Consider the following 71,384-nt stretch of genomic DNA (forward strand, 5'->3'; position numbering starts at 1 on the left):
ATTACAAGAAAGATCCATTTAAGGGAGACATTGTGCATGGCAGGACTGCAAAGAATAGAAGACTGTTTTAGGTGTGACAACCATTGATGTCAAAAGAAATAAAACTAAGGAAATTTGTTTAATTTTTGTGTTTTCACGTTGTTTATCACTGCATTGACAATAACAGACAAGAAGTGGTAGAGTTGAAACCCCCCAGACCCCCCCTCCCCCCCACCCCCCCAAAAAAAAAAAAAAAAAAAAATGAAAGAAAGAAAAAAGGAGGAACAATATCCTATTGAGATCTAATGCTATCTCTAACAGCCCTCTGATCTCATTCTCTCTCTATCTAAAGCAACTGCAGCAGCAGAGACAAAAGACGTGTCATTTTCTATTTCTTCCATGAAAACCACCTGCCAAGAGAAAAAACAACATTCCTACAAAAGTCAGCAGTAGATTCTTGAAGCTTCTACATTTCTATATAGAGAGAAACTCAAAATCCAAAACACATATTGAGCCACCTGGTTTTTCTGAAGCTGGTTTTTCACCAGAGGAGGATTTAAAGAAACCAAAACGCTTCTTGAATGCAGATTTTCCCTGCAAATATACACAAGTGGAAGATAGTACCACATAATTAGAATGGAGAAAACCAATCAGGAAGTGAAGATACCTCAGACTGTGTTGCAGAGAAACCCTGAGAGAAGTTCATTAAATTGTCCATTGAATCTTCATTCCTAAAGCGAGCTGTATCATCCTGCAGAATTATCAAGAAGTCACTCCCTGAAGCTTGTTGCAAGTGAAATGCAAGACACACCTATTAATATATAACACTAGTATAGTATATACTATAAATTACAATCTACTTGCCTTGGGATAGCTCAATGCGGGGGAGCTAGCAGTGTCATCAAGATTCGATTGTCGTCCCCGTTCATGTCTGCTATGCTCTTTGGCCTTCTTTTTGTTCTTGCTTTTACCAGCCAACTTAGAAGCTGAAGAAGAATAAGAACACCCGTTGTCATCTTCATCATCTTCATGGTAATATGAAGGTCCAGAAGAAGCATCAGAGACCAAGGACAAGTCCTCCTCTTCCTGCTCATGAATTCTTGCTCCTTTTCCTCCATATTCATCAATACCACCAACTCTGTTTAACTGATATTCTGAAAGAGATGAATGGTCTAAGTACTGGGTCCAACCAGACTCACACCCACTGCCACTCCATTGTGAAGCTGGGATATCCATTATTCTCAGTTTTGACAAATAAACTCACAAGTTTCAATTGAACCTCTCAGACTCTCTCTATATATGTGTGTGTGTGCTGTGAATGGGTGGTGGTGTTGTCTATATAAGCAGAAGAAGAGAGAAGAAAAGAGAGGCATAAAAAACCAAACGAATCACACTCAATTCCTAGACTACGTTTGTCCTTTGCTCTATCCTTTCGCCTTCTTATTTTATCTGTATGTGCATGTATCAAATATGCCAGTTGGCTAGGTGGGTGGGTGTGCCGTGTGTGCGTGTGTGAGAGAGATAGACTAACAGTGGTGATGATAAGGGAAGAAACAATAGCAATTGGTGTAACAGTCGTGGTAACTGGTAATGGAACTTAAATAATGCCTAGCTTATCTCTGTGCTACGATTTTGCTATTCCACCTATAAAAGGTTGAACTACATTAGTATCCCACTAAATTTTATACATTCGTAAAGCGCTGACTATTGTTGTACACACTCTATGAAGCTGTGTTCCGTGTACACAACTCTGTAACTATTACTGCTCTTTGTAAAGTTTCTTGTAGCTGAATATGAGATGTGTGATTTAAACCCTACCTACACAAAAAATTAATTGATGTACTAGTCTAATAATAAAGAGTAACTCTATATATATAAGGAAATGCTAACGGAAATGCTAACGGATGCCCTTAGGGCAATGGTTTACAATTCATTTAAAAAAAGTTTTTATGAAAAAAGAAGAAAAAGTAATTAATGTTCTGATAGTTTTTTCTATTTTACATAAAATTGGTGTTACAACTTTTCTAAAATGGATTATTAACCATTACTTTAAGGACACCCATTAGTATGACCCATGTGTGTGTGTTTGAGTGTGACTGTTTAAAAAAAAGTAATACTTTGTGTTTATTTTTTTCTAAGGTCAGTTTCAACATGGGTCAAGAATCAAGATACAGTTCTGGTCCCTAAACCATGTGTTAGATTTCATTTTCATCAAGAAAGTTCATGAAACTGTAGAAACGTATCAAGGTCTCAATGTAATTCTTACCTTGTCTTACGGATACTATGCAAACAACAGTTACTTATGTGGAAAACGTTTATTTTCTTTGTTTAAGATATCAAATTTACTGTATTTTGATTTTGAGATCAGAATTACCGTGTTTCAATATACCACTTCAACATTATAAGGACATGTAAAATAAAAAAAATAAAAAAAGAAATCTCAAGTACCATTGGACATCCTTATGGTGTCCATGCCTATGGTTCAAACCTCATCCACCCTCCTCCACTATTTATATATCAAAAACTTTTACCGATAATAATGATAAGTTAGGATAAGAATAATATCGAGATAATTTTAAAACTTCAACGATTAAATTGAATCAATGAATTTGCTAAAAAAAAACAAAAATGAAACTATGGATATAAAGACGAAACTGGAATCCCACATGTAGTTCAAAGAATAAAATTGTATTTTCAATTTCCCCAAATATAATACATCTTTCTACTTATTTTCCCTAATGTCCTTATCAGAAATTTCAATGGACATCACAATTACACAACAAGGCTTGCCGTGGCCATAGGCGGCCCATAGCTTCAAATTATTTTTAAACTAATGGAAATTGAATACATTATTTTGTATCTTTTGGCATTGCATGTCAGTTGTCAAAACTCGTTGAAGATGAAGATTACCAAATTAAGATATAGCCTCTTTTAATTCCTTTTCTCTCCCCTTTTACTAATCAGTAAAAATATATATTTGCCCATTTGTTGGCTTTCTAAGGATGTAATGCAAGTGCAATTTTAGATATTACGCTTTGGAACATTCATAGGTTCTAGATGAGATCTCTTCTATCTCACTTTAAATTTGAGCTTATCTCTAAATTGGGATGGAGTCAGGATTTGAAGTTAGTGGGCCATTTTTTTTTATAATATATTTTAAAAGTCATTATGAAACTACAAAGAAGCATCTATTTAAGTATTTAGTATTAACAAAACGTTAACAAAGACAAAAACACAAAATCATTATTTCTTAAATACATTACAATGCAATCATTGATGAAAAGGGTAATGTTTTTATTTTTATTTTTATTTATTTTTTATAATTTTTAAATATTGGAAATCATTTGTGATTGAATCATACATTCATACTAAATGTCATATATAACAATGTCACTTTCAATGAATAACATCAAAGAATCCATCAAAAATTCATCTTTCATTTTGTTGTGAAGGCTAGTTTTGATAAAATTCATAGCTAGAATTTGATAGAATAACTGAATAGTTTAGTTCATAAATTAGTTTTGATTCAAATTTTTTTAAGGACTTTTTTTTTTTTTTTGGTTGGTAAAATTGGTTGATTGGACTAAATTTTCTTTTGTTTTTCTACTAGTGATTTTGTTGTTGGGCTAATTTCTTTTGACTTGCTAATTTCATTTTTGGATTTTAGACCATGATTTTTCTTATGGTATTTAAGAGGGACAATGATATTGTTAGAGGGGAGGGGGGCAAGTGTAATTTTATTGAACTAAATTGCTAAAATTAGTGTGTGTGTATATATATATATATATTTTTTTTTGCTGAAAATTTTGGGGGGGGGGGGGGGGGGGGGTGCGGCGCTTGGCCCCAAGGCCAACAAATGGCTCTGTCCCTGTCTCCAAAATTGGAGCTTGATAGATGGTGATGATTGCATAGTCTTTACGGGTTCTAAATCACTAGATGACCTTTTTTTTTTTTTTTAATTTATATTTTTATAATTTGATAGATACAATAAGGGAGAGAGGAATATGAACTTTGAAAGTTTCCATTGGAATGCTTACTTGAACTTCAAAACTCTTGGCTGATGACCTAAAAACTATCCAAGATGAAAATGCTATTAGAGAAAATTTCTCTAGAAGTCATGCAAAATCTTCCCCTTTTTATTTATTTTTTACTAATTAAGATACCAATATTGAATTTACTTATTTATTTATTTATTTAAGAATCATATTGAATTTACTTAGGTGATTAAGAAGCTGCCTGTTGGCAAGCTGTGTCTTCATAAATGATTATATTTCTTTCTTTATTTTGAATATTCACTTAGAACTCAAAAGAAAAAACAGTGAGTTAATCCCACATTGGTAAATGAGTGTAAGTTTATCAAAGTTCAGCATCCAAAAGCAAGAAGAAGAACCCGCTACAAGCATCAAATAAGAAGAACTAAACATAGGCTATACGACAGAAAAGGATTTTGTACATATAACAAAGCTACAAGTCGTTTTTGTTCTTTTATTTATCTTTTTCGTGTTCACACATGCCATAACCGCCTGTAACTATCTCTTACACATGTTCCTTATAATTTGCTCAGTTAGTTAGTGCTTAGCAAGTTAGTTAGCTTAGTTTCTTGTATAAATATAATCTTGATGTACAGAATCATTTATACTAATACAATAAGAAATTTCTCATCTTTCTTACTCTCTTGCTCTCTGTTTTCTTTTTCTCTAAAAGTATTAGATTTTTATGTGTGAGTTAAAGAGGTTTAAAGTCTGTGCTGTGTATCTAAGAGTTAGGCCCTTTTTGATATAAGTTTCTTTAAGATCTTCTTCCTTCTCCCTGTGTGTGTTATGTTCAAAATATTTAGTATTCTCAAAAAAAAAAAAAAAAAGAAACTCAAAAGGCTAGATGCTAAAGGTCGAAATTCTTGATATTCAGTATAGCATTAAAATTCACAAGCCCGTTTGCTTCCTATTTAAAAAAAAAAATGTTATATATTGTTCTTAGATTCTCAAAAAAAAAAAACATAAAAGATTTAGTCAGAGGTTATCAATTCCTTTGATTCTATACTTTAAGCTTCGCAATTAACATAAAATGTGTAATTTTCTTTACGATTAAGTTTTATTGAAAATTCAAGATACAAGTTATACAACAACACCTATGGAATTATACCCAAATTTTGTCTTAAAATTATTTTTTCAGATAATTATTCTTGAAAATAGCATGTTTTCAAAGAATATTAAATATATATTTTTTTCTAAAACCATTTTTTCCCCAGTTTTGGAAAAATAAATCAATTGAAAACATCATGTTTAATAAGTTTTTATTTTTTGAAAATGGTTTTTAAAAGCTATATTTGAAATTACAGCCAAATTGGTTGGAAGATTCTGCTATTGCACGCTTGCAAGTGCACGAGCACACTCATCACAACACCTTAGCACATTTTGTTGTTGATTATATATGTGTGTGTGTGGGGTTTTTGTTATTGTTGTTGTTTGTTTGTTGTTGAACTGGTCCTAATCTATCCTAAAGTGCTCCCTTGGAGCCAGAATCCTAGACACTCCTCAACCCATGACAAAATTTTGACTCATATTTGAAATAATTTTTTCTAAGCTATTATGTGATAAATTATAAAACTGTCTATATATATTATTTAAAAAAGTAATATGATTAGAACTATACCTAGATGAATTAGAACTTAGTAAAGTAAAGTAAGATAACCTAAATATGTTTAGAGCCGGCAAAAGGCAGGTGGTGAAGTCTTGAAGCACATTTTGTTGTTGAAAATTTTTATTTTTTTGGCTAAAATTTTGTTGTTGTTGTTGTTTTTTTGGCTGTATGATTGACAAAATTTTTGTTGAAAAATGAAAACTGTTTTAAGTTTATAAGGGGAGACTTGGTCTTCCTCGGCGTCTATGGGGTGAGACTAGGACATTGTCAATTAAGATTATTATTGACTTGAAATGGCAACTCTCAATCAAAAGATTTTTCAAAGTATTACATCGAGTGACCATTTTGCTTTAAGATTTTTCAAATGAGAATTAAGAATTATATATTTTTTACTTTATACAAAAGGAAAAAATTTCCATATTCTTATTATGGCCTAATTTGAAGAGTAGCATTGTGATATGGAAAGGTGTGTGGTGCGGTCCCGTCACTAATTTGGTTACAACTTGCAAAAGAAGCGTGGAAAATAATCAACCAAATATCTTGTCTAGTCTCCTAAGCACGTGTTAAACAAAAATATGGATTTCTTGAATCTTTGGTTGAGTCCTGATAGAATCAACTCAATTAACTCTTATTTTATTTAATGTTAATACTTTATTTTGTTAGAAATTTAAAAGTTGGTTCAAGATTGTGGGCTATGCACTGTGCAGCATTATAAAAGAAGATTCAAAGACATAATTTGGAGGCCCTAAGTTTCAAATAATAAAATTCTCTACGTAGGTACGCATGTGTACACATACACATATATTAAAAAAAAAAAATTCAACTTGGGGTCTCCTTAGATCACCTCTAGCAGTTAATTTAAAATTTAAAATTTCAAAAAATTGGTTATTTAAAATGCTATTTTAGCTAACCACCTCTTTAAATAAACCCATGACAAATTCTTTATTCTTTTTCTAATCCATTTAAATATTTATTATTAATTTTTTTATTATTTGGAAAAAGTTTATAGATGCCCTAAAACATTGGTTTAAAAAATATTTTTAGAAACTTTTTATGGAAAAATTAAAAAAAATATTTTATATTTTTCATAAAAGTGATTATTATTTTTTAAACAATCAATTAATAAATACTTTAAGAATACCCAGTACCGTTATTATTATTATACGGATTAAGATTCGGTGTAATATCCTAGGTATTAGGGTATCATCAGGTGCAATTCACCCATCTTCTCACAATTTTTTATTTTTTTTATTTTTTACTTTTCATCTTTTTAACTTTTACTTTTTACTTTTTTTAACTATTTTCCTTAATTTTTTTGAATCAATGGTTGAAATTGAAAGTTGTTTTTTGCAATTATCAATTTCAATCATTCATAAAAACTGCATCTAGGTATTGCACCTTATCTCAATCTATTATTACCCCATCAATCAAGTCAAACATCAAATCAACACCTAACACTTCCCGTCTACCACACAACTACTTTGAAGAACCTAGGCCACCACACATAAAGACCACCTATAAGGCTAGAAAATTGGTCATAAAATCCAAATCACATATTGCAAAATTAAATATTTACGGAAAAAATAAAATTCCCTTGGTCACACCCCCAAGCAACCACCGATTCCAAAGCAACCATTGCTTGATTGCAATGACGACCGGTTTGGGCGCTAATCACTAATAGGTGGTCAACAATCCAAAGAAATTATGGCTTCATTCACCTCAAAATTAACCCAATTTGACACCAATAATGGTAGGTGTTTCTTGGTTCCAATCAAGGTTTTCAGACCCGGACCATTCATTGAATCGTAAAAATAAGAGGTTCAAGGTTTTTGAGGTCGAACCGAGGTTGAACCGGAGTCGAACCGTGATGACATCATAATTAATTTAATAATTAATTAAAACCTAAATATAGATATTAAATTTATAAAACTAGCAAAATTGACAATATATCTATATATGTGAGGGAAATTTAATGATTTTCAAGCATATATTTAATAATTAAATAAGAAAGTTAATAAAATAAAATAATAACTATGAAAACATTAAAATTTATGATTAATTTTTGAAGCAAATTTGAATATCTTTGAAGGATTTTAATTATAATTTTTTTTATTCCTTGTAAGAGATGGATAATTTAATTAAGTAGAATAAAATTGTAAAAAAAAAAAAATTGCTAGGGGGTTGGACCGCACGGTTCTCACCGGTTCGTGCGGTCCAACCCCGGTTTTAGCGGTTCACAGAATTAACAAAAAATCCGGTTCTTTAGGCTTAAAAAATCGGTTTTCATCCCGGTTCCCGGTTTTCACGGTCCGACCTCCCGGTCCGGTCCGGTTCTGAAAACTATGGTTCCAATGTATTACATTAAGACGATCTCTCAATGGTTGGATTACATAGACCATCGTTGTGAAATGTTCACGATGATGTTTGGAAGTGGGAGACTATGTTGTCATGAGGCTTCATAATGGGAATGGAGGTTGCTTTTGGCTATGAGTGTGGGGAATGAAGAGAGATAGTCAGAGAGAGGATTCGAATCCTAAATATATTCGTTAAAAACAGCCGCAGATGTTAACCAATTGAGCTTTAAGCCTACAAGGCTTGTGGCCATAGTATAGTGACAGTTTCAGTGCATAGAGTAACCATAAATTACAAGAGTATATAATTGGCATAGCCAATAATGTATCTGTTGGAGCTTCAATTTCTGGTTTGTTCTAATAATTTTGGAGAGAAGAATATAGAAGAGTGGTTGGAGATGCTTTTATTGACTCTGGGATTGCCTGAGATTTATTTTGGAGTACTGGAGATAATTGATCAGGTAACATAAATCACTGAACATAACTTCGTGCAAAAAGCCAATGCCTTACATGTGAATCATTGATAATGATATGTAATTTGACTCATTAGCAGATAAAGAGACCGACATTAGGTCTTCACCTAAGGGTTTAGTCAAATTTGTGTCGAATATTAATTAACCACATGTGCTAATCCATGATCCACAATTTGGGTATATGAGAATAGTCAGTCAAAGGTTTTTAGATATTAATTTTTTATTTTCTTTAAATTAACTCTAATTGTTTGTTTGTTTCTACATTCTCCTCAATAATTGGGAAAAGACATTTCTCCTGCAAAATCTCATTAATTGTGACCAAGAAAATCACTCGTTGTCTTACATTTGAGTTATGAAATAAAAACATTCTCCTCTTTTTACATGTGTGTATTAAAAATACTTAATATTCTTTAAAAAAAAAAGTTATGATATAAAGACCTTTTTATATACACCGTTTCGCCAAACTATAAAATAAACCTAATTTCAATTTGTAATAATAATAATGAATTAATGATTCTCTTATATTTATTATTTTACCTCCACTATTCACATTTTAAATGTGAACACTACTTTCTTTGCTTTTTAAAATGTGTATATCAATGATTGCGATTGTGAATATTATGTAAAAGAATGGTTGTAAAATAAGTATAAGAGTATACTTAGTCTAATAATAATAATAATATCGTTGATAGTAAGGGATTTGTGAGTTGTGAAGCCAAAAAAGGAAAAAGAAGTAGTAGTGCATTACAATATTTCTCAAATGGATTATGGATGTTGCTATTTGTACACCTTAGGTTAGTTTATGGGTAGCCTAAGATTAGTTATATATTTTCTAATATATAAACTCTACATTGAGTGATCATTGTATTTATAATATAAGTGCTTAACATATATAATATATAGCCGTTAAGGGCTTTCTTATTATGGACACAAGCCGTTAGACAAAACTACGTAAACTTTTATATGTGCTTTCTTTTTCATGTTTCCACTCATTATTCAATCATCGCACAACAACTTTCACAATATTTATAACATATCTTGTTCATTTTAAATCGAAATTAGAGGCTGAATATTGATTTTTTTTTTTAATTATAAAAAATTGAGATATCTCAAAATTCGCAGGGTCCCGTTCCTATCTCCGTTTTAGAGAGAGAAGTGCAGTATGGGCTCTGGCTGCACCATGAGTATGAGTTCCCCCTTACCTACAATGCTAGCAAGGTCAACCATTTTCTACTTGCTTGACAGTTGCCACTAAAGCATGCACCGTCCTTCAAAAGAATTCAAACCCTTGTGAAGATTCTCCTGTTACTCCTTCAGGAACATCTTCTTATATCAACTTTATTGCTCTTAAAGTTGATGCTAAGCCTCTAAAACAGACAACAAGAGTCAAAATCAAACCCAATAATCCTCCTGTTTTATCAAGAAAATCAAGAATGCTTACAAAACGGCCATTTTCAAATCTTCTTTAATTGGTACCTTTGTCCTCCGAATTTTATTGCATTAATAATTGAGACAGCTGAGAAAACATGCAAACCTATTATCAAAACATTAAAAATAAAAACAAAGAAAAAAAATGCAAACCCATGTTGCATGCACTGCACATACAAAAGGCTTATTGTGAGGAGCTGAAAAATTTGTAAGCCTTATTATGGGTTGGCTGATCCTGATTCATTAGAAGCCTGAAGTCTTCACACATGGATGCAGAATAGAAAGCCTACTAGACCATATCATTCTGGTTATATGCTTTTTAAAAACATATCCGACTGTAATTTAAATGATTTAATTAAGAAAGCTTTCAAAATATAGTGATTGCTTCTGTTGCTAAATCATCATCCTCAATATAATGATTGCTTCTGTTGTTGCATTTTACTATATCAGGTTGCTAGCAAGCTCTAATACCAATTGAATTAGACCATAAAGTTTGAATATGTTAGATATCATTCCAGTTAAATGCAAATCTTTAAGCTTGTTAATGGTTCCTTGAATAAACAATCAAGTACATTGAAATTTGTGAGTTTCAGTTAGTTTAATTGGTAAAGTTTCTGATGGTTGAATATAAATCCCTGACTACACCAAATACCGATTAGTATCTTAATCTTTTCATTTGCAAGCTGGATGCTGATATTTTTTTTTAGCCGTACTAACACTGTTTAATACTTACGAGTTCACAAGGGTTAAAAATTCTCATAAGCTTCAAACTATCTACAAAGGCATTCATCAAGTAGACTTAAGATATTCTAGAAAGGACAAAACTTAAGTACTGTACCTTAGGTGTTGTTCTTTAAGTTCTCCTCTTAATAAGATTCAGCTATGTGGCTACTTAACATAAAAATACACTAGGTTCTCATGAGAAAAAATCTACATAGCAGAATCTTAAAAGAGAAATCTAAGGAACAGAGGTGTTGTCCTTAACTCTTGCTCTTTTAGAAAAAGTAGACTTAAGAATGAGATTCAGCTATGTGGCTACTTAACATAAAAATACACTAGGTTCTCATGAGAAAAAATCTACATAGCAAAATCTTAAAAGAGAAATCTAAGGAACAGAGGTGTTGTCCTTAACTCTTGCTCTTTTAGAAAAAGTAGACTTAAGAATGACAAATTAAATGTCATTCTCATAAAGACACTTCAAAGAAGAAAGAGGCTCTCATAGCTTGGTCGGTTTCAAAATGACAATATTGGAAGTGAATTGATTCTTGCATGAAGAAGATACAGCTGGACATTGAAAAGTGAAATAGTAACTGGCGTGCTACTTTAATTTATTTTCATGACCTTTTATGACCATCCATCCTTGTGGTATTAAATTATTAACAGTAGAATTTTCATAGCCACATCCATCAATTGCGATAGTTGTTGACTCGACTATTGCCTTTTGAAAAATCTTTATCTATTTATTTATTCTCGTTACTTTCCAACTTTTTTTTTTTTTGTATAGAAAATGTTTTTCTATTCATTATTCGGCATAGATTTTTATGAGTGTTCCAGTTAGTTTAATTGGTAAAGTCTCTGATGGTTGTATAAGAGATTTGAGATTCAATCCCTGCTTATACCAAAAATTGATTGGTGTTTTGGTCTGATGATACGGAGTTATCATTAGGAGCGAACACCATAGGTTGAAACTATCTCAAAAAAAAAAAAAGATAGATTTTCATGAATAGAAATTTTTGTTGATATAATTATTTAAAATTACAAGAAGTATTAATAATTTTTTGTATGAATCAAACAACAACAAAATAATTTTTAATTAAAAAAATCAAGACCACAATCAAAATAATGGAAAAATGAGTCATTTTAAAAAGGAATGTTAATAATCTATGACTACCCACTTTGGAGTGCTTCATTAAAGGTTTTTTTTTTCTATATTTATTTATAAAATCAGCATTCAAATTTTAAGGGAAAGAGAAATGGAAACGAACCAATATAACTTCAAATGTCTAATCAGATAATATATCATATATTCGGTGTATGTATTAGATGTGACTTATGTGACAGGAATGATTGAACTATGATATTTTTTTTCCAAAAGAGAAAGAAAAAAGAAAGAACAGGAACTACTACAACCTCAACAGTCAACAGCATAGTAGGACTGTACGTAGCAATGAACTATGATACTATTAATGGAATTTACTAGTTTTAGGTCTAATTCACGTCAGTGGACGCTATTTTACAGATCAGCAGGACAAAAAAATTAAAACCATTAGATACATGCCTGTCAATCAAATGTTTTGATCTGCTGACGGCTTTGATTGTGAAGTGTGAACCCATGTCCGATGTTTACACAACACAGCTAGCAGTAAAAAGCTGTGGTGGATAATTCATCAAAAAAAGAAAAAAAAAAAAAAAAAAAAGAAGCCCGTAGTGGATAAATTAAAGTAGTCCAAAGGGTCTCTCCAAAGAGAAATTTTAAAAATTTGAGTGTGAATTTTAAAATTCTAATAGTTAGATTGTATTTTTTTATTATATTTTTCATGTATGTAAAATTTTATCAATCGTTATCTCATCAAATAAATGTTAAAATTTTAAATTTTTGTGATATAAAATTATGCATAAAAAATAAGTTTATTGATCAAATAGTAAATAATATCAAATTTGAAAGAAATTTGATATAAATGTTAAGAATATAAGGAATATGAAATTTAACGGTTAGATTTTTAAAATTCAAACAAAAAAAAAGATATATGAGAAGTTTGAAATTTAGAGAAAAACTTTGTTCATTTGTTTGTAGTTCAAAAAAAGGGTTCCTTTTGGACTTTGGCTATATGATTTTTGTACAGATTTGAACATTCGGATTAGTGTTTGAATAATAATAAAAATATTATATTTTATTCAATTAAATTTAAAATTCATATAAAAATATATTGTTATTATAATAATTGTAAAAATGTACACTAATATTATTCATTTTACGTTGAATTTTATTATTATTTCTTTAATTATTTTGAGAATAAAGGAAGATAGTGCATGGTGATTATTGTGTGTGAAAAATAAAAATAAAATCAAGAAAAAATTGATAATTTAATAAAATATAGTGTAAAATAGATAATATAACATGCGATGTTTTAAAAAATAAGTATGTAATTTTTTTAAAAAAAAATTCTTATATTAAAATTGACAAAAAAATTTGCACTAACTGATGTTAATACTTAATACTCTAATATTTGATGTTAACACTTTTGGCTATAATCCAATTAATTTCGAATTATTATCAAGTGCCATGCTGGTTGTTCAATAGTGGCCACATGTTCTAATTAAACCATTGTCACTTGAGGAGGATTACCAGGATCAAAACTTTTTACAATATTCAAGTCTTATCCTCCAATATCATATAGATTCATAGAACCCATTGTCAGTACTGATAAATGAACTGACATATAATATGAGCTGAACTATGTACTATGTACTAAGCACATTGAACCAACTATGCGCGACAAATTTTAAACTGTATGCAGTCTTGTCCATAGAGAATATCATGATTAATTGAATGGGGATGGAGGTTAATTCAATTAGCAATAGTGTGTTGATTTGTGGGGAAACCCAATCGAAATTCTCATTCTGTAATTGCTATCTATCAGTTGTGGATGGAGAGTGCCCTTTAACCCAAGGGCAAGGGGCACGCTAAATTGGACTCTACAGGGGACAAATTTAGACTAACCACATCCACTCTAATCAATCACAATATACAATCAACTACTTTAATACGCCAACTTAATTATAAGCTTACGTTACAAAGCTCGGCAATTAGCAATAGTATGATATTATAAGTTGGGGGTAAAACTTAGTACTTTAGGCACAAGGAATAGCAAAATTAATTGAATGGGGATGGCGGTTAAATCCTTTTTTTTTTTTTTTTTTTTTTTTTTTTTTTTTTTTTTTTTTTTTTTCTGGGAATAAATACAAGGTTAATTCAATTAGCCATAGTGTGGTATAATAACTTGAGGGTAAAACTTAGTACTTTAGGCACAATACATTAAGTTGTTTGATCAAATTCAAAAACTTGATTGTGTTGATCAATAAAAAACAAATAAATTTGTTTTAAGCACAATTAAGTTTAAAACAAGTAAATGTTTGAATTGAATTGGAATCTTAATGTAGTGCAAATCCTGCTAAGTTGGTCAGATTTTTTTTTTTTTTTTTTTTTTTTTTTTAACAACCGTGGTCTAAATGATTTGACATCCTATTATTGGTGATGGTGAGTGCCTGGTTTGGTTGTAGAAAGTAGAAACTAGAAAGTATTTCGTAAACTGTGGACCCGCTGCTGTTGTGAGACACCCATTGCATGCAAGAATTTGAAGTTACTTAGCAGACTAGCACCACTGCCACGCAAATCAAGAATCAAAGATGTTGTTTATTTGTGATGTCGGACCGGTCAATAATTTGTCTTGAAAAATTCATCATGTGTCACACCAAAAGACACGACATTGGCAACTCGTCTATGTCGCGAGTTGTGGTTGGTAGAGGGGTGTCCTTACATGGACCCACATTCACCCCTCCACCAATCATAACTCGCCACATGGACGAGTTGTGGCCAATGTCGTGCCTTTTGGTGTGGTACAATAATTACTCATTTGTCTTTAGATGATTTTAAATAGTTTCAAAAACCAATCAACCAAGCTTTCATAGCTCAGTTGGTTAGAGCACCCGTTTAGTAAGCGGGAGGTCTTGAGTTCGACTCTCAATGAAAGCAAAGGATTATGAAAACTAAAGTTTTGGGATAGAAAAGATGGTTTTCAACTTTTAGGGAAAACGACTTTTCAGAACTTTCCTCCAAATTGTTTTTGAACTTTTTATGTATAAGAGCTGCCACTTCTGACTTCACCACAAACAGCTTTATTATTATGCTTTGTATTTGGCACATCCTGAACCCCTACTGCAAATGAAAATCAATTTTAATTATGGCAGTTTTGTTTTTCATCTTGTTTTTCTCTTCTTTGTAGATTTTCTGCTTGTTCTAGTTCTAGGACAATGTATTTGGTCAGGTTTTTCTATTAAAAAAAAAAAAAAACCCCACTTCAAATGAAAATCAATTTTGAGGTGTCAGGGTGACACCTCAAAATTGTGACAGTTTTGTTGTCTGTGGTGTTTTTCAGCTAGGTTTTTTTTTTTTGGTTGCGATGTGCTATTGTTTTAGACTTTTAGTTCTAGTTGCATTCTGTGACCTAGTTGTATTTGCAGATTTTTCTGCTTGTTCCAGGACAATGTATTTGGTCCAGTTTTTCTAATAAAAGTATGAAACCACTTCATTGCAAGCCAACGCCGGTATGATGAATTTCTAAAAATAGTAAAATACTAAATACTACTAATGGTGCAAAGATGGAGACTGTGGCAGCAACACCAATCTTGCCAGGCTGGTATGATATAATCAACGAAAAGAAAAGCAGTGAAGCAAAAGAAAATAAAATGAGCAAACTCAGTGATAATCTAACCCCATCAAAATGGAAAAGAATTAACAGTAGTAACAAAACATTTCAAAGCTTTAAAAATGACATATGTTAACTACACAAACGAAGTAAAAGTTTTTAAGTGCAATTTCGCTCCCTCTTGCATAATGAGTGAAAGATAAGAACTCTACATTCTTTCATAGGTCTAAAGGGTTGGGAAAAGATTATTAAGTCTGCATGGTAATCCATAGAATTCATCATTTCTAAGATCTGAACCATATAAGCTGAACCTCTCCCACCATTGCAAGCTGGTGTCCTTTCTTGTGGCATCAGTTTCAGGAGAGAGTGAGCAATCCAAAATCAAAGCAACCAGTGCAGCCACCGTTGTGTGGGACATGAAGATGACAGTCACCATATCGTCAAACTGCAAGTCATAAGTCAAAATTAAGTAAAATGCCAATAGTGGGAGCATATTAACATATATATTGACTAAGTAATTTGATATGTAAGACCAATTCAGTTCAAGACTCGCACCCATCCAGAGCTGGTGTGAACATGACCAGAGCGGAAATCTATATGATAATATTCTCTGAAGTATTGTGGTACTGAAATTCCCATGAAGAAAGAAAAGCCCAATATGAATTTTGTTCTGAAACTGTTCAAGTTACAGAATTGGAGAAAGCCAAGACCTGCAGAAGCTGCACACAACATTATAAAACAAGTTACCATTCATTTTTCATTGACAGTAAAAAACAAATCTCTAAAAACTGAGTATGATGCCCTTATCATAGGGAGGTTTAGGTGAAATAGAATACTTACAAACATAGCCAAAGAACACACAGTACAAAGCTGCTACGATTGGTAGAGGTATAGAAGCGAAAAGCGCTCCAAATTTTCCTGGTCAAGAACATGATTACCCACATTTAAATTGATTACATCTTAAATATGATGCAATAGGCATGATTTAAATCTTCTATATACTACTTTTGGATGCATTTCAGTTCTGAAGATTACAAAGAAAGCAGTTGATGGTGAATGTGAATGATAGGAGTTGTCCTCTCTTCTAGTTTCACATTCTAAGAATAGGATGGAATGTTACATTCAGCTGGGCATGGTTTAGAAACTGATTAAGTTTAATACCTAACACTGCCAGGTCCTCAACAGTGAATTTTGTATTCGAACAACTATCTTTCTGAAAGAGCTCATATTTAATATAAACCACCAGTTACTGTAAGTGCCAACAAGCTATAAGCATTGACATGATAAGAGTTACTTGAGCTAGCATACCAAACACGGAGAAGAAAATCATAAACCCTGCTGATATTTGGATGACTCTTCGACTTCCAACTCTTGTCAATGCCAATAGACCAGAATTTTCCCTATACATGAAGCAAATCACATAAGGAAAAGTAATAAGGAAAAAATGTTCAAATGCTTGGGTTGTCTTCCTTTATCTGTAAATCATGTTGCACCATTTGTGTGTGAATCTTGTTGTAACACTAAAATATGTTTTTGTGTTTTATGATCTGATAAAGAATCAAACCTCCTTTAATGTTTTTGCCATTCTATATGTCCTTGAAAGTGGGCTCAACCTGTTCATAATATTTCAAAGAAGGCAGTGTATAACCTTCCTTATCTGTTCTATTCATACCTATTTATTATTACTACCATAAAATGTCTCTTCTATAACAACAATAATTTATTTTTTATTTTGGTGACATAGATTCATATAAGACAGTTGGAAAATGTCAAATGAAGTAGTTGGAAGTTGTGCTGTAAACCAAAAATTTTTGTATTATTGCTAACAATAATAGTTGGTTTTTTGTTGAAAGTGTACCCCTCCCCACCACTTTTATGTTGAGAACAAATAAAAAAATAAAGGATTTTAAGTTTTTTATTTATTTATTTTTACTTATTTTGATTGAGTATTAAATTCCATTTTCTGTTTTTCAACTGCATCAGATCAGATCACCATTAACAGATGATATCCAAAATAAACCTACTAGTCCATAAACTAGAGCTAGAGGTGGAGAGAGAAGACCTTCATCTGATTTGCTCTATAATAGTTTTTTTTTTATAGGATGCTTTATAATAGTTTATATTGAATAAGAGGTTTGAACTTCTTACACTGAAGCACAAGCGCCAGTTACACATCCAAACATGCCATTGAGCAAAACTCCTACTCCCTGAAAATCAAACAAATGGCAGAAGTGAAGGAGCAGCAAAAATTTAGTCTAAAATGAATAGAAAGAGAATCATGATATGTAAATGAGACATCACATAGACACATCTTACCAGCCAGCCAACTCCACGGCTAATAACAGAAGGTGGCACTGGTGTGGCACTGCCATATCTAGCTGTTGCAAAAAATGTACCAGTAGACTGCAAATAAAAGGGGAAAATTAAGAGAAATATTTTGCATTTGTCTTTCTTTATTTCTGATTTTAGAATGATGAAAACATGTTTTTCATATTCATAAAGTAAAAACAAAAACTGAGAATTTACATGCATAATTTACTGCATACTAGTTTCTGCTTTTGGAAGTAAATTAGAGAAATTGATGGCAGGGTAGCTAGCTAATAAACAAAAAACACATGAAATAGCTGTTAAAAAGTAAACCTCAAAAGTTGAAACAAAAGAAGCAGCCATCATAGCAAAAGCTTCCCCGGCATGAAATGTGGGGCTTCCCCATTGAAACGGGTAAGGAATATATACCCTGCATGTGATAAAACAATGGCATAATGTTATATAATGTAATCACACTATTCAGTAAGAAGGTGAAAAACATAGGCTAAGTTGTCTGAATGATTATGGTCTTTCCATATAATTGGGTGAATTCATACATTGAAAGAGTAAAGTCAACAAAGGACAATGGTCTATCAAAATGAAAGAATATAACACCATTTCTACGTTGATTTATATAAGTAATAAATGTGGCATTTATTTGCACTGATTCATACTTTTGTAACATCTTGGAAGCGTTAAAATGTAAAGAATAGAAATAACACCCTCCATAATACAAAGGATGATCATGATGTGGTAAAAGGAAATATCCTGGATATCCTGCTGTTGATGCTACTATTCATTCTTTGCTTGTAATTCAGACAACCATCCTTCTCTATATGCTATTAAGCGGTTAAAAAGAATGGGGAGTCAAAAAATTTTGTAAAAAAACCTTCTTTCTCATTATTTTATATTTCAGAAGTATTAATGTAGAATCTCTTTCAGCTTTATGAACAATATGAATGGAACAACGAAAGGGAAGAAAGATAAAAATCTACTTAACAAAGATGCCATTATGGGTTTAGAACATGATGTCTAGCTCCTGAATTAAGAGGGGGGGGGAGGGGGAGAAGGCTTACTTTTAGGTGCATTTAGGTATTTACATTGTTAACTGTGATTATCAAATCTTAATCTCAATCTCAGATATGCCTCATGAAAGTAAGAGGGGAGATTTATGTGGTTTCAAGAGGGGGGGACAAAAACAGTTACATAATACTTGTATGAGATTGTTTGAAAAATCTCACCAAGGAGCTGCAGTAAAGAGTCCAGCACGATCTGTGCGGCAACTAATCTGAGTTTTTGCAGGTCTGTTGTTATACACACCACTTGAGGTGAGAAGTTGTGCATATATCCATACAATTGAAACTGAGAAGAGCACTGCAAATCGATCCCATATTGGCCTCTTTGGTATCAAAATTTGAGGAAGATACTGCAAATGCATAAACCAACACCAGAAGTGAAAAATAAAGAAGAAAGAGAATCATCAATCATCAAACTTCATATGATACACACACATATATATAAGCACATTTACCTCACTCCCCACTCCATCTTATGAGGGGAAGGAAGGAATTTGAGCTAGAGCTCATCGGCAGTTTGAAAAATGATCATATTAAGCAACGCATTATGCAGGTGGAGAGTTGGGCCTTTAATCTCTATCTACTACTGTCCTACAAACGAAGTACGCCCAATTGAATGACAAATGTCCTTGATGCATCCTTTAATTTTAAAATAACAGTCAATTTCCACTCAACTCTATTCTATTTAACAAGTATTGTTATTGAAAACAAAGTCATAGACTCTTCATCTCTCTCTCTCTCTCTCTCTAGAAACAAGAGTCTTCCAGTGGTTTGTCCTAGAGAGAATTTTATCCCTAAGCATTTCTCAAATAAATAATATGATATGGTATGATCCTAAATGGGCGTCACCCAGGATAAATAGAAGTAAGGTGGGGTGAAGAGAGTGACTGGATTGGAAGAGAACCTGGCTACTTGCCTGAGAGATGAAAACCATTACAATCAACCCGGGAAGCCCAATTTCAACACATTTTGCCAGCTGCAACATAAAAAGGAAGAAAAACATGGAAAATCTTGCAAGTCAAACAAAAAAAAAAAAGAATGCTTTGATAAAAAATTAGCAATTATTAATTAGGGTAAAGATAAAAGATTTAGAACTCTTTACCATGGGGAAACCAAGATGATAAAGCCCAAAACCCGTCAAAGTTACATATGGAACGACAGAAAGGGGGCTCAGAAACCTAATTCAGCAAGCAATTAAAGAAATTAACAATCATGAGATAGCTAACACATTATTTTCTTGTAAACTAATAAATAAGCCTACGAATTTATGAAACTGGAAATTATGGATAACATACCTAACAGCATTTCTCCAAAAGCCTAAGAAACCCATCGCAGTCTGGAAACATGCAGTGATAATTAATGCACCTTGTATCCCTCTCATAGTCTCCATGAACCTCTGAAAATTCACCCACGAGGCAAAGGGATTAGTATAGCACAATGCCAAACCACTCAATTAAAATAAAAAATTACAAAAAAAGAAAAAAAGAAATGTATAAAGATCAACCTCATGAGGATCTGTATATGCATTATATCTACGGGCTAATACAATTGAAGTTGTGGGTATAATATATGAATATGAACCCACAACCACAGAGGGGAGTCTGGTCCCAAATAAAGACTGCAATAGTGTGCTCAATCCTGAAACAAAAAGTAAGGTCTGTATCACTCTAGCCTTCTCAGCCTGCAATGACAAAAAAAACCTCAAGTAAATCAAATAAGTAGGTAAATTAATCAAGAAAGAAGAGAAACAACATTCAAGAAAATGTAGTCTAATCCTTACATCTTTGCCTCCCATTTGAGGAACAATGATACTTGGGATCAAGACGATAATGCCAAGCGCCAGTACATAATGCTGGAATCCCAACACAACAGCTTCAGCTGCATCATGACAAAAATGTAAGTCCTTCTCATCCAAATTTGGACTTAAATTACAATGAAATACATACATATATATATATATATATATATATATTTTTTTTTAAAAGACACATAAATATTGAATTAAGAATTTACATTAATTTTTTGTATTTGGTAAATCTAATTGGTAAATGGATTAGTACAGTGATCCAATAAACTAAAATAAAGATCAAAGGTGAAACATAACATCAAGAAGCAAAATCAATGTAAAGACGTTACGCCAAAAAAATCTTGTAGCTCAATATCATGTTCTCCTTTACACATGGAAAACAAAGACTCAAATTCCCCCTCTCATTCTTGCAACTATCGAATTATCAAAAACTATAAAACATGGCTATGTATTTATGGAGAGAGAGAGAGAAAGAGAGAGTACGGACGCCATGGAGGAGGACTGTTAATGCAATACTGAATGCCAGGTAGCTGCTCCTTCACCGGTTGTGGTTGAACCTCCTCAGGCTTTTTGTTGTTGTTGTTGCCACCACCTCCATTACCAGTATTGTCAGCATTGTTGCCACCACCACTATTACCAGTATTGTTGCCGCCACATTGTGCCATGTCTTTTTGAGAAACTGTTACAAGGGAGGGAAGGTCAAGAAAAGAAAAAAAGGTTTATTATAGAAGGAGAGCTAAAAGTCTAAACAAGTGACTAGTGTTCTTGAAAAAAATTCGACCGTTACATGTATTTATAAGGAGATATCATTATAAAAGACTAAATCAATTTAATAATTATCAGAAAGAATGATAATCATACTTAATGCTGCAGTAATGCATTAGCCTTCAATCAAAAGTAATATGATTGATGGAATAAATAAGTTAGAAAGACTAAGATATTTGAAATAGTACAGTTTTGAAAGAAGAAAAATAAACAAATTAAGATGTTAATTATTTACTCTTTTTGTTCGCAGAGCCATGAGCAAGGCCTCCCCACTTCTACAGTGTACAGTACAGATCATTTGCTCTCGCTAATTGGCGACTTCTTCAGCAATGGATTAACAAAAAATAAATGTTTAACTAAAATAAATGGGAAATCAAATATGCCATTTTACCAAATAGAGATATATAATATCACCATTCTTTTTTCTTTTTTTTTTGAGATAAAAGATAGACCGTTAATTCATTTCTGATTAGTACTACCTATAGTTAGTATCTTTATTTATTTATTTATTTTTTGAGAAGATATTTAGTATCTAATTAAATACCAACATCTAGTTTTCTACTAGTTGTTAGAACGGTTACAAAAATGAAATCTTTGGACTTATTTCCTTAATGAATGGTACATGATTTGTCTTTCATTGCTGGGTGTAAATTGTCATTATTTACAAAGATTTCCATAACAATTTATTTTTAATTGGGAATGATTCACCACGTAATGATGATTAATGAAATTGAGGGAATTAGACTCATAATGGGAAGGAAAGTGGGGAGCATGAACGAGTTTAAAAAAAAATATATATAATATAACTTAGTTAATTATTAAAAAAATAAAAATAAAACTTATTTTCTTTTAGTTGGAGTAAAAATGAGTAATAAACGAGTAAGAAAGAAAGTAATATATCGGCTAAATTTTTTTGAATGATGCAGATCAATTCAGTTAAGCCCCCATTCTTATACTGATCAAGGACTCATGGTGATATCAAGTGATAGTTAGATTCATATCTTCTATTCCCATCTTGACCCCAATAGAAGCTGATGATCAATTACAAAATCAGAAAAAAGATTCATTCAACTCGCACAAATTTATATTTGAGTATCAAAATTAATCACTTAGAAGAAAAAAAAAAAAAAAAAAAAAAAAAAACCAGCGTCTTTTTAGCCATCATAGTCCAACAGAAATCTCTCACCGTGAAACTTGAGGACAAAGATAATAGTAAATGAATAATCAGGTCCATTGCAACAGAATAGCAACGGGCAATTATGCGGGCAATTATGAGTCATAATTGCCTTTTATGGATAAAAATCTCTTAGCTTTTTTTTTTTTTTTTTTTTTCCTTAAACTGAGGATGTTTTTTACCTAAATTATTTCTTAAAAAAAATGAACGTGAAGGAAAAAAAAATCTTAAATTTTAAGAATTCTCATTTTGAATTTAAAATGAAATTTATTATTTGACATTTATGACCTTATTTCTAAAAGAAGTTACATTTCATTAATAAAAGTATTTTTTAACCACGTAAAAATCTACTTTAAAGAAATCTACTTTAAAGAGAACCTACTCTTATGTGTATATAGTAAAGAAGTATAGATAACATTAGTTCAAAATACCACTAGTATTTTGGGAAAGGCGTTGAACACAAGCTTAGAGAATTCTTCAATGGCCCATCTAGAGATGATTTTGCAGCTAAAAGCAAGAAACAAAGTACTGCAAAAGCTACTGCATACCAAAACCTGATAGGTATTTACCCCCATTAACTACTTGATAGCAGAGAGCCAGAGAGTAATGTAAGGCAATATCTATACATAAGAATGGCTATATCAAAATTGTAAAGTAGTGACTTCCAGTTCTTTTTTCTCTTTTCTTTTTGGGAAGGGGGGTTATCTTATGCATCCTATCTCTCACATAATATAAATCCCACAAGTGTGTCAGCCTGCAGCATGTTAGAGGCAGGATGCATATAGCCGCTGCATGAGATACTTCATGGGGATGCAGGAAAGGTGCTAATTATTCTGATTCTTCTATGGTGATGCACAGATTTATGGCCAAATCCATTAAAGAGAGTGACCAAACCAAGTAAATGAAATTTATTGTATCACTTGCCTATTTAGGAGGGCGGTTTAGAACCACTTTCTTGAAGTAAATCTAAAACCCTAAATTTTTTTCTAGGTACAGCTCTTTCAAACAATCCATTTTCAAAATACTGAAAAACAAACTGTACCAAACAGGCATGGATCAATATGATATCAATCACTTTAAACAGTATTAATTACTTCTTCCCTTTCTCCTTCTCCAGCAGCCACTTCTAGCAAAACCTGCATTCAAGATATACTTTCTCAGGAAAAATAAAAATGTTTACTTAAAAGGTTTTCATTGATAATTAATCCGAATAACCTGAATTAGTCACGAGAGATTCTAAAGTTTCCTTTTTGCATTTTAAAAGCAACCAATTGAAGCATAATGTAACGTAAAAAAAAAAAATAAAAAAAAAATTGAAGCAATAATAAGTAAACAATCAAATAAAACATCAATAATTATTAAAGATATTGAGTCTAGGCAACACTAATTAAAATTGCCAAAGTAATGTTTTTTCACAAGCAGTAATGATTAAAGATGTGTGTGTGTGTGTGAGGGAAAGTTAAAAACTCAAATGCTTCAGAGTATCTTCTAGAATACTTATTCGGCTATGGCAGTAATCGGTTATGGCAGTAATCTTTACGCAAGTAAACTTTTGCGCAGTATTAAAAACTCAGGGATTCCAGACTAACAGAAATGCTATTTCATTTTAAGATCATAAGAGTTCTGCATGCATAAAATTTCTAACTGCAGATACATAATATGGCACAGTCATAAAAGGGTTCTTAAGTTTTAGTAGAAGGTAAAATTAGTCATTCTAGAGACCATTAATATTAACTGGTTAAGAAAGGGTTGGAATCTATATTAAGTTCATGCCCACATAAAAAGACCGGCCTTGATCAGTGAGCAAACCAGAAAGAACACACCCTTGGATTATCTATCTATTATGGAAAACATATAAAAAGAGAATAAATAACCTCCTTAAGAACTATGATGTCTTATAAGTTCTAATTATTTTTCCAAGATTTCATTGCCAGGCATAAAATTTTATTATCATCCAAAAATGACAAGTCAGCATCACCTTTAACAAACAAACTCTTATTAAAAACTATATGTACTATAATCATCTGTCAAGTCTTTCAGTATGGTTGCCATTAATAAGCCAATTTTGTATACTGCATTTGCATTTCTAAATTCTAAGCTCAACTTACGGAATTTAACAGCTAACATGTTTCATCTTTCAGAGCACTGTCTCAAATTTTCCTCAGAAACGAAGTCCTACCTACACAACTAGTTGCTGACTTATGACCCAAATCCCTTTCTCCGTTTCAGTTTAACACCTCCTAAAGCTTCATGTAAACTTTCCCCTACACATTGTACAAATATCATTGCTGAAACAATCGTTTATCAGAAACTGACATTAGCAAATTGCAACCCACAATGCCACATTTAAAATCGGTATCACCAACTGACATCCGATTTCCATCTCATCTAACAAAAATGATATAATCAAAAGATAAAATGGAACACCACATGAAGAAAAACTACATATTCTAAAGATATACCTCAATGAACCTCAAGTTTCCATATAAAGTTTCTCAACTCCCAGTGGGCAAGCATCATTTTGTTGTGTAATTCCCCTTGTTGAAAATCATACACAGAATACCAAATACTATGATTTGCATTTTGCAAAGATTAATATCCTCCAACTCAAGTAATGCATCACATTCACAAACACATTATGTCTAAAACAATTACAATTACTTATTAATGAATGTGCTGCTTATCATTTGAGTCATGTTCAACATAACATGCTTTTTAAACTATTCTATTAAAGTAATGCATGCTTGGCCACTTGATAATATATAATAAGCTACCTTATTGAATTTACAGTAAGTATAGTTTATAACAAATTTCAGAATAAGGTGCTCTTAATTTGCTCTCACAACAAATAAGGAAAGCATTATAATTCTTCCACAAACACCCCCCCCCCCCTCCCCACCCCCCCTCTCTCCCTCTAATCAGACAATGCTTATCTAATTCTCTAAATGTTATTGTGATTTATTAGCTAATTCTTTAAGACAACACCTTCAATTATGTGTAACATTTAAAGTTAAAGAACCAGAAGGATAGTATTTTTCTTTAAGCAGAATTATCATTTATTATCAACCAAAATAACCCGATCATTTCTTCCATCCCTCGACTTCTCGATTTATTATTTTGTGTAATGGTTGCATACAACATTCTTTTCACATGGGAGTGGGAACCACCTCCGATTGAAAACGGTTACACACAATACCACCTCCGAGTTCTCAGACTGCTACATCAAAATTCACAAAACTCTATCAACACGCTAAACCTATGGTTTAAAGCTTCACCTATTCATTGCACTCTCCTTAACCACATATTAAAATAGTTTCAATCATTTCAGTGCATCATAAACACATATAAACGAAACACACAAAATTCTTAGAAAGCAAGCAAATAACATTGCATATGCTAACCAAATTCTAATCATTCATACTCAACAGCAACAAACAAAGGCATTATTGATTTCAAAATTTCCATTTACACACACACACATAATGATAGCAAAGGGAACAAGGTTATCTCACCAAAATAAGCACCATTGCACCAAAAACCGCAGAGCAATTGAAACTAATTCGATTTCTTCGGCTCGGTGATCGATCTCTGATTGTGAACACCGCCAATCTCTCCCTTCTTAACCCAAGCCATTCCAGCACCACTAGGCTTCTGTACCTCTTTGCGACCGCCAAACTTGGAAGAGCCTTTGTAATCCCTGTAACTTCCTCCAAAGCCCCGATTGTCTCTGTGACCGTGATAAATACCGGTGTTCGGCCTCGTCACTCTAACATTCCCTTTTCCGATTGTGAAATCCCCAAATTTCCGTTCAATCTCCGCCGTCGGCCTGAATTCACTCTTTGTTCCCTCCGATTCGCCGTTCGTTCTCGCCGGAGAGTTCTCCTTCTCGCCAATCACTTTCGGCGCGTGTGACGCACCTCCCGTCACCTCCACCTCCTCCTTCTCCTTCTCTTTCTCTTCCTCTGACCTAGGTTTCATTTTCTTCTTCTTCTTCTTCTTTGGTTTCTTCTTGTTCTTCTTCTCGTTGTTGTTCTCCTTGGCTTCCTCGCCAGTTTGCTCCTTCTGAGCACTCGCATTCCCGATACCAACCTCCACGGCCACGAGCGCCGCCGGCTCCTCCGGCTTCTTCGCAGGGCTCACCTCCACCACCGCTCGGCGATTTTCCCGCCAAATTTGCAGTCTCCGGTCGGGCTTGCGATCATTCGCGTTGAATTTGAGACGACCCTGGCTCTGAACCAGTTTTCGCTTCCGCTCTTCTTCCTCTTTTTCCCGAAGCTTCTGCAGCTGAAGCTTCCTTTGTCGTTCCTTTTCTTCTTGTGCTGCTGCTTCCTCTAGCTCCTTCTCCTTCTTCAGCTTGCTTTGCTTCTCTTGAAGCCATCGTTCCTCGAGTTGAACAATCGTGACGAAGTTGGAAGGCACAGAAGGACCGTTCTTCTTGTTGTTGTTGCTGTTGTTGTTGTTGTGATTGTTGTTGCTGTTCTTGACTTCGTCCACCTCCATTGGAAGCACCACCACAAAAAGGAAAGAAAGCAAGGAAACAGTAACAAACTGTTTTTTGCTTTAGGAAAGAGAAACAAAAACTGTTTTACCAGTGGAGCCTCCTAAAATAGACTCTGAACTCTGAAGACTATTTAATTATAGTAAATATGAAATTTGCAAGTCTGTTAATTAAAGGACAAAAATAAAAAATAAAAAATGATTCAAGTACAAGTGTACAACCATGGCCCATGGATACTATAGTTTAGATTCCCAATTTGAAATTTGACCTGTTCAATAAAGACTTGGGTAATTACAGTTTATAATTTGTCTCCAATTTAATTTACATATTTGTGGTTTTATTTTTGATACTTTATTCACTGATGGTTCATTACGTTTATACCCTGTAACCCATTTCTAATTATTCCATTACTCTAACACGTTTCATCAAAAAATCAAATCAGACACTCATCTCCCACACACTCTCTCATACTTGCTCACCCCTTCTAAACTCTTGATTCTACATTGCCACCCTGATTTTAGACTGAGAAATCGATTAGGTTTTGTTTGTGCAAAGACACCGAGGAAGAAGACCCACCTGATTTCTCCTCTGGTACTTTTCTTATTTCACATCTCTCTCTTTTTGACCCTCTATTTGGTTTCCGAGAAAACCATCGGAAAATTAGTTTTTTTTTTCTTTTTTTTTTCTTCTTCTTATTAGTATTTGGTTGCTGAGAAAACTAACCAGGAGAATAGAAATGTAGCTAGCTCAATGGAAACTGAAAATGAAGGAAATGAAATTTTTTTAAGTGTAGTTGGTGTTTGGTTGCTGAGAAAACTATGGGAGAGAATGGAAACTGAAAAATCTAATCCTTTTTTGGGGGGTCAAATTTACTATTTGGTTGCAAAGACAATGTAGGAAATGGAAAAAAGAATGAAACTTTTTTTTTTTTTTTGGAATTTCTGAATCTGTGATGAACTGTTATTTACTTGGCCCTAATTGCTATATTAATCTCTTGGGGGTTTGAATCCAAGTTTCTGTTTGAATGCTGTGAAAATGGAAAATAAAATTTGAAACTTCAATATTATTGTTGTTTTGGTTCTTGGGAAATTGAAGCTCTACTTAACGAAGTCAAAGAGAAAAAAGAAAAAGAATTCAACCCAAGTAGCCTTACAGGTTGTGTTAGGCTTAATTCTATATGAGTGCATTGCTTTATTATCAGGAAAGAAACTAATTGGAATACAAAAGTATCATAGAAAATCTTGTTTTTCTTTGTTTCACTTTTCATAGATGTAGTTGGAAGTGGGTTTCCTTCCTTCTTGTTCTTGCACAAACAAAATCAAGTCAGTTTCTCAGTCTAAAAATCAAGTGGGTAGCAATGTAGAATCAAGGGTTTAGAATGGGTGAGTAAGCGTGAGAGAGTGTGTGGAAGAGGAGTGTTTGATTTGATTTTTTGTTTGATTTTTTGATGAAACGTGTTAGAGTAACAGAATAATTAGAGGTGTGTTACGGAGCATAAACGGAATGAACCATGGGTGGGTAAAGTGTCAAAAATGAAATCACAAGTGGGTAAGTTAAATTTGAGGCAAATCACAGATGGATAAGATGTAATTATCCCTAAAAACTTAAAAAGATAATGTACTATTTCTATTTTTTTTTTTTAAGTTTTTACCTTATCAGTTTCTATCTTTTAATCCATTTTTTATTTATTTATTAAATCTAGAGTTTTAGTTGTAGAGTTTAGTGGGGAAGGATCCCCCCTATTTTGATTATGCTGTACTTTCTAATTTAAAATCATATATACACCACAAAATCAAACAAATTTACAAATTCAATTAAGAATTGAAGGGGATTAGAGAATTCCAATGAAAGGGGAGGACTCAATAGGAGACTCGGAAGAGTATTCTATATTTAGACGTAGGACATGTAGTATTTAAAAATCAAATGTCATATGTTGCACATTTGAGACTTAGTAAAGAAAAAATATATTGGAAAGTGTTAGTTGAGTTATAAGGATCTTATCTTTATCCCTATTTAGTAGGGTTGTAAGAAGTATAATTTTAGCTTGAGAACTTTAATTATAGAATTAAAAATTTAACTAAAAAATGCTTTAATATAAGGTGTGTGGCAAATTATGGTACCAAAGTGCTTCAAAGTTATTAGAAAACAGTTTGGTAATAGATTTTAAATGTGAAAAATGGTGATATATGAAAAAAAAAAAATACAACTAGCATATTATTGAGCTTTATCACTAAAACTCATAATTTCAACATTAGAGAAAAAAATTGGTTAAAGTGAATTGGGGTAGAGTAAAAAGAGAAATACTAAAATGTGTATATTGAGTTACAAGACTTATCCCTATTTCTATTTAGTACTGATGTAATAAGTAAATTTTTAGCTCTACAGCTTTAATGGCAATGATTTTACGATAAATAATTTTAAAATGTTTTATTCTAAGGCGTTTGGCAAATTTTGGTAACCAATTACTAAAGAGATTTAAAAAAAAAAAATAGTAAAAAGATTTTAAATGTGAAAAATGGCCATAGATGATAGATGAAAAAAATGCTACAATGGTATCTTAACGAGCTTAATGCTAAAAATCATTCTTAAAAAAAAAAAAAAAAAAAAAAAAAAAAAAAAAAAAAAACTCAATATCCTACCTCAGCCAATTGTGTTCCTTCCAATTTAGGAGGAAAGAGAGAAAGAAAAAAGAAGTTAAAATGTTAAAGGTGAGAAGAAAAAAGAAAAAAGAAAAAAAAGAGGCTATTTGGTAAGAGTATTTAAACATATTTTTTTGTTTTGTAATCCACAAAATGGTTGGTTTCATATTTAAATTTATTGTTTGGTTAATATTTTGTAAATATAGTTTTCAAAAAACTGTATCTTATTTTCTTGATTAAAAATAGGATTTTGAAAACAGCTAAAGGGGTGTTTTCAAGATATTTTAATGACATAGTTGTAAATAAATTGAAACCAGTGAACCACACATATTTGTCCAAATTCTTTTATCTCTTAAATTGAGGAGCTTATTTTTATCACAAAAAGAATTCCTACAATTCAAATTTGAAACTTATTATTATTAAAAAAAATATTTTTTATCATTATTCACACAAAAGAGTAATGTACAGATTCTACACGTTACTTTTTGTATTTTTTTTTATAAATTTTAAAAATAAAAATGGCCTCTCAAACAATTAATTTTTTTTATTTTTATTTTGCAAATTATTCTTAAAAGTAGGAGTCAAACACATATAATATAAAAATCATTGTCTAAAAACTATTTTTAAGTCCAATTTTTTTTTAATTTTTTTTTCTACTGTTTTGAAAATAAAAACAAAAACCCTCTACCAATCAAGTTTATTTTTATTTATTCTTTTTTAGGATTTATTTTATCTCTTTCTTTGCTTGGCGAAGAAGTTGTACTTTACTTCTTTCAGAAGTCTGACGCATCACTTTTTTCATTTACCTTTGGGAAAAAACATTATATAAATGCTCTCATTATGCATCGCTAACTGATAAAACTATCAACTAATAATGACTTAATGTGGCCCTACGTTGCTTGATATTTTTTTCCCTGCTCCATATGTGAATCAAATACTGCCAGATCAGATTATTAAAAACAAAATAAAAAAATACTGCCAGATCATACAACACAAGGAAAGTTTTTTATTTTTATTTTTTTAATTATATTTTGGTTGACCAATTTTAACATTTTTTTTTAAATAACAATTTATAGCATTTTCAATCTTGAAATTTCTGAATGCCATTCATTTGATGTTTTCTATGTCATTTATAGTTATGATAAGATTTGAATTTATAAGACTTCCGCTCCATGATTTATTTATTTTAATTATTAGATAAAGATACTAAATAATTTTGGGTGTAGACAATATCTAAATCTAGGTCTCACTATTCAATAATAATTAAATAATTTTACTAGTTAAACTAATTAGAACATATTTGATGAAGTATAAGTATAACAAAAACATCTAGAATTTAAATTTTCCTATCTCATTGTTGTAACTATCAAATTATCCAAGGGGGAGAGAGGGACTACTTAGGATTGTTGAGACTTGAGTGGCAACCCCAATTGAGAGAGTACAATAAGGAGATAGGAAGTGTGAGTATAAAAAAGTTAATCAATTAGAAATTTTAGGGCTTTTATTTATGTACATGAATATCATATCTTAGTATTGATGTGAATATCAATTTAGTCTTTTTATATATATTTCTAAAAAAAATTTCTTATATGTTTGATTTAATTAATTATTCCCATGGATAGTAGATTTGTGACAAATTAAACTGTCTGTTGGCCCTATAAAATGAAAATAAAAATTATTTGTTGATATTGTGGGGAAGTGGACTTGAATCTGCCCTAAAGACTTTGGCCCGAAGAGGAAATCCGAGAAGTGGATTTGGCTTGGGGTCCAGCAAAAGATAAAAGGGACTTCTAACAGGAAGAGACCATTTGGGCCCTCAACCGAGGTAATTCGCTATACCTATCCTTCCTGAGGACCATCTGGGCTCACTACTGAGGTAATCAGCAAAACCTTTCTTTCCTGAGGACACAAAGACTAGCCGAGAAGTGACTTTCCTCTCAAGCCAGGGTCTCCCTTTATTCACCTTTCTCCTGAGAAACACATCGAAGAAAACACAGAGCCCAATATAATAGTCACCTCCGCATTAATGAGCTCTCCTCACCTAATTTCAGCCACATTAAATGCTAAATGACTGGCCTGAACAGTAAAAACACCCACCAAAGTCCTTCTTCATAATCAAGAAATAACAAGATAAGATACTAATGGGATAAGTATCCCCTCAAATCCAGCTAAAAGCTGGACAGCTAGAGAATGAAGGGATGTGGCTATAAAAAGGGGAGGGGAGCAATAAGAATGGAGAGGCAGAAAAAAGAGGACTTAAGCAAGAACAAGAGAGAGGAAGAGAGTTAGAACTTTTTACTTGTATTCAACCCTCAGAACCCCTCTTTGTACCACGGGAACACCCCTTTTTTATATATAAACACATGATTCAGTTTCCTTTTGTCTTTAACTATCCTTTTAATCTTCTTGTTGTGAATCTATTTCCCACTTCTTAGAAATTAGTTGTGTTGATCAAGAACTTTTTTTAGTGTTTTTGACTCCCACAGATATGTTTTATTAAAAGCAAGGGATGTAATCATGTTACACACATAGTAACAATGTTTCAAAATTATTGATCACATGGTAGAAAACTAGAAATTATGTGTAAATTGTGATTAATGAAATTAAGTTTTAACCGTAAAGATTAAAGATGAAAAGAATGTTTGCCTTGTAGTAAAACTAATACATAGGGATCAATTGTTCAAATCAAATATTCAAATACTAAATAAACACTTCACTTTAGAGTGTAAACAAGGGTGATATTTGTAAAAACCTTAAACTTGAAGAGGGAATTGACTAGACTCTGACAAGGATAGAATTTGAGTTAACATGGCTCATTTGTCAATCAAGAATTAAGATTTCCAACAAATTGCCAATTACTTATTTAACACAGCTAGTTTTGTATTTTATAGGATTTTAAAACCAATTCACCTGTAAAATTAAACTCCTACTTTAGTTCCTTTTGGTGCTACAAAGAGCACAGGTGAAACTTTTTAGTGCGAGTGCTATTTAATTTAGACCAAAATAGTATATAGTGCGCATGAGTGGGTATAACATATCATTAAACATGTATGAAATATTTTCCTTTAATTTCTTACCAATAAACTAAAAATTAATATTGTATTAACACAGCCGAGCCTGGTAACGTAGGCTTGTCACCAAGTGGGGCATTCAGGGGCGGCTTGATGTATTTGGGGGCCTAAGGCGAAAATTGATTATCTTGTTTTAGATACAAAATTACTACTAATTAACATAAACTACGTAAAAAAAATTTTTTTTTTTAGAAATTTTATAAACAAAAAAAATTTGACAAAATTTTTCATACTTGTTGATATGGTAAATTGATAATAGTAAGTAAAATAATAGTGTTAGTGGTGGACTTAGATGAGAACTAGTAAAAGTTTGCTAACTAAACTCTTATTATTATTCTTATTTTTTTTAGAAGTACAACATTCACAATATTTTTTTACAATAAATCCTAGGTTTTAAGTTGCTTTTTTTTTTTTTTCTCTCTTTGAAAATATCACTATAATTATTTTTTTGCCATCAATAACAGGTTGTAACAACCTACTATTTAGCATAATTGTAAAAGTGTTGTAAAAAATATTGTGGACGTTGCATTTTTCTCTATTTTTTATTTGTTTTTCATTAGGTAAAAAAATATTATTTTATTTATTGATTATAAATAACCCTATTGGTTAAAATTTGGGGGCCTTTTTTTTACTTGAGGCCTTAGGCGACCGCATTTTTTGCTCCACTGTTCAGCCGGCACTGGGGGTATTAAAGTGGTTGAATTATGTTTGACTTTCCAGGATAGTCATGTGTTGAAGGGCCCTGACCTATGGTTTAATGGGCTAATCACATCCTACATGGGTGGGTAGCAATTACAAACAATTGAGTTTGAATAGATTATTAACACATCTTGAAAGCCCTCATGGCCAACCTCATCTTACATGGGTGGGTAGCAATTATAAATAATATTGTATTAACATGCATTGTCCCAAAAGGACAAATAAAACAAGTCATCACTCTTGTCTCTTGGGCAGACGACATATTAGTTTTGCATTATCTTAAGTTCTAGTTGAAACCAAAAGTCTCGTAACTTAAATAGTTGATATTTTTTTAGTGTTTTCAAATAAGACATTTTGTCATCTTGGCTTCGCAATTCAGTCACTACTCGTTCTCCCATGTTCACCGCAAGGGTAATGCGGTGGCTGACAAGTTAGCATAATTAGCCAAGCATCTTAATGTACCCAAAGTTTGGTTGGATAATATTCCTAGTGATGTCAACTCTCTTGTAGTTATTGACAGCAGTTCTGCTGAAGTTTGAATAAAATTACTGGACGGTTTCTCAAAAAAAGAAAAGAAAAAAAGAAGACATTGTTCAAATCTCTTTTCTTCCATCTTTTTTTCCAACTATTAAATCATCAAAGAAAAAAAATGTTGATTGAAGAGATGACTTCACATGCAACCCAACTGCTACTGAGGAAGGAGAGTCAGAGACACACTTGATGTGCTACCAATAAAAACTATACTAATCATAATTAAATGTCCCAATTGATCATAACATGATTGTAATTCTTTTATTTATTCATTATTTATTTGTGGGCTTTGAACTAGCCTTTTGCGAATACTTGCTTATGTTTAGAGTTTCTCATTTTTAAGAAAAATACATTTTTTCCTAGTTGTGATAATTGTCTTTAACTCCTCCATTAAACCGAATGAGCTTGCTCCCTCAGCAAAAATGGGATAAAGTTAAGCTAAAAGATCTTAATTCAAAAGGAAACGAGATCTCTTTAGGATCCACTCCAGCGTTTAGAAATTGGTTAATCGATAAAGATGCATGAACTTGATGCCCGTCCATTTTAAGAAGTTTCAAATTAAAAATTCATTACCAACATGCTATTATTATCCAACTACAAACCTTACCCAAGGCGCCATTACTTAATTGATAAGCAATTAATGGACATTCTTTCCAAAAAATTACAATTTACAGATGACGATGATAGTAAATTTCAAGGAATGAGTTGTTACTCTTTTACGAATTTCCAAAATAAAAAAAGAAACGTTACTCCTAGCACACATTTATTGTCCCTTCCATATGCATGAATCGTGCTTTAAATCCTCTAGTCACAACATCCTAGAAGCCACGTATAACGTATATTGGTTATTATTATCTCAAAAAAAAAAAAAAAAAAAAAAAAACGTATTGGTTGTTCATTGTAAAAAAACCTATTTTGATTTAGCTCCCTTGATGAATGGCTTAAGTATCAAATATAAGCAACATAACATTGTTCATGCTAATTATCAGTGGCTGTGATGTGCCAAATGCTTTATAGCCCTTTTACATTTTTTTGTTGTTTTCAATGGAAATATTTAAGATTCAATTTCTTCTTCCTCGTTGTACAAAAAAACAAACACACCAAATACATAGTCGATAGTTATTTATTCTTGATCCCCATTGCACCTCAGTGAAAGCTTCGTTTATATCACCATCCTTTAACCTCTCCTCCATATCTATAAGAAATCCTATAGCTTTCTTTATCTAAGTTGATTTCCTATTTTTCTCTTGCTTTGTAAAACTAATAGAAGAAAATGAGTCACTACCCACAACAACCACCTGTGGGTACTTCCCCTCCTCAAGGTAAACATGATTGTTTTGATTTAAAATATTAGTTTTATACTTAAGGAGAGTTTGATCTGGGTAATGTTACAATGCATTGTAATGTTAGATTCTTTAAATCTTAAATTCATGTAATTTTTTTTCATAGGAGTATAACATTACGGTGTTTGGTTCATCATTATAATATTGTTCCAATTGCAATGAGCCGTTTAATAGTGATCTTATTAGTGAGTTGCAACTTATGTCACGTAGCATTGTGATTGAATTTGGTTTTTGTTTTCTTATTTTGAGTTCTTACATTACATGTTGTATATGTGTGGTTTCATGTGAATCATATATCTAGGTTATCCGACACAAGGATACAATGCAAATGATGCTTATCCTCGACCTGGTTATCCTCAAAGCTATCCTCCTCAAATTCCTCCTCCAGTCCCACCTCAACCTCAAGTAATTTACTGTCAGTCTCCGCCGCCGCCACCACAGAAAAATTCACAGCTTGGCTTCCTGGAGGGCTGGTTAGAGTTTTTCTTTCTCTCTCCCTCTTTGATACATTTTGGGTTACAAAGCATATATAGTTAGTAATATGCGAGATAAAAAAATTAATTGTTAACATTTATAGAACTACATTACATTTATACATACATATGGAACCAATTCATGTTTTGATATTCTTGTATATGGGAAGAGTACTGACTAAAAGTTTGTCATCCTTTGTGCATCTCTGCAGTTTTGCTGGTTTGTTTTGTTGCTGCTGTCTGGAGTTCTGTTGTGGCTAAGCAAAGAATGCTTGTATTTGTAGTATTATTATTGAATCCCAAATTATATAGGCAGGATTAAAATTCATGTGATAATATAATGTTTGACCGTGCTTTTAATTTCTTGGGACTTGAAACGTGTTTTGAAATGCATTAGTTAATGTATCTTGATATTGTTTTTGTAACGTGTTTAAATTGAAAGAATTGGTGGAATGTGATTATGTGAATCAAAATAGAATGACAATGGAATCAGGGATGTCTTGTGACTCTTGTCTTCTTTTCAACATGAGGTGGGCAGGTTAAGCAAGAGGGCAAATTTTTGTCATTCCTAAACCAGAGGATTGGTGTATTGTTTGGGTTGATTTTGGGAAGGGGGTGGAGAGAATGAAGTTTTCTTCATTTTGAAAAGAAAAAAGAGAATAGAAAGTAAAGTTTGGGCTGGAGATGAGATCAACAAAACCTATCCTTTGCCCATTACCTCTTTAAGGTGTGAAAAACTTGCACAAGGTAGAACGGGTAAGGTAGATAAGCATGAGGGAGAGTTTTGTCATTCCAAAATCGAAAGATAGGTGTGTTTTTTGGGTTGATTTTGGGAAAGGGGAGTAGGGACTAGGGACTAGGGATGGGGAGTATAATAAAGTTTTCTTCGTGTTTATTTGGAAAGAGTTTATTTAGTTGAAACTGAAAACATTTTATTGAAAGTACTATAAATAAAACTAAAATAAACTAAACAGTAAAAGTTGCTTTTTTTCAGCCAATGACAAACGCAACATTCGTTTTGTTGAAAGAAAAAAGAGAGTAAATAGGAGCATAGTGGTTGAGTGTTTTCCATCAAGAAGCACCAAATTTAAGGGAAAATTTGCGAAATTTCCTTCTTATTTCCTCTATCTTCTTTCCCTCTTCATTATCTAACTCTTTATCTAAAACTAGAAATTGCCATTGAAGCCTCTTGAGAAGCTTCACTTTTTTTTTTTCTTTTTTTTTTCCTTTTTCACCCATCACATAATAAATACAAGAGCAAATTTTAAAACAATAACAATAGAAAGGAAAATTGAGAAAACAAAAACTACTTGTCTCTATAACTACTAGACCAATTGAGAATTTTTTTTAAAAAGTATTATTAGACTAACTCAAATATTTAGGAATAAAATAGATGAGATTTGTATTGAATGACTTTTTCCTTTTTATGAACTTTGGTGCAAAGTGGACCAAAAGTAACCACGCCATGGTCTCTAGTTTCTTTCCTTAATTGGGTGGACTCCTTGAAGTTGCTGCCAATGAATGTTTCAGCTTGCGATGGGATTTAATTTTGGGATTACATAATAGTAAAATATGACTATAGTCATGAATTATATAATCAGAGAAGAAAATTTCAGTTGTGTTTGATTCCCATGAGATCCTTTAAAAGGGCAGTGCGACTGAATTAGGTTTGCTCTGCTGTATGATAGTCATGGGGACTGACAGGAATAAATTAAGCTAAAAATAGTTAGGGAGCCTTTTCCATTCTACTTTGTATTACTTTTTTGTAATTTTCTTTTTATCATTTAAAAACTATTACCCCATAGCTGAATGAATACATGGCTTCATATTGAGAAAGCCAACTACTAGTACGTTTGCAAGTCATGTTATTAATATTGATTTGAACATGTCAGTTTTGACATATGGGTAGCTTAGACAACAAATAAAAGAAAGCTCCCTCTTTTAATTAATATAGTATGATATATTTATCTATATATTTTTAATTAAGGTTTTATGCTTTTTGCCTAGGAAAAAAAATTGAGGCCGTCTTATTGGCCAATAGAATGCATTGTGTATTAAAAAGACCCCATATATGAAAACAAAGAAGATTAAGAAAGTGAAGGGAAAAAGAATCAGTCAAAAAATTCTTATCAAAATTAAAATCTAAATTAACAGTAGGTAAATTCATTAATTCATCTCTTAAAATCTGTTAAAATTTAAATTAATATTAGAAAAATTCATTAATAAATCTAATGTTTATCTCTTGAAATATTTAAAAAAGGAGAGATTATAAATCTCTAAGAACAAAAGACAAAACAAGAACATTCTCTTATCTCTCCCTATCTCTCCATCTTAATTCTTTAAAAATTGAATTCCAATTTTTTTTTCCTCATTGTTCACCTTGCTATTCTTAATCTTGATCTTTTTCCTTTTAACCTTTCTTTGCAAGTGGTGGACAGTGTGTGGGTTCACTAGGTTGCTTCAATCTTACAGGTTAAGGTAATCTCTCAGAGTCTCACTCTCTCTTTCATCTTCTTTTTTTATTTTTTTATTTTTATTAATCTCCACGGTCCACACATGTTTACTATCCCTTCATCTATTTTGAAATTTGAACAAAACACACTAACACATTTACAAATGGCTCAACAACTTTTAGGTCTTAAGGCGGAAATTTCAAGCGGAAATTTTTTATATTTAAATATTAATTGAATAATATGTATTGAATTTTTTTATTTTTCTTTTAAAATCTATTTAAAAAATACTAATTATATAAACTACTTGACATATATAGAAAAAAAAATCGGTACAAATTAGATAAGTCAACCCAATCAAAAAATAAATTACTCACTCCATAACAAAGTACTAACAATTAACAATGATATAAAAAAAAAAAAAAAGACTCACGTGATAGCTACAGACCTATTGACTTTTTCAGTTATTGACTATTGTAAACATGTGTCAGTGTGTCTTGTTCAAATATCAAAATAGATGAAGGGTTAATAAATGTGTGTAGACTGTGGACGTATTTTATTTTTATTTTTTAATTTTAAAAGAGATAAATAATTAAAATAAAAATAAAGCCTGGAAAGTACTGAAACGTAGACAAAACTGTTGCATTTCTAAAAAAAGATGGAAGAGAGAGTGAGACTTTGAGAGGTTACCTTAACTTGTAAGATTGAAACAATCCAGTGAACCCACACACCATCCACCACAAGATGAAGAATACTAAGGTGAGTAATGAGAAAAAAATTGGAATTTAATTTCTTCAAGAATTAGGAGAGAGAGAGAGAGAGAGGGTTTTTTTTTTTTTTGGTTTTGCATATTTCAATATATAAACATGAGATTTATTAATAAAAAATTTGCCTACTATTAATTTAGATTTTAATTTTGTTAAGGGGGATTCTCAAAAAAAAAAAAAAAAAAAAAATTGTTAGGGGTATTTTGACTAATTTTTTTTCTCTTCACCTTCTAAATCTTTTGTGTTTTGGGATCAGGGGCGGAGGGAAGGGGGGGCGAGGGGGGGCATGTGCCCCCTCTGAACTTTGAATTTTTTTTACTAATAATATTATAAGGACCTAAAATGCCTTATTTGCCCCCTTTGACACAAAAGACAAAAAAAAAATAAAAAAATTATCAATTCACCGTACCTTTGCTCAGGAGACTTCTCCTCCTACTACAATTCTAATATATAATAAAACCAATGGGTCCCACTTAGTAATGATTAAAAAAAAAAATCTCAACATTGAATAGGATAGGAGTATAAACACATTACACAGTAGCTTGATAGACTTAAAAAAAAAAAAAAAAAAAAAAAAAAAACATACAACTATAATATAAAACCATGGGTCTCACTTGGTAGTGATTAAAAAAAAAAAAAAGATGTTTCATATCCATTAGTGACTTTGACAATGATCTTACTAGTTACAATAGCTATTGTTGAAAGAGCTTTTTCGGCAATGAACATAATTAAAAATCGATTACGCAATTGAATAGGAGATCAGTGGAAAAATGATTATTTAGTCACATATATTGAGAAAGATATATTCAAGACTATTGAGTGTGAAGAAATCATGTAGCGGTTTCAAAATATGAAAAATCGTCGAAGGCGATTGAGTAAAATAAGCTAGGTGTAAAAAAATAAATTAAAGTTTACATTTTATGTTAAATTCTGTATGACAATTACATTATCATATAGTAGTTTATTTATTTTGTTATTAATATTGATTAATTTTTTTAGATTAATTTTTTACTTTCAATTTTGTCTTTTAATTTTGCCCCTCCTGACCTAAATTCCTGGCTCCGCCACTGTTTGGGATATGACATTTTTTTGATACACAATGCATTCCATTGGCCAATAAAAGTGCCTTAAATTTATTTTTTTACTTAGTAAAAGCTTAAAGCAGCCTTAATTAAAATATATAGATAAATATATTATGAGTTAGGTTCATGTTACACTTGGTGTAACTCTAATCAATGTTACACCACCCAATAACTTATTATTGAATTCATGTAATGAAAATCTAACCATTAAATTACATGTTCTAAATGTTCTTAATATGCATGCCAATTTTCATGACGATCAAATGTAATTTACCATTCAATCTATAAACTCAACTTTTGTGTATTATTTCAAATTACAAAAACTTAAATTTAAACAATTGATTGATGACATGGCTATTGATTTTCAACCACCTTGAAATTTTACAAGTATAGAGAATATACGAAGATAACGTAATCTAACGGTGGATTTGTCAAAATTTGCATTTAATTAAAAAAATTGAGTGGTGTAATATTACTTAAAGTTACACTAGATGTAACTTGAACCTAACTCATATATTATATTATATTAGTTAAAAGAGGTAACTTTTTCTTTTTTGGGACCCTTAGGTGATTGCCTAAGTTGCCTACATGCTGGAGCCGACTCTGTTAACATCATTGTCTATAAGTCTGTAGATATCACATAGATAGATAATCCATTTATTACTATTTTTTTACATCATTGTTAATCGTTAGTATTTTTTTATGGAGCGAGTAATTTATTTTTTTGATTGGGTGGACTTATCTAATTCGTACCAATTATATATATATATATTTCAAATAATTTATTTAATCATTATTTTTTAAAACAAAAATAAATTAATTAATATTTAAATAAAAAATAGCCCATTTAAAATTTTAACGCCAAAAGTTGTTGAGCTGCCTTGGATTTGAACCCCCATTATTTGAATTGTATGGTGAGACTTCTAACTGTTTGTTAACATGAAAGTCTGCAATTTGCATGCACTGCTATACTCGTGTGAAATGTGAATTGCATGTTGCCCAAACACTGGGACTATCTATAAATAAAGCACTGGCTTGTACAATCAATAAAGCAAATAAGCCAATTCTTTCTAGCTTGCTGATATACATTCTCTACTAGTTTCCTCGATCTCTTAGATTGAGTAAACAGTTGTTAGTGTAAGTGATTGGAGGCAACCAAATGGATTGGCATTGTTCTCTGCATTTCATTTGGTTTCCTCCAATATCTCATGTCCAACATTAGATTCGTATGTATCAATCTCCCAAGCCTAACTGAAGGAATGAAAAAATATATTGATATTGTCAAAGTCATATGTGAGGATTAGAGGAAACTAAATAGATTGTCATCATTTGGGGCATTCTATTTAATTTCCTCCAATATCTTATATCCATCATTACATACAAAGATACATCTATTCTAAAATCTAAAGGAATGAGTAAATCAAGATTAAATTTTGTGTGTTTGTGTATGTGTGCGTGTATATATTTGATAATTTGACAATTATAAGAATAGGGCAAATGATTAAAATCTTGGTTCTCAAGTATAAGGGGTAATGTTATTGTGCTATTGCTCTTGGCAATTAAATTGCATATTTAATCTCAACCCTTGATTTTCGTTTTAAAATCATCCTATACTTTAAAATGTTTCAAAAATGTCATATTATTAATGGATATAAAATATTAACGTAGTAAATGAAATTCATGAAACCGAGATTTCTTTAATGGTGTGATGCTTTTGAAATGAGATGAACATTTTGAAGTATAATGACGCTTTTAAAGCAAAGATTAAAGCCAAATATGCAATTTAACCGCAAAAGCAATAATATGAATTTCAATGTCACATTTGAGAATTGATGTATAAAAACATTTGCTTTCAAGGGAAAAAGCTATAAATTCTAGTTTGTACTTCTGATTATATTGATTCGTTCCGTATGTTCATTTCTCGTTAGTGAAAAAGTTTATTTTTTATTTTTTATTTTTATTATTAAATAGGAGGAAAAAAGCTTTCTCGTTAGTGAGAAAGTTAAAAGACCAAAAAAAAAAAAAAAAGTAATTAAAAAAATAAATAAAGAACCAAATCATTCTTTCAATTTTCAAAAATCAAATCAATTTCATTCAAATCCCAATAAATAAAGAACTTGTTAAAAGTTTATTATGGAACTAAAAAAAAAATCATTATGAAAATGTAAAAAATTTCAGAATCAAGTCAATTTTTGAAAACTTGAGAGACCAATCGTACTCATTTGAAACTTGAGGGACTAATTGTGCACACATGATAAACTCTAGGGACTAATAGTGTAGCTTCGCCAAAATGGAATCCTCCCTGTGAATATCAAAATTAGAAAGAAAAAAGTTGTATTTTTCTCTAAAATATACTATTTAAAAAAACTGTACCTAAAAAGAAAGATTTTTAAAAAATTGTATCTTTTATTATTATTATAAACAAGTTAGATATGATTCCAATTTATGACATTTGCACAATTTTAAACCATCCACCATAATGACCACGGTTCACAAATCGGTCCCTTAGTTGCCTAGGTTCTCCCACACTTGTTAAAGACTTAAAGTTTCTTTTTTACCATATAAACACTCTCTCGTGGGATCCTAAATCCTTTAGCCACAACATACCTTAAAACAATCGGCCTCCTAAAATTTTTTAACTGCTTTTCACAAGGTTTCAACAAATTTTATTCATTTGGGTACATTTGTGTTCAAGCTTATTTTTGGGTCATATTGCACTGTGTTTCATGACCCAGCCCCCAAAAAGACAGGAACGCAACCCTATGGGCTACAAAACACATGGACAAACAAAAGGTCCATAAACCTAAAGCATTTTTGGAAGATACAAGCCCATTAATTGGGCCACCAATGCTTAATAAAATTAGACGTCAAATGGCTTTGTTAAGGTCTAATCAATGACCCAAGTCCATGGCAAAATTTAAATTCCAAACCAATGGAGTAACGTTCTGAGGGGATGGGGTGTAAATCAAATTGAAAACCACTTCGATTTAATTAGGAGAGTGAAATATTTTGAAACAGATCAATATTAACATATCCTTTTGAGATTTTATTTTATTATATCATATTATATATAATAAAAGTTGGGCTTAGATGTCGTGGTTACGCCAAGTGGCGACACCAAATTGCAGAAATTTTAATAAATTTTTAGATTTTAAGAATAAATATATACATATTTTCTGGATAAATATGACAAATCAAGTAATGAAAGAAAGTAGTATTTGATTTACAACTATAACAGTTGTGTCTATCTAAAATGTTATCAATAAACCCTAAAATCAAAAAATAGATATATATTTTTTGTCCTTATCTTTTTCTCCTGTAATTTCTAAGTTGATAAAAATTTTAATTTATATATATAATAAAAGTTGGGCTTAGACGCTGTGGTTACGCCAAATGGCGACACCAAATTGCAAAAATTTTAATAAATTTTTAGATTTTAAAATAAATATATACATATTTTTTGGATAAATATGACAAATCAAGTAATGAAAGAAAGTAGTATTTGATTTACAATTATAACAGTTGTGTCTATCTAAAATGTTATCAATAAACCCTAAAATCAAAAAATAGATATATATTTTTTGTCCTCATCTTTTTCTCCTATAATTTCTAAGTTGATAAAAATTTTAATTTATCTTTTCTCCTATATTTTTTGTCCTTATCTTTTTCTTCATATAATCCTTTTATTATTAATTTATCTATAATTTCTATAAAAAAAAAAAAAAAAAAAAAATTAGAGTATACATAGAGTAGGTAAACTAAAGTAGTTAAAGTGAAAGAATAGTTAAATAAAGACTCTAAAGTATAGAGAGAGATCAATTTTAAATCTTTGTTTTTGATAAGGATATAACTTCTTAATTTGTTGAAATTTTAATGAGTATGAAACAGCTACGTGTAGACACCGACACTCCACCAGCCAAGATGATGAAAACCTCATATATCAGTACGCCACAGCAAATAATGAGTAAATAAAATGTATTTTTTCTTTTTTTTAAAAAAAAATAAGCGTAGCTACCACATGTAAAATCCAAATCCCATCGTAATGAGAAAGAGATTGTTTATAATCTATATATATATATATATATATATATATATATAACCGAAGCCTTTGCTGGCACCACAATTTTCCACGTCAGCACAATATTTAAAAAATAAAAAATAAATAAAAATTATAACTCCTCAAAACCCTAGCAATCTTACCCCTCTCTCAAGTTAAGAAATATAAAACCACGGTTTCTACAAACTCTCTCTCTCTCCAGACGTAGGAAGCCCTAAAGCATTCAAGATCTACAAAACCCTAGCAACCTACCCCTCTCTCAAGTTAAGAAAAATAAAGTCACGGTTTCTGCAAACTCTCTCTCTCCAGACGTAGGAAGCCCTAAAGCATTCAAGATCTGCAATACACGGTATAGATTTTAGCTTATAAAGTTCAACTTTTGTAAGGTTAGTTTTGTTTATATATTAATTAATACATAGTACTTTGTTCACCATTGAATACTCATCTATATATATATAAAACCGAAACCTTTGCTGGCACCGCAATTTTCCACCAAAATTCTAACTGCGCTATCATAAAATATTATTATTAGTATGAATTTTATGGAGTTGCGGTGTTCAAGAATTAAACCAAAATTTTTTTAAATTATCTATAATATTTTGTCCTCTGAAAATTTTATCTCTTTGATTTTATTATATTGTGTTTCTTAAGTTATAAAGAGATTTTCTTTGGTTTCTACAAACTCTCTCTCTCTCTCCAGATGTAGGAAACCCTAAACGCACGGTATAACATTCAAAATCTACAACTCACGGTATAGATTTTAGCTTATAAAGTTCAGCTTTTGTAAGGTTAGTTTGTTTATATATTTAGTCCTTACGTTTAGGTTTAGGTTTAGGTTTTAAGAGATTTACATATTACTACTATGTGGCTAAATTTCCCGTGACATGGGTTTTATGTTTTTAACCAAATACATCAGGAAAGCAAGAGAAGACGCATAAATATTTAGTCCTTACGTTTAGGTTTAGGTTTTAAGAGATATATATATTACTACTATGTGGCTGAATTTCCCGTGACATCAGTTTTATGTTTTTTTTTTTTTTTTTTTTTTTTTTTAATTTGTTTTATGTAAGGTTAGTTTGTTTACATCAGTTCTTTATCTCAAAGATAAGGCTTTTATTTCTACCGCAAGAACTATTTAGGTATGTATCCTTGCAAGCACACATGAACTTAAATTGTCTTTTAATATATGCATGTTTTATTATTTTTTAATAGTTTTCCCGTGCATTGCACGGGTTAGCGACTAGTATATATATATATATAAGAGAAAGAGATTACTGTTGCCATTTATGGTTTTAGTTGACACCATCTTGATCTTGATGAACTTAGACGCCATGGCTGTGCCAATTGGTCGCAACAAATTGCAAAAATTTTAATAAATTTTTAAATTTTAAGAATAGATATATATATATATATATATATATATATTTTGGATAAATATGACAAATAAAATAATGAAAGAAATTAGTATTTGATTTACAAATATAACAGTTATGTCTATCTAAAATATTATTAACAAACCCTAAATTAAAAAAATAGTGTAGGGACACGATTATTTAACGGCCCAGTAATGATGTTGGGCACGCACATGAAAGATCCCTCGCAATATGATTTGTAGAGAGTGGGCTTGAAATGCTAGCCATTGATCACGGGGCGATGATCCGGTCCTGATTTTAGGGGAACTTACGTAGAAAGGGGTTCAGCTTGGGCACCCAAACCCTACAGTTTCGTAGCCTGAAGGATTGGGCTCCTCGGACTTGTTCCGAGGAGCATTAAGGTCTTCCCCCGGTTACCCGGCGGTGAGTGTTTTTGTGGTGTGCATACACAGTTCAGGTGTTTTCCTCCTTGGAGTCTTTTTTCCTGGAGGTGGGATGGGAGCTCCTGGTTTTTTGTCTTTTTTTCCCCCCTATCCAGATTACTTACTTTCTTTTTTATACTCGCCGACGCTTGCTGTCCTTCGTCCACGTGTAGGGTCAACCTTTACAAGACTGATATTTGTCCCGTCAGTATAATCCCAGAATTGTTGGGGATGGTTGATAAAGCTGAAGAATACGGCTCTGTTAGGTGCAGAGTCTTATCTGGGAAGGGTAGTAAGGGTAACTTACCCAAGATATTTTAGATCTCCTTACAAATTTGTTCCTATACCTCTTTTTTACCCCTCTTCTCAATGGAGTTTTGGGTCTGCCGAGGACTAAACTGTCCTTGGCTGCATCTCTGGGCCATTTTTTGCCTTATATTTTTGAGCTTGGGCCATAACCTTTTTTTTTTTTGGCTTGGGCCTTCGGACCCCCCATGAGCAAGTGGGCCTGGCCCATAGATTATTGGGCCCCACAAATAGATATATATTTTTTGTCCTTATCTTTTTCTCCTATAATTTCTAAGTTGATAAAAATTTTAATTTATCTTTTCTCCTATATTTTTTGTCCTTATCTTTTTCTTCATATAATCCTTTTATTATTAATTTATCTATAATTTCTATAAAAAAAAAAAATTAGAGTATACATAGAGTAGGTAAACTAAAGTAGTTAAAGTGAAAGAATAGTTAAATAAAGACTCTAAAGTATAGAGAGAGATCAATTTTAAATCTTTGTTTTTGATAAGGATATAACTTCTTAATTTGTTGAAATTTTAATGAGTATGAAACAGCTACGTGTAGACACCGACACTCCACCAGCCAAGATGATGAAAACCCCATATATCAGTACGCCACAGCAAATAATGAGTAAATAAAATGTATTTTTAAAAATAAAAAAAATAATAAGCGTAGCTACCACATGTAAAATCCAAATCCCATCATAATGAGAAAGAGATTTTTTATAATATATATATAAGAGATAAAAAGATTACTGTTGCCATTTATGGTTTTAGTTGACACCATCTTGATCTTGATGAACTTAGACGCCGTGGTTGTGCCAAGTGGTCGCAACAAATTGCAAAAATTTTAATAAATTTTTAAATTTTAAGAATAGATATATATATATATATATTTTTTGAATAAATATGACAAATCAAATAATGAAAGAAATTAGTATTTGATTTACAAATATAACAGTTGTGTCTATCTAAAATATTATTGACAAACCCTAAATTAAAAAAATAGATATATTTTTTTTTTCCTTATCTTTTTCTCCTATAATTTCTAAGTTGATAAAAATTTTAATTTGATTAAAATCTAAATTCTTCATATAATCGTTTTATTATTAATTTATCTATAATTTCTATAAAAAAAAAAAAAAAAATTTAGAGTATACGTAGAGTAGGTAAATTAAAGTAGTTTAAGTGAAAGAATAATTAAATAAGGACTCTAAAATCTAGAGAGAGATCAATTTTAAATCTTTGTTTTTGATAAGGATATAACTTCTTAATTTGTTGAAATTTTAATGAGTACGAAACAGATTCGTGTTGACATTGACACTCCACCAGCCAAGATGATGAAAACTCCATATGCCAGTACGCCACAGCAAATAATGAGTAAATAAAATGTATATTTTTTTTTTAATAAATGATCGCAACTCCCACGTGTAAAATCCAAATCCCATCATAAATGAGAAAGAGATTGTTTGTAATATGTATATATATATATATATATATGAAAGAGATTGTTTATAATATATATATATATATATATAAAAGAGAGAAAGAGGTTACCGTTGCCATCTATGGTTTTAGTTGATACCATCTTGATCTTGATGAAAAAAAATTTCCTATGTTTCTTTAAAAAACGTAAAAGGAAAAAAAAGAAGATAGAACTTGCTTTTTTTTTTTCCCTACGTTTTTGTTTTTGTTTTTTTTTTTTTTTTTGTGGATAAATTTGCATCTTATGTCATCTTTTTCCTAATAATAAAGTAAAAAGAAAAAAAAAAAAGTATTTGAGTTTCACCTAAACTACTTCTTTTTGTTCATATCTTCTTCACAACCTAAAATTCCCACTATATATACACATAGCTTTTTTGGTGTTTCATTATTTATACTACGTACTTTACAATTATTTGCTATATTCTTCCTTTCTCCTCTCTACCTTACCTATAACCTTGCAGGTATTTTTTTTTTCTTTCATCAAATTGAATAGATTTTGTGTATTTGTTGCCTTCTTATTATATATAATATGATTTTTATCAATAAGTTTTATAGATAGGCTAAAATTCTATGTTTGATCACACATTTTAGTGTTTTTTTTTAGAAGTCAATATAGCAAGCAATATTTTTGTATTTTTTAATTTCTTATTACATGATTATTTGTTGTTGACATCAATATTTTATTATGGAAAATTTGCTGTCAAACATGAAATTGGATACGAGAGAATCCATCTGTCCAAAATTCTATATAAGTCTATTTTTACTTAACTCCATTTTTTTTTTTTAAGGTTAAAAAATTTGGATATTTTTTCATTAATGAATTGAGTTTTTGGCTTAATTTTGTTTTCAACCGTTTCAATTATTGAATTCATTATTTTTTCATGTGTAATATTAACATCTATGTTTTTTTAATGATAAAAAAAATAATATATGTGTTCTTAAAGGCTAAAACACAATACAATTACAAACATTACTTTAAGTTAGGGTGTTATATTTATTTATTAGTAAGTTAGAATGTTACATTAAATTAGAGTATTATATTTTTATTTATTATTAATTTAGTTTAGGATTGATATAACTTATAACTATTTGAATCAAATCAACACTGAAACAAATGATTTAAATATCAAACTAAGAAATAAAAATTAAATTTCTTTTAAGTGTATAAGTACAATTTATCTTTTAATCTTAAATTTTGAATTAATTCTTTTTTCATTTTATTTGTTATTAAATTTAATTATATTATCAAAATATTTTTTATTAAGCCGTGCATCGCACGGGCATAATACTAGTATATATATATATATATATATATTTGAGAATCATATACCCTTTAGAGATTATTATTATTATTATTATTATGAAATATTTTGGAACAGATGAATATTAATATATCCTTTCGAGATTATTATTATTATTATTATTATAAGCTACATGAAGGGCACAAAACTAAAAAACAAAACAATTACCCAATCACCAGAACCGTATATTCAATCCAATTCAAGAGATCATTCCATTCCTCAAGAACCCAATCAAATCAATCATATTCAAATTCACCAAAATTTTTTTTTTTTTTTTGAACGAAGGGTAGAAAGTTTATTGAATCAAACCACAATAATACAAGTAAGGCCAACACTGCAAATGGTTACTGACCACAAGCACAGTCGTATCTCCTATGGGAGTTCATAAGGGAAGGGAATAGAATGAAATTGAATAATCATAAGAGAATGGAAATGAATGAAATAGAATGAAATCTATTTAAGTAAGGGAAATTAATGGAAAAGAATGAAATGGAATGAAATTAAGTAACTTTGATTGAATGTTTTAAAATAAAGGAATTGAAAGGAATGAAAATGAATAGAATGTAAGTAATCTTGTTTGTGAGCAACATGGAGGGAATGAAATGTAATCATTTTATGACAATATTACTATTAGACCCCTATTTTAAAATAAAGAGTTGAATATACAGGGATATTTTGGGAGTTTTAGCAAAAAAATTATTAAATCTAATTTCATTCATTCCCATTCATCTCAATTTCGGGGGGAATGAAAATTTGAGATTTTAAAGGAATAGAGAGGAATGAGTGTTCCCTCCTACCCATTCTATTCTCTCTCACTTAAATTCCCAAACAAAGGAATGAACTTTCCATTCCTTTTATTAAAACTCCCAAATAAGGGAATGAAAAAATATTTTAAAATGATTCTTTTCATTTATTTCCATTCCATTTCATTCTCTCCTCCCAAACAAAGCCTTAAACTCTATATCAGTTCACAACCTGCTGTGCTACCATACATGTTTGGTATTCTATTAGCAAACTAGTTGCTCGTTCCATGATAATCCTTGGCTGAAGCTGCACATGGTCGAAGTAAAATTTATTTCTTGCATTCCAAATGCTCCAACAAATAATACACAAAATTTCTACCCACCAACAAATAATCCAATCAATGAATATAGGAAAAGCATAAAAGTTGCACTAAAGTTCATAGTTCATACAGGCTCTCATTTAGCATACAGAATTCTAACCAAATGCAAGAAATTTGGAATTAAACAGTTAACAAAATTATTGTTAAACTTATGATGTTCACTAGTGGACTTAAATTAATAAAATTAAACACAAAATAAAAGGCACAAACTAAACTAAAAGGTATTTGGGGAAAATATGCACGGTGGATTTGGAGAAATGTTAAATGTCACAAACTAAATTAGCATATGGGGAAAAATGTCACAAACTAAAAAGCACAACCATTCCATGAAAACGATTATGAATTCATATCAATTAGCATTGAAATTTCAAAATTCTCACCTATGGTATGGGTTTAAAGAATGATTGTGGGTTGTTCCTACATGGAAATTAAATGAAGATTTGAAAAAACAAAAAATTGAAAATAAGGATTGGAGAGAGAGAGAGAGAGAGAGAGATGACAACGCGATTGAATTTTTAATTATTGACAAAGATTTTGATGGAGCATTGATTAGCAATGTTGAAGATTTTGACAGGGCGTTGATTCGCAATATTGGTGTGAGAAGGAAAGATTGCATATTTATATCATTATTAGAAAGTATTATCATACTTATTTTGAGTTAATTCATGCATTTTATAGTTGGTTTTGGAATAATGCTAAATAATCAATTTTGTGTTTAATTAAATTTTAATGCGTGAATTTGTTTTTTGTAGGATAATGAAATTAAATAAGTGGATTTGTGCAAAGAAGAAAGCTAATGGACTTTAATTTTACAAGGGCCATGATAAAGTAAAAGAAGGCCAACCCGATTAAATTCAAATCCAATTGGAGCAAGAAATCAAAGGAAATTTGCACATAGTCCAAGTCTAAATCGGATTAGGATTCCAACTTGCGCACAATGAGATTGAATTGGTTTTTAATTATTGACAAAGATTTTGATGGAGCATTGATTAGCAATGTTGAAGATTCTGATGGGGCGTTGATTCGCAATAATGGTGTGAGAAGGAAAGATATTTCAAGTGGGAGGATAGCAACAACATGAGAGAGAGAGAGAGAGAGGAATTTGTGTGTATCAAAACATACGCTAAATCGTTTGGTATACTTAAAATATGAGATACTTTGTATTGGATCCCATACTGGTACAAGTATAGTATGGTACAAATAATTTGATTTTCACCCTATAAAGATCCCATCTCTTTAGACCAAAGAAAAAAATGACTTAATCCAAAAACTTCCGTCTGCAATGACCAGTTAATTTACTTTGCCAATCAGCCAAATCAACATTTTCAGCATATTCTAATATTTTCTAAAAGTTATTACGTTGTGAAAATATAATTGAATTCGATAAGTGACATTGTTTTATTTCTTGTCCTTTAATAAAAGATGGTAATGATGGGAATTTAATAAAAGATCCCTTCTATTAAATCAAGACCTGGGTTACGTCTTTCTCACAAAAAAAAAAAAAAAAAAAAAAGACTTGGGTTACGAGTTAGGACAAATTTCTTAGAGTGTGTTTGGATATTGTTTATTTTGCTAAAATTGAAAAATTATTGCTGAAAATACTATAGATAAAGGTAAAAGTTAGTTAAAATAGTACAATTGGACCATAAATAGTGCCAAAAAGTGCAGTGGGACCCATGAATAGTAGCAAAAATAAGTTGAATAGTGAAATAATTTTCATTTTTCATCGTAACCCAAATGCACACTAGCAATAATTTTTCAGTTCAACAAAATAAGTGGTATCCAAACACACCCTAAGTATATTATAAAAAATACTTTTCACTTTTATGAAACAATTCCATGACATAGCGAGGATTCACCCATACGTTTTGGGCTAATGCTTTTGATTTTTTATGCCCTTACTCTGTTATTGTCCTGCTTTGTACTCAGTTTTGGCGATTTAGCTGCCTTTTTTGAATGAAATACGCATGTTGGTGGGATTATTTTTTTTTTTTAGAGAGTTTCAACCTATGACGTTTACTACTGATGATAGTTTTTTATCATCAGACCAAAACACTAATCGGAATTTGGTGTGAGCAGGGATTAAATCCAAATCTTTTATTCATTATCAAAGACTTTACCAGTTGAACTAACTGGAACCCACTAGTGGGATTATTTTTAATTGCATATTTACGATGTAAATATAAACGCGGTGATCAATTGGACTTTTGATTAATTAATGTTTTTTTTTTTCTTTTATTGACTCCTACTTGTTTTATTAATTTTAATACATAGGGATAAATGTATTGATACATATGAATAATACTTAAGTACTGTACCTAAATTTTGCCCTAATAAAATAAAATTTGACCTCTATGTATTAAAATTATGCCCTTGCAAGAAGAGCAGTTTCATCTGCTAACACTGATGTTTGGGTGGAAGAGCTACCTAATGATTTGGATGATGTATTCCAATTGAATTTGATTCATTAATAAAACTATGCTTATCTTTCTCTATTAAAAAAGAAAATTCGATCTAAGAATATGAGAATGGGATCATTGACTCTTTTTTTGGGTAGTATTTTAGGACGTAACTTCAACCTAACTTTAATTTTATACCATGTACCACAAATTGTATGATTAACTAAGTAAAACATATGCAATTGACCTAACTTTGATATCTTATACTCTTTGCTTTATGAGGTGAACATTTTAGTCTCACAACTTATTGATTTATTGAGAAGGTTTCTTTTACAAGTTACAACTACTCTATGGAGCGAGACCCATGTGGTACACGTGGTATTATCCATTTTCGTCACGTGACGTGGAGTCAATGAGCCCATCCCAGTGACCCCTTTTTTCATTCAGCAAAAAAAAAAAAACTACGGTGCGGACTTATAAGATATTTACTACTAACTTACTTATAATAAAAAAATTGTATATCATGGAACAATCATTTGATTCATTTCACTCAAAAAGGGGCTTAATTATTATTGAAAAATGAAAAGAAAGTAGCGCTGATGACATCATGCGTCTCAATCATCATCACTTAATTTTTTTATTATGTGCTTTTGTTAGGTCAATCATCCTCACTTTTATTATGTACTTTTGTCTCAATCATTTATACAATTGTTACGTCGCATTATTATTGATCTTTGATCACCTTAAAATTTTGTAAGTATGAAGAATATGTAAAGATAAATCCAATAGTTTATTTATCAAAATTTACATTCAATTAAAAAATATTAATTGGTGTAACATTGTTACACCAAGTATTACTTGAACCTAACCCACGAGTCTCTTTCACATTGAGACTTGTGGGTCACTTATTAGAGTGTGCCAACATGCAGACATTTTAATACCAATCCTTTGTTTGTACCTTTAATTTATGTTTGGTCTTGGAAAAGTTAACAATGATTTGAGCATCAAACATTAACATACGTGCTTTCTGATTAGGCACTTTACATTTTGACTTTCTGATCTATGTTTTGATATTCTCGTTAAGAGCTAGTGACTAAAAGTTTGTCATCATTTTCATCTTTGCAGTGTGGCCGGTTTGCTTTGCTGGTGCTGTTGCTGTTTGCCGATATGGCCTTGCTTCTAAACGAAGAACGATTTATATGAACACTGAACAGATATAGAGAGTGGTATTTGTGGTATGCCGTATGCATCCAAAATTAAAGTAATGTGAACATCTTGCTTTTTTTTCTTTGTTGCTATTCATCCTAAGAAAATGTTGGACCAAGCTTTTCTTGAGCATGGAACATATTTTTGAAAATGTTTTAGTGAATGCCTCTTGATAATGTTTTAAATTTCAATACTACATAGGAATATGATTGACTGAAGGAAGCAGTGGAAATTGAGAAGTAGGAAGTGAATCAAAGAAAAGTTAAATAGATTAAATAAGAGATGTATCACAATATTGTTTGCGTTGTTGGTAGGCTCTAAGTGATCCACAATGTCTCAAGAGAGAGGGAGCTCCAATGTCTCCCTTGAGTTCATAAATCTCTTTTATGCAATTTGATTTGTAGCTTTAGTGCTAAATTTTCCGAGGTTTTTTTTTTTGAGAAACAAATTTTCCAAGGTTGAATGTCGATAAAGTGATGGATTTTTTTCCAAATTATCCATTTATTTTTACCTTTAGTCAAATCAGTGAGTCGATTTAATGGAAATTTGAACATCTAAAACATTACTTAACAATATTTTAGAATTAGGAAGCGTTTTATACTAAATTAAACAATATTTAATTAGAAAAAAGAAGAAGAAGATATTTTTGCTTTTATTATGAAAATTCTAATTTTTGTGTAAGGAAATTAGTCATAGAGAGAGAGAGAGAGAGAGAGAGAGAGAGAGAGAGAGAATTTTAATAAATAATCATAATGAATTCGAGTTCTTAAGGTAGAAATCTAAATCCTTTATCCTTCACAAATTCTAATAGATTTAGAAATGTTTATCCAAATCCATCTCACATCCATATAAGTATATACTAGTAGACTCTTTACTTTAACAACATTAACCCACCATTGAAATTAGTGGGAATAATATTTCTCTAAACAATTACCATCCCGATTTATTTCTTTTCTTATGCTGATGGGAAATTCCATGACGTCATCCAATGTAATGTGACAATTTGCCATAAAGTCTAGAAATCAGATTGTGTTGCATTACTTATAACCTTTTTTTTAGTGGATAGTGGAACAATAGAAGATGAAGAGGTAAGGTTTAAAGCTAAACTACACAAAAAATGCCATTATTATTATTTTTTTTTAGAAACAAACTAACCCTTAAACACACACACTTAATTACATTTTCTTACCAAATTCAAATACATTAAAAAATGTCATTACTTAGTACTAAATATTCAAATGATCTACAAAACAAAAAAAGGATTTGGTTTAAGTCCAGTTTATTGGACCCGATCAGATGATGATACATGTTCAAAAGTAAATACATGTCATCATTTCAACGAATTCAGTTCTACTAAATATTAGACCTAAGCCTAACCCACGAAAAAAAAACCACCTCCACGTATAATTAGAGGTTAGAGCTGTGTAGGTGGGTTTCCTCTATTTTGTTCTTTATTAATAAAGTACCACATACGAATTGGACTACAAGATGGGCCTTCGCTCCGCCAATAGATTGAGCACATCTAAATTACATCCAATTGGGTAGCAACTAACTACTAGTCCAACTCCTGTCATCCTAACTTTCACCTGAGGTGAGCTACACAAATGGTTGTAGAATACTACGTGATAGACTCTCACTTTCATATGGATCAAATATTTATTTTTGAGTAATTTTAGAATCACAAATTATTTCACAATTTTTTTCTCACAACTTTGACGTAACAGACTATAAATGATTAATCATCACTTTTTCTTGGACCTATAATTTTTTCTTTACTAATCACACTATGTCATATCATAATTGTGGTAAGAAGTTGTGAAAAATTGTAGTCTTAGACTTTTTGTTTAATTTTTATTACTTATAACATTCGTATAAATTCGTGCAAAAATTTATGTTTATTTTAGTATAAGATTTTACCTTTTCTATTATAAAGTTTATACAACCACTTCTCAAAAACTTCCGCATTAGATTATCTTTTTTATTTAAATAATCATTTTTATATTATAAAGAATCTATATATATATATACCGATTACTGTAGCAGTCACATATTTTTATACAATTTTGGACAACTTTGAGTTAAATGAGCTAAAATATAATTCTTATTATATTATACCAGCATAGATCATAGATGCGAGTGCTCATCTAAGATAAGTTTAACAATATATGCGTAAAAGCGTGATACGAATTAAAGGAGCTACACACTCATTCATTATTGCTTCTTTAATCTTGACCTGACCCAAACCTGAATGATGAGGCGGCAATCAACCAAAGCACCGCTACGGCGCTAATAAGGAAAAAGAGGCACGCATTTCATGAAGTGTAAATCATTAAAAGACTATATACGTTGTATCCAAAAAAAAGACTATGTACGTTTTAGAAACCTCCTTTAAGCACCAATAATAATCTTAGGCATATAGAGGCTACGTGTACCCATTCCCCTTTTTTATTTTTGTGTATGTGTTTAGTTTAACACTCCCCAAGGGCTCACCCTCCAATCAGATTCTTCCTCATCCGTTGCATGCAATAGGAATACAAGTAGCTGACACGTGGAGAACCACCAAATGTAACCGATCCATAGAGAGGAAGAGGTTTTTATTATTATGACTTTTTATATCGTAATTCACTCAGAAAAGTAAAACACAAAAAACAACCAAAACAATTTTGATAGGTGTATCCACGCATGTCGGTCAATTCACACGCGTTCTAAACAGAGTGCAATAGGCATTTAAGTTTTATAGGGCGCCACCAAGGTTAGTAGCCAGGAGCTTGATTGGCGTGAGAGACTGAAGGCACAGTTGTCAAAACAAATCGTACATCTATTTTTACTATGTGTAAGCATGCATGGTCATGGACCCACTCACCTTCCTCAATTCCCACATGTCCTTTTCTGGAACTCTCTCAAACACGTACCCACAGTTCAACTCCAAGTGTCACTCTCTCCTCTCTCTTTGCTTCATGTTGCCCAGCTCTCATTGGTCAATTCTCACCATTGAAATCTCACACCAATCTTCTTTTCAAATACAAAATACTAGCAGAAGTACTGGTACCCACAAAGCCAAAGCACAAACAAACCACCTCTCACAGTAGCTCATAGCAATTCCTTTACACAAAGCTCTCAGGATGATCAAGACTCTGAATCCCTACACCACCACAGCAAAAACTGCTGAGATTATGTCTAGGTACAGGCCTATAGCTCCAAAGCCTGAGTCAGCCACAGATCCAAGCAATGAGTGTCCCTCCATGTCTCAGAAGATCAGGCAATCTCCTTACCTTAGGAACCTCTGGCCACAATTGCAAGCCAGGCCCACCAGAACGAGAAAGAGAGGTAGGTCTGCTATAACACCACCCTCCTTTAAAAGACCAAGAACCCATGTCTTTGGGTTTTCTTCTCCTTGTCATTTGACATCATCCCCTGCCAAGAATCTATCTTTGCAGGGTTTTGCTCATGGTCATGGGCTCCCTCAGTTTCCTATTCCAAACCTACCAGCAATTAGCAACAGCTTGGAAGTACAGCCAACCACAACTCCTACTTTAGTGACACTTCCTCTTCTTTCATGTCCTAATTCTGTCCCCAACCAAGCAGGGGCACCAGAGCTTGAGTTAATGGAACCTTGTGGTGAGAAAAAGGTTATAGATTTAAACACTGTAGCTGAAATTCCAGAGGAAAAGGATCTCTTGCAGCAACTGCAAGGACCCATCAGCAGCAATGTAATTGCACCTCAGCCAATTCGACCAGTTGGCTCTAGCATAAGCGTTGGCAGCATTAGTGAAGACCCAAGTTTTATCTCAGCTGTTCAAGTTCCTAAGAAACCAGAAGAGGTAGAGGAAGAGGTCGAGTCCGAGGCCTTACCGGCAGTGATATCAGACTCAAACAACAAAGTGAGGATGGCAAATTCGGCTTACAAGGAGATGGTGGGCCAACCAGAATGTTCCTGGCTTGATTCTATGGTGACCAGTGATGGAAAATTGGGAGGCAGCTCAAGCAAGAGGATCAATGGGGAGGTGATGCTTCATCTTTCTGATTCAAGGTTGCCAATTTCGTCAAATGGTTTTTCATGTTGGGTGAGGATAGAGTGGGGAAGTGGGGAGAAGAAAAGCTCAATCAATGCTTTCTGTGATGTGATTAGATTATCCTGTGAATCCAAGGATTATCTATTCACATGGAGGTTCCACACCCATAGCAGAGAGGCTTCTCAGCCCAGTTGTAATGTGTAAATATTGTACTACACAAGCATAATTACCACTAAATGCAACTTATCTACTACTGTGCAAATTAAATATCCAAGAGAAATATAGTTTTATAACAGCTTTTTTATCAACTCAGATTGAACTCCTTTTTTTTTTTTTGGTTGCCTTTTTAAGTAGGTGAGCTATGCATTGGAGCAACACACTGAGTATTATCTCATAGAACTTGTTCATTACAATTTTATTTCCAGAGAAGCAAGTCTACGAGGGTATTATCTCATAGAACTTGTTAATTACAATTATTTGCAGTGAAGTGAAATAAACAACAAATAAAAAAAATCAGATAACAAGAAGCATAAGAAGCTTTGTTAAATGAGCTTACATTCTCACAAGTCACAAGCACCCAAACAGAATTTTGGGAAACTCCATATTAATCAGCTTCGGTCTTTGGTGGGCCCCTCCATTTGTAGTTGTCAGCGTATGACTTAGGCTGCACATGATTAAAGATAGGTTAATGGGTTCATATAACAAATAAGGAAAATGTTAACAAATGTAGGGCATTAGTTAACGAGAAAGTTTTTATGAAAAAAAAAAATTAATAATAATGTTTTGACAATTTTATTTTATTTTATTTTTCATAAAACCAGATCCATGACTTCATTCTAATTTCTACACACAGGTTCAAATAAGTTCAAATAAGTAATAAAACTAGATCCATCATCCATGACTTCATTCTACAAACTATTGTCGCTAATATAATCTAAGGTCAGTAATTGGAGCTGAGTTAATATTCAGAATTATTCATATTTAAGTTAATTGAGAGCAATTTGATTAACTTAGGCTCATGTGTTTACAAACATATTATTACTTTTTACCTTAAAAAGTAAGTATAATATTGCTTCGTTCATCTGAACAAATGACCATAAACAATTTTACTGTTTAAACTTAAAACTTAAATTTGTTAATTTGAGATTGTCTCGTTTGAATAAATGAACCTAAACAATTGCTTTTTCTTTCCCAAAAGTCGAACTGGAACCAACTATTTAATATTGCTTCGTTGTTTGAACAAATGAACATAAGCAATTTTACCGTTTAATAGTCAAATCTAAACTTAAATTTGAGCTTGTTTTTTTTGAATAAATGAACATAAACAATTTTTTTCCAAAACCAAACCCAAACCATTGATAAACAGGGAAAATAAAATCTAACACTGAACAAATGAACATAAACAATTTTTTTTTCCAAAGTCAAACCCAAACCATTGATAAACAGCAAAAATAAAATCTAACACTGGAAAAGGAAAGATTAGTCAAATCTAAACTTAAATCTGAGGTTGCTTCGTTTGAACAAATGAACATAATTTATTTTCCCCCCAAAAAATCGAAACCTGAATTGTTGATAAACAGCCAAAATAAAATCTAACACCTAACACCGAAAAAGGAAAGAGAAGCTGTAAAGATTTCTAAAGTGTTTTTAAGCATGTAGATGTCATGCTTCTTGATTTTTGAGAATGAGAAATATAAATACTATCAAATAGGAATAAAAGTTGAGAATTAGCACATTCAATTTATTTTGAATTTATTATAAACACGAGCCGAGCTTAAACTCATCGTTAAGTTTGAATACATATTCAAATTGATTCATTTTCTTGTTAAACAAGTTCAAATTTGTTCACAAACTAATTGATTTTTTTCCCCTTAACAATAAATACACGTTAAAAATTACTAAGGGGTTGGTAGAGTTCAAACCCCAGTGTATCCATGTAACCGCTAGGAGCACTACTGCATATGTATTCTCATTGTCTTGGGAAGAAACTTTATATTTTCATTTTTAATTAATTTTTTTTTTGATTTGAGATATGTTTTTAAAGATTTTGTAATTGGTAGTTGTTATTAATTTTGAAAACTTAAAATAAATATAAAATGATTCCATATATATATATATTAAAAAAAAAAAACACCTAAAGATATATATTAATTAATTAATTAATTGTCATATCACTACCGACCGTATCATGTCCAAATTTTTTTAAAAATTGTTGGGAATGTGCTTGTGCTTCTTAGCACACAAGCACCCAAAACATAAACAATATATTTTCTTAGAACCGTGGGTATTTACTTGGATAGTTACAACTTACACAGAAGATTTGGAGGGGGAAAATTCAAGCAATTATTTTGGAAAACTATTGTGGATTGAAGTTCTCGTTATTATGTGAAAATAATAGCTACTTGTTTCATTTCCAGGAAAGTTGTCCAAACCTTTAAAATAGGCGTATGACGCTTCTTGACCTGCAGTAAAGAAAAAAGTATGTCAATGATGTTTATATGGAACAAACTGAAGGTGACAAACTGACAATACAAAATCCGGACATTACAATGTCATTTGAGTTAAGTATTATATACTAATTACAAGAAGGCATTTTACATATACTACCATTTTAAGTCTATATAACTTTCAAATATAAAATTAAGACTGTCTATTAGTGGCTTGATGCACTATACTTCCTAATCAATTATTTGGGGGATATATTTTTCAACTCAAATAAACAAATGTCACCAGGAATAAGAGAGAGTAAAACCCAAATAGTCCATAAATTAACTCATGTATATGAATGGATAAAAGTCAATGTACTCTTAACTTCTCAATTGAGGTTCCATTGTTTTAGTTTTTGAACAATATTGTCTGATTATTCTCCCTATAACGTGTATGACTAAAGAAGAATGATAAGTTTAATAGGAAGGCAGTAGAGAATACGATTTTAAATAGAATAGAATATTTGAAAAAAATAAACATATGGCCAACATCGATAAGTTGATGAGGATCCATAGCCGATTCCAATTTTATTGGGATTAAGTCTTAGTTGAGTTGAGTTGAGTTGAGTTGAGTTGTGCTCTCAATGATGTGTTTTCAGATTCCAATTTTATTGGGATTAAGTCTTAGTTGAGTTGAGTTGAGTTGTGCTCTCAATGATGTGTTTTCAGTTTAGTTGAGTTGTTCTCTGAATAATGTGTTTTGCCTAAGTTATACTTCTTTCTTGTCTAACGGAATCTAATTCATACATTTTCAAAGACAAGTTAACATCCTTGCTCAAACATAAGGGATGGGTCAGCTCCTGAAGATTAGGAAAAAAAAAACTGTCTAGTGAAGATGCAGTTCATCCAACCAATAAGCAAGCTTCAGTAGAAAAACTTCTTAAGACTCCATATGAATTTTTCTTACTGGAAGATTATACTAGAAATGGGAGAGGAAGCAACATAGAATTAACGAGATAAAAAAACATATGAAATAAAGGTCAATAAAGTCATACATACTTTCATAGAGTATCCACAAGATCAACATTTCAAAGACAATCTGATTCAGATATAATTTATCTGCATAGTGGAATTACTGACTAAAGAGGCACATACCACGTATTCCCAACCATATTTCTCAGCAAATGCTTTTGCAGCTTCTTCACTATCAAAACTTAATCCTCCCTCACCCACATTGGCATACGGGTCCCCTGTGGATGTCCAACCCATCAATGGATTTTCCCACCTGCACAATGTTAAGTAAAGAAATGGCATTAGCCATGTTATTAATGAATATAGGTTAGAGCTCATAAGGTCATAAAATACATTTTCTGGCAGTTTAAGCACAACTATCTTCAGCTTTAGGAACTTACTACAGCTAAATTCATTTTTATTTTGTATGCATTTTTCTCTCTTCATTGGTACTTGAACCATGGAACTTTTAGCCTTATAATTCATGCCCAAAGCCAACAGGTCTCATGGAGATCAATTTTGTGTCTGAGCCATAAGAGGTTGAGAAGGTTCTTCCTTTACATTACACCTACCCCTCTACCAAGACAAGGTGGAGGTGCAATTGTCATATATATATATATATATTTGATGAACTGGTGCAATTGTCATATGGAAGTATGGAACTGCTTTCAGATAATTTTGGCAGGATGAAAAAAAAGGGGAGTGTCCTAAAACATGATAGAAACATTGGATTACAGAGAATAAATGTTGATAATATGAAGGTGACGTGGCTATTGTTATAGATACACATTATCCATGCAAATGATTTGATTGATAAAATCCTAACCAGTATGTTAAACATAGATATTAGTTGATGCTTAGTGGAAGGTATTTCATTAGAGAATTAATTTTCCACATGAATGGACAGAACGTACTTCTGAGTAGACATAAAATTAATTTTCCAACGCCCAACTTTCCCAGAGCCTTGTTGTGTAGCAGTTCGGCCGGGTGAGTAAATTATGACCTGGCATTCATAAATTAAGCAATGTAACCTGGAAAATTTTCAATTTAAAAAATTCAAGAATCCCCTAGGAAAAACAGTAAAAAGTTGTTAACAATACCATGCATCTTGGATGGTGTCCTCAAGAATATATCATGATCCACTAGAATTTGACACCATTATACATATACTGACTGTATGGTCAATTATAAAACAACAAACCACAGCTCACAGAGCACCAAACAAATTGATAAGACATTCATAATTTAAGAATGGATCTTATCAAAAAAATCAATACCAGAACAGCAAAACTAAAAAATGAATATCATATACTATATAATAAAAATTGTCCTACAAACCACAGTTGCAACAAGTGGCTGCCCTCTGATTTTCCCTTTTATATTTTCCCCCCTTTTTTTTCTTCTCTGTACCACGTGGATGGTCCTTTTGCAGCTTTGCTCCTTTATTTACACATTTAACACTTATATATATATATATATATATATGAGTCATTCACTGCACTATCTTATCAATTAAGATTCTATTACTAAAGTTCGAAAAGAAAAATTAAAGAATTTTTATTATTTATTTTAATCATAGAACCTAATTTTTAGTCTTCACAAAAATTCTGGTCTTACATGGAAGCTTCCATCATATAATTAATTTTATATATATAAAAAAAGTAACTATTTTGTTGTAAAAAATTTTTATTGGTAAATTGAAACATGCATCTAGTTAGTTTTGAATCCACAGGTAATTCTTACATGCTTTGGGAGCAATATTCCCTCCTCTCACATGAGGGGTGGGCCTCATGGTGGAACCCACGCGTGGGCCCCACCCCTCATGTGAGAGGAGGGAGCATTGCTCCCGGAGCACCTAAGTTTTTTCCTGAATTCACAACCTTACTCTTCAGTCTTCACCTCTTATGGGAAGGAGGTTTCATTTGGGTTAGAGCTCATTGGTATTATTTTATTGTTTAATTTCAATAAAATATATGAAATCTTTTCTTTCTTTTACATATGAATTCTATTTAGTCCATGCATGGCAAGAGCATACTTAGGAAGCACATATACAAACACGAGTACAAGTACAAACATGGTACAATTCAGTGACTCGAGCAATTTTAAAAAAATTATAACATAAAACGGCCGGTACGACATGAGTGTAAATAAAGTGTCTGTACTTCCTATGTATTACTATTTTTTAGGTCAACAACATTACTATTTGGCCTTTGCTATAGCATTTTTTTTTATACAATAAATCAAGAGCAATCTGATAACCGCTACATCCCAAATTAAAAAATCCATCCCAAATCAGCAAGATTTCAAGGATAGCTCCAATAAAGCACCTAAGCTAATTTTTCCTAACATCCATTTCCACAAGAAAATAAAAAAATTACAATTCCTCAGCCAAATAGTTGAGAATTCTAGTAAATTCATTTGGTTAGACATTTTGGGAGCTTAAAATATCATTTTTAAAACCCGAAATTCTGTTTTGCAATTACAACTGTTATAACTTTTTTCACAAACGCTCATTTTAAAGTCAAAACACCATTTTCCAACTGTTATACAAATGCACCCTTAACACGATTCTCAGCCTTATATTGTTAATATAATAATCCCAAAAAATAATAAAAATAATTAAAAGTTCCGATTCAATTCTCTCTTAATCCAACATTTTCTCAGCAATCAAACGGAAACTCAACGAAATGATAAAAAAAAACAAGAAACTGAATGGTGAGATAAACAGAGAGGTGAGAGGAAAAGCGAAGAGCGTACCCTTCTTCGAAGGTGTTCTTCAGGTACTCCAGAAATTGTGCCGACCTCACCGGGCTTGACCTCCACCAAGGCGTCCGAAGCCGAAGAGAAAAATCTCGTAGTTGATAAGAAAACCGATCGAAGAGCACGACCGAGATTGAGGCCTCGTTGCAGAGATTGAGAGCTCGCCATTTTTTTTTTTTTTTTTTGCCTAACAAAGGTCGAAGGTACGCACTTGGCGGTAATGGTTGCAGCACGATACGTCTTGGAAATTACCGGAAAATTTGTACGTGGCTTCTTTTATCATGCTCCATTTGGCTATTTTCAACTTGTGCTGCCATCTCACCACTTAAATATATTGAATTAGTATTGCGCCTCCCTTACCGCGATGGTCACTCCACAAATATAAGTGCTTGTGGAGGGCAAAGACGGGTTTTAAATATCTAAGAAGGAAATTTACACATATACACCTAGATTACGTTAGAGTAAAATTTATCTTGTATATATATATATATATATATATATATGTATATGTAGGGTCAAGGGTCCAGTCTACATATTGGGCCTTGGGCTCTGGTCGAGAGCATGGTGATCCAAAGACAAATAAATGAAGGTGACAGAGTCAAACTTAGAATCTAATAAGTGAAATACGAATGGGAGAGTAGTCCGAGGAGGAATGTTTTCTTGGATAGACTAAGCACAACTCAAATATGTCTACTAAAAAATCAAGGTGACCTTCGAGGAAGCTCCAGTGATAGAGACGTGTCTCATGAACGTACAAGTAGGATAGGAGCTAGGAAATATCTAAAGAAAAAATGATGCCACCACATTTAATGCCCTTTAACTAACTTTCTAGCCACATTTATGTGGATAAGACTCCTGAACAGTGTTGCCTTGGCTACCACAATTAACAGAAAGCTAGAGGGGGTGTCTGATAGGACAGGCACTCGAGTAGTGACTCAAATAATCAACAGATGTAGGATTGAGATCATCATGAGGGACCTATATAATGTAAGAGGTCCTCCATTGATAAGGGGGGGGAGGGGGGAATAGAGAAAAGGCATTATAGTAATCTAAATTGCACTTGTACTCTGTTTAATTGATTTATATGAAAACTTACCTCCTTGGACGGTGAATTCATTCAGCTCTATGTTCTTTGTTTTTGCTTAATCATCTTCTACATCCATACTAGCCGTTGTCAAATTCATTAGGGTCTAGTTCTTTAACCCACTTTCTATAAATTCATTATTTTGGGCTTTTTAGGCTTAAGTCCATTCGTCCTGGACTGAGTCTCGAATCTGGTCCTTACAATATATATATATATATATATATATTTATTTTTTTAGTTTTATTTTAAATATAGATATAGATTTTTAACTTATGACATTTTTTTTTTTGTACATGTGGAGTTTGAAGTTCAGATCTCTTATTCTAAGATAAAAGACTTTACAAATTAAGTTATTGATCAGAGTAAGTTTAGAAACACAATATAATTCACAAGAAAATTTACAAATGAACGTATCAATTCATTATATGTCACAATAAATCTAAATAAAATAATAAAATATTATACCTAGATTCACGAAAATAAAAATAAGAATTTCAAGATTTATGAATAAACAAAGTTTACTATTATTTCTTCTATAAAAAAAATTAAAGGCATGATTAATGTTTAATTGTAAATACTCAATTTATAAATTATAAAAAAATTTATTATTTATTAACCTCATGCACGTGCTATGCGCATGCTTAAAGACATTTTTAAATAAAAAAATTATTAATTGTTCAAAATTACTCACTGTATGCACATATAGGATCCTTTTTTTAAAAATTAAAAAAAAAAAATCTTACATACATACATGAACTTAGTTATAATTAATAGATGTTTCTCAATTAAAATTATTTTACCTATTATCCTTTTATTTTAATCTAAACTTATTTAATCATTTTATCCTTAATTTGTATTTTTACGAAAATCATTTTGAACTAAACAATCATGGTTGTTTTGGAAATTAAATAATAAAAAGTAGACAGAAAGAGTCCTCTTCCAATTAATCATGGTTGTTTTTGGAAATAATGAAAATTGAAAAGTAGGCACAAAGAGTCCTATTCCAATTTTCTCAAAAAAAAAAAAAGAGTCCTATTCCAATTATATATATATATATATATATAATATTTAAATGATTAAATTTACAATGAATTTCTTAATTAATGATAAGTTTGCAATATTGACCCCATCATTTAAATGAGGTTGTAATCCATATTCCATTCCATACAAGGGGCTTGTAGCATCTTAGCGCCCATAAACAAGTAAAGCTATTCTTCTGTGCTTTTAACTAGAATACGAACAATATAAGAGGATGCAACCATTTTCCTATAGGTTAATTTTTGGGAAATGAGATTTTAACATAATAGGGATGTGAGGGTTTGAATGATTTTTTAATTTTTATAAGAGGCTACTTGCCAAGGCTTCGCAGGTATGAGCAATGGGAAAATATTCTTAAATCCAATCAAGTTCATTCTTAAGTTGAACACAATTTGTTCTCCAAAAAAAAAAAAAAGTTGAACACAAATTGTCATCGTAAAAAAATTAATTTATTTAACATTCACTATTTTCAAATAAGTTATGAAATTGAATTATTATGAAATATTTTGAAAATGAATGAATAATTATTTAGAAAATGATAAAATTATTTATTCAAATTAACAATAAAGTTTGATAAGAATTAGTTTCAAATGGATTACAAGTAATTCAAATAAATTTTAAAATTTAAATAAAATATGAACAAAGTTAAGCTACAAAACTAGTTGTAGCCTAAAACTACAACTTTACTTAATAAAATAAACATAACTAGATATTTTGAAAATCTAACGGTTAAATTGCATATTCTTTAGGCTTTTAATACACATGTCAAATTTTGTGTCAATCAGATATTATTTACTATATGGTCTATAAACTTATATTTTATGCATAATTTTAAACTACAAAAACTTGCAATTATTTTAACAATTTATTGATTATATAACTATTGATCTTTAGTTTTTTAAAAATTTCACAAACATGAAAGATATAAAAAGAAGATGTAATCCAATAGTAGATTTGTCAAAATTCACTTTCAATAAAAAGATATTGAGTACAATTAATTTTGTAACTAAATTTTGTCCATTAAATATTAGAATAAATTCGGTTCGGATGTGGCGTAAAAGGCCACTATTACGCCATCCAATAATAATGTGACACGTCATATTTTTGCAAATAAAAGACTAAGCACTTTCACACTAAATCAAATCCTCTTCAATATAGAAAACCAAATCCACACTTCTTCCCTAAATAGAGATGCTGCCGAGAATATTCAGTTACGACCATCGGAGGTGAAGGACAATTAGCGGTGGAGGAAGTGGACCACAGAGGAGCCTTTGGGGGTGTTGCTGACAACCCTCCAAACCTAAGGTGGTCATTACCTAAGACAATATCGATCTCTCAATCTGTAAGAACAAAAGCCATCAATCTTTTCGTGGTGGAATTTCACCACCAATTACATGAAAAAAAGTTGGAAAGAATGAAACCCACAAAACCAAATCTAAAAAAAGCTACTTCAGCAATAAGATTTTTAAAAAAATCTTTGATTTTTGAGTTGGGTTTTAATTTGGGTTGGCAACTCATGGAGTGGTTGTTGAAGTGAGCTTATATGGGTTGGTGTTATGGTGCCATTTGGTTGTTGAAGTTGGCTCATGTGAATCAGAGAGAAAGGGAGCTAGTGAGAGAGAGAAGCGAGTTTCTAAGCTGCTAACAGTGGTTGCGGGTGGCAGGAGTCGTGGAGCTTGGCTGGCAATTGGAGATGAGGGAGCTTGAGAAGATTGGCTATGGGCTGGTCTGAATAGAGAGAGGGCCGAAGCAGATGGTTGTTGCCTTGTTGGTGTGCCTAGCAAAAATATAACGTGACACATTATTAATGGAGGGCATAAAAGTGGCTTTTTACGCCACATAATGACCCAATTTATTCGAATTTATTCCCATTAAATATTTTAAATTAAATGCCGATAACTTCATGCACAACGGGCCAGGCTCGCTGAGGCCCATTGTTGACTACTTCGGTTTATGGATGCCAGGGCAATTTTTTGGTGAGTGCTTAGTTTTGGACCAGTTATTTGGGATTAAATCGCACCGGCTGTACATGCTACATATTCTTGTTTTTTCAATTGCTATTTGTTCGTTTCTGTGAAGCAAATGCCATTTGTTCTTAGTTTGTGTCGAGATCGAGTCTCTTAAGGTGGTTCTTCATGTCCTGTTCTTCCTCCAAAAACATTGCGTCTGTCAATAATCATATATATAATACAAGCCCAACCATCCCAACCCCAATACTACGTACAAAGTAGACACCGTCCAGTCTGCGTGAAGATCAGAATTAATGGCGCTCAATGAAGAGGATACAAAGCTTACCCAGCTGGAGTTTGCGTGTTCAGATCTGAAAACTCTGTGGCAAACCTCATCCAAAATGGAAGAAAGCCTTGGAAAGATGGACAAAAAGTTTGATCTTTTAGATGAAACTCTTTCGACAGCATCAAGAAGAGTATCTCCTTTACAGTCTTTAGCCATGGCTACCAAAGCCCTCGATATACAAATCAACCGAGCTGTTACTCTTGCTCTTGCTCTCCTGGAGAGCTTCAAAGTCACCGATTCTCTCCAGCTCAAGCTCCTCGAACTCTCATCAATCTTATCAGCAGAGACAACACCCAAAAAAAGGCTCAAGAAACTGCTCAACTATGTGGACTGTGTTAATCAGCTGAATGCCGCGATTAATTCGATCAGTCAAGAGGGAGAGCCGGTGATTCAAAAGCTTCAAGAAGTGGTGGAGTTTTTGAGCAGGACCAAGGCCACGAATCAGGATAGGACACATAGGCTCAGAGAAACTCTGTTCACTCTCAAAGCTCTCTATGAAAATGAGGTTGATGCGATGAAATTTGATGGGCTGCTTGATGAGGCTTTATTAAATTTGCAGGACGAGTATGAGAGTATATTACAGCTTTTAAGGCATCAAAATATAAGGGCTCAGGTGCAAGTTGATGATAAAGAAGCCGAGTTTGTGGCATCTGATTTGGGTACAGAGCTAGAGGTTGAAGTTCTACAACGAATTTCAGAGACTCTAGCTTCGAATGATTGCCTGGATATATGTATTGACATATATCTCAAGGTGTGTGAAATGGTTCCTCTATAAGTATTTTAATTATTCTTTATTAGTTGTTTTTAAAACCTAACTTCAATCTATTTTTGTTTCATATTATTCTTCAGATTTGAAACTGTAGTGATCACGAACCATTCTCTTCATGAAACAATTTTCTCAACATCCATCCGTAGTATATGTTCATGTTTAGACTTTAATCATCATGAACATTCAGTTTACAAGTATTAAGAAATATGCATTGATTAAAAAAATATTAATAATACTACTCCGATTATATCTAGAATAGGACATAAAGTACACAATTTCTTAATAGATATTGTAGCTCAGTTTTCAATTAAATTTAACTGTGACCTTAAAAGCTGTAATTATACATAAGGAAGCTGCATTAGCCAATAAGTCAATACCCCAATAAATTATCAAAAGAAAAGTCAATACCCCAATAAATCATATGGTTGTGCTATACTGGCTAATAAACACATAGTTATACTATATTCATCCTTTTGAATATAAAATACAGCCCATGAAAAATACTACAAAAATTCTATCTTTTTGAATATAAATTCAAAGAGGAGACGGCATCATTTGATACTGCCTACAATGTAGCAAGCTAGCAACAGTTGGACAAGATATTGTCTAGAGCATTGCCATTAGGAAATGAATGTAAGATTCAATGCAAATTGCTTATTCAGTTATTCCTCAAATAAAATTAAAATTAGAATATTTTTTGTCCTTGAAGACATGAATCAAATTAAAATTAAAATTAGTTTTCGTTGAAGCCAATATTGTGTAAATGCTAATGCTTATTGGTCTATGTGACAGGTGAGATACAGAAGGGCAGCCAAAGCACTGATGCGGCTAAACCCAGATTACTTAAGAACCTACAAACCCGAAGAAATCGATGCCATGGAATGGGAGACCTTAGAGACAGCAATAAGCCTTTGGAGCCAACACTTAAAACTCGCAGTCAAAACAGTACTTGTATCAGAAAAGAAACTCTGCAGCCAAGTTCTAGGAAACATCATGGATGGAGTGGTGTGGCCACTATGCTTCGTGAAGATTGCAGACAAAATCATGGCAGTCTTTTTTCGATTCGGGGAAGGCGTAGCTAGGAGCAGCAAAGAGCCGCACAAACTGTTCCAACTATTGGACATGTTCGATTCCTTGGAGAAACTTAAGCCCGAATTCTCAGACACTTTCGAAGGTGAAGCTGGAGCTGATATATGTACTCGGTTTAGAGAACTTACAAAGCTACTCGTTCACGGTTCGAGTAAAGTGTTTTGGGAATTTGGCCTCAAAATCGAAGGCAATTCAGATGCTTACCCTCCACCACAAGATGGCTCGGTACCGAAACTTGTTCGATATGCAATTAACTACCTCAAATACTTGACCACAGACGCATACAAAGCACGTATGGCCATGGTTCTTTGGACAGAGCAAATGTGGAAAGTGGGAACTCTATCAAAACCTGAAACAGACGAGAATTTACTCCAAGATGCCATTACCAAGGTCATGGATGCACTTCATAGAAACATCGAGACCAAAAGGTTGAGCTACAGAGACAAAATCTTACCCCACGTATTTGCAATGAACACGTACTGGTACATTTACATGAGGACGAGAAACACTGAGCTAGGAAAGCTTTTGGGAGACGAGTACATGAAAAACAAGTACAAGGTTGTTGCTGAAGAATCAGCGTACATGTATCAGAAGCAATCGTGGGGACAACTTGTGAAGCTGTTGGATAAAGAAGACTTGAAGAGGCAGAGCGAAGAGGGTTTGGGAAGCTTAGCAAGAGCAAAAATGGAGGCATTTTTGAAGGGTTTCGATGAGATTTCACAGAGGCACAGAGGGTCTTATAGAATTCCTGACAGGAATTTGAGGGAACAGATTAAGGAATCGATGATAAAGCTTGTGGTTCCAGTTTATACTGAGTTCTTGAACACGTTCTCGGCTGTGTTACGAGGTAAGCTGTATGTGAATCCGGATCAATTACAAGGGTTGTTGGGTCATATTTTCGACGGTTCTGATGCGAAGTTGAAGAGGCGTGATTCCAAAGATCGAATGGTTGGAGTGAATTCGTTGTCTGTGGAGGGGGAGATCATGGATTTTCGACGGTTTAGATCAATTTCAAGCAATGTGTAAATCGTCTGATTGGTATATAGTATTCCAGTCATCGTGCCTTCCTTGAGGAATTACGAATTAGATGGGTGGAATTGAATGAACGACTGATCATTGTTAATGCCTGCACCTGAAGGGGAATGTTCTTTTGGGGATATGGATTATAAATAATTTGTTTCTTTATTTTTCCCCCCTCTTATTACTCCATATAAATAGGGTCAATTGTGTGATTATTGTTAATTAAAATAATACAGTTTTT

At 31.9% G+C, this 71,384-nt stretch overlaps 7 protein-coding genes and 1 non-coding gene across 10 annotated transcripts; 4 read left to right on the forward strand and 4 right to left on the reverse strand.

Moving 5' to 3' along the window:
* Nucleotides 1–233: 233 nt before the first annotated feature.
* On the reverse strand, nucleotides 234–1,606 carry LOC126710021 (protein SOB FIVE-LIKE 5-like). Its single transcript, XM_050410405.1, has 4 exons — nucleotides 844–1,606; nucleotides 647–730; nucleotides 498–573; nucleotides 234–389 (listed from the first exon to the last, which is right to left on the reverse strand). The coding sequence occupies exons 1-4, from the start codon at nucleotides 1,213–1,215 to the stop codon at nucleotides 361–363; spliced, it is 561 nt and encodes a 186-aa protein (XP_050266362.1). The 5' UTR covers nucleotides 1,216–1,606; the 3' UTR covers nucleotides 234–360.
* Nucleotides 1,607–14,550: 12,944 nt separating this feature from the next.
* Nucleotides 14,551–14,624, forward strand: TRNAT-AGU (transfer RNA threonine (anticodon AGU)). Its single transcript has one exon. It is a non-coding gene; the product is annotated as a tRNA-Thr (tRNA).
* A 730-nt stretch (nucleotides 14,625–15,354) lies between these two features.
* LOC126708825 (putative nucleobase-ascorbate transporter 10) lies at nucleotides 15,355–21,182 on the reverse strand. 2 transcript variants are annotated; one of them, XM_050408787.1, is made up of 14 exons: nucleotides 20,975–21,182; nucleotides 20,461–20,558; nucleotides 20,185–20,361; nucleotides 19,976–20,076; nucleotides 19,783–19,858; nucleotides 19,585–19,656; nucleotides 18,846–19,030; nucleotides 17,938–18,034; nucleotides 17,614–17,700; nucleotides 17,446–17,504; nucleotides 16,606–16,697; nucleotides 16,138–16,215; nucleotides 15,853–16,016; nucleotides 15,355–15,742 (listed from the first exon to the last, which is right to left on the reverse strand). In XM_050408787.1, the coding sequence occupies exons 1-14, from the start codon at nucleotides 21,150–21,152 to the stop codon at nucleotides 15,524–15,526; spliced, it is 1,683 nt and encodes a 560-aa protein (XP_050264744.1). In that variant the 5' UTR covers nucleotides 21,153–21,182; the 3' UTR covers nucleotides 15,355–15,523. The 2 variants fall into 2 exon arrangements, with proteins under 2 accessions (XP_050264744.1, XP_050264745.1); XM_050408788.1 differs by having other exon boundaries at nucleotides 19,597–19,656; nucleotides 20,975–21,178.
* Nucleotides 21,183–23,237: 2,055 nt separating this feature from the next.
* Nucleotides 23,238–27,041, reverse strand: LOC126708826 (uncharacterized). 2 transcript variants are annotated; one of them, XR_007649273.1, is made up of 3 exons: nucleotides 25,939–27,041; nucleotides 24,606–24,690; nucleotides 23,238–23,562 (listed from the first exon to the last, which is right to left on the reverse strand). XR_007649273.1 is itself a non-coding variant. In XM_050408789.1 (2 exons), exon 1 carries the CDS (start codon nucleotides 26,924–26,926, stop codon nucleotides 25,982–25,984), a length of 945 nt encoding a protein of 314 aa, XP_050264746.1. In that variant the 5' UTR covers nucleotides 26,927–27,040; the 3' UTR covers nucleotides 23,238–23,562; nucleotides 25,939–25,981. The 2 variants fall into 2 exon arrangements, 1 of the variants encoding a protein (XP_050264746.1); XM_050408789.1 differs by lacking the exon at nucleotides 24,606–24,690 and having other exon boundaries at nucleotides 25,939–27,040.
* An 8,036-nt stretch (nucleotides 27,042–35,077) lies between these two features.
* LOC126710105 (cysteine-rich and transmembrane domain-containing protein WIH2-like) lies at nucleotides 35,078–36,034 on the forward strand. Its single transcript, XM_050410483.1, has 3 exons — nucleotides 35,078–35,186; nucleotides 35,509–35,680; nucleotides 35,893–36,034. The coding sequence occupies exons 1-3, from the start codon at nucleotides 35,138–35,140 to the stop codon at nucleotides 35,939–35,941; spliced, it is 270 nt and encodes an 89-aa protein (XP_050266440.1). The 5' UTR covers nucleotides 35,078–35,137; the 3' UTR covers nucleotides 35,942–36,034.
* Nucleotides 36,035–56,639: 20,605 nt separating this feature from the next.
* LOC126709971 (uncharacterized) lies at nucleotides 56,640–57,963 on the forward strand. Its single transcript, XM_050410354.1, has one exon. The coding sequence runs from the start codon at nucleotides 56,761–56,763 to the stop codon at nucleotides 57,853–57,855; it is 1,095 nt and encodes a 364-aa protein (XP_050266311.1). The 5' UTR covers nucleotides 56,640–56,760; the 3' UTR covers nucleotides 57,856–57,963.
* A 54-nt stretch (nucleotides 57,964–58,017) lies between these two features.
* Nucleotides 58,018–64,018, reverse strand: LOC126709972 (NADH dehydrogenase [ubiquinone] iron-sulfur protein 4, mitochondrial-like). Its single transcript, XM_050410355.1, has 5 exons — nucleotides 63,846–64,018; nucleotides 62,003–62,091; nucleotides 61,233–61,362; nucleotides 60,084–60,113; nucleotides 58,018–58,315 (listed from the first exon to the last, which is right to left on the reverse strand). The coding sequence occupies exons 1-5, from the start codon at nucleotides 64,014–64,016 to the stop codon at nucleotides 58,256–58,258; spliced, it is 480 nt and encodes a 159-aa protein (XP_050266312.1). The 5' UTR covers nucleotides 64,017–64,018; the 3' UTR covers nucleotides 58,018–58,255.
* Nucleotides 64,019–67,950: 3,932 nt separating this feature from the next.
* LOC126709970 (exocyst complex component EXO70I-like) lies at nucleotides 67,951–71,298 on the forward strand. Its single transcript, XM_050410353.1, has 2 exons — nucleotides 67,951–69,016; nucleotides 69,827–71,298. Exons 1-2 carry the CDS (start codon nucleotides 68,234–68,236, stop codon nucleotides 71,147–71,149), a joined length of 2,106 nt encoding a protein of 701 aa, XP_050266310.1. The 5' UTR covers nucleotides 67,951–68,233; the 3' UTR covers nucleotides 71,150–71,298.
* The last annotated feature ends 86 nt before the right edge of the window (nucleotides 71,299–71,384 follow it).

Source organism: Quercus robur, chromosome 12 (genome assembly GCF_932294415.1).
Source record: "Quercus robur chromosome 12, dhQueRobu3.1, whole genome shotgun sequence".
In the NCBI taxonomy this organism is placed as follows: Eukaryota; Viridiplantae; Streptophyta; class Magnoliopsida; order Fagales; family Fagaceae; genus Quercus; species Quercus robur.

Coding starts and splice junctions, on each gene's coding strand:
- LOC126709972 (XM_050410355.1), bottom strand. CDS start 64,016: ATGGCGAGCTCTCAATCTCTGCAACGAGGCCTCAATCTCGGTCGTGCT. Junction 62,092..63,845: donor AAGAACACCTTCGAAGAAGG/GTACGCTCTTCG, acceptor TATGAATGCCAG/GTCATAATTTACTCACCCGG. Junction 61,363..62,002: donor AATTTTATGTCTACTCAGAA/GTACGTTCTGTC, acceptor AACATTGTGCAG/GTGGGAAAATCCATTGATGG.
- LOC126708826 (XM_050408789.1), bottom strand. CDS start 26,926: ATGGAGGTGGACGAAGTCAAGAACAGCAACAACAATCACAACAACAAC.
- LOC126709970 (XM_050410353.1), top strand. CDS start 68,234: ATGGCGCTCAATGAAGAGGATACAAAGCTTACCCAGCTGGAGTTTGCG. Junction 69,017..69,826: donor GTATTGACATATATCTCAAG/GTGTGTGAAATG, acceptor TCTATGTGACAG/GTGAGATACAGAAGGGCAGC.
- LOC126710105 (XM_050410483.1), top strand. CDS start 35,138: ATGAGTCACTACCCACAACAACCACCTGTGGGTACTTCCCCTCCTCAA. Junction 35,187..35,508: donor GGGTACTTCCCCTCCTCAAG/GTAAACATGATT, acceptor TCATATATCTAG/GTTATCCGACACAAGGATAC. Junction 35,681..35,892: donor CTTGGCTTCCTGGAGGGCTG/GTTAGAGTTTTT, acceptor GCATCTCTGCAG/TTTTGCTGGTTTGTTTTGTT.
- LOC126710021 (XM_050410405.1), bottom strand. CDS start 1,215: ATGGATATCCCAGCTTCACAATGGAGTGGCAGTGGGTGTGAGTCTGGT. Junction 731..843: donor CCGCATTGAGCTATCCCAAG/GCAAGTAGATTG, acceptor ATAATTCTGCAG/GATGATACAGCTCGCTTTAG. Junction 390..497: donor ACCAGCTTCAGAAAAACCAG/GTGGCTCAATAT, acceptor TTCTCTTGGCAG/GTGGTTTTCATGGAAGAAAT.
- LOC126708825 (XM_050408787.1), bottom strand. CDS start 21,152: ATGGCACAATGTGGCGGCAACAATACTGGTAATAGTGGTGGTGGCAAC. Junction 19,859..19,975: donor TTTTGGAGAAATGCTGTTAG/GTATGTTATCCA, acceptor TTGCTGAATTAG/GTTTCTGAGCCCCCTTTCTG. Junction 16,017..16,137: donor TGTGTTCTTTGGCTATGTTT/GTAAGTATTCTA, acceptor TGTTGTGTGCAG/CTTCTGCAGGTCTTGGCTTT.
- LOC126709971 (XM_050410354.1), top strand. CDS start 56,761: ATGATCAAGACTCTGAATCCCTACACCACCACAGCAAAAACTGCTGAG.